The 72089-nt window shown below is 41.0% G+C and overlaps 1 protein-coding gene across 1 annotated transcript; it reads left to right on the top strand.

Moving 5' to 3' along the window:
* Positions 1 to 33475: 33475 nt before the first annotated feature.
* LOC147641958 (rhamnogalacturonan I rhamnosyltransferase 4-like) lies at positions 33476 to 61083 on the top strand. The gene is made up of 8 exons (XM_086801549.1): positions 33476 to 35187; positions 35699 to 35766; positions 35886 to 35974; positions 39690 to 39855; positions 39957 to 40246; positions 40544 to 40748; positions 60161 to 60318; positions 60411 to 61083. Exons 1-8 carry the CDS (start codon positions 34764 to 34766, stop codon positions 60628 to 60630), a joined length of 1620 nt encoding a protein of 539 aa, XP_086657675.1. The 5' UTR covers positions 33476 to 34763; the 3' UTR covers positions 60631 to 61083.
* Positions 61084 to 72089: the final 11006 nt, after the last annotated feature.

Here is a 72089-nt window from a genome sequence, read left to right as displayed (position 1 = left end):
TCAAAATGCCTCGGCTTATTCAATGTGTCTTATTATATCATCAATGATCTTGTGGAAGGTATTTTCCATGTCATGAGAATGCAAGAGAAGTGAAAAAAGAAGTTATCCTATGCTAGAATTGCATGGCCAGATATGTATTGGATATTCAATGGAGAGCCCATACATTCTTGGCTCGTTTACCTTTGGGCAAACAGACATTCTATTTGTTAAATGATGTTCCAAATGCCAGAATGTACCATATGCTCATATGAACCCATTGTGAGTGGGCAAGGTTTGCAGATAATGACTCTTCATATGAGAAGGACACACTAGAACCAAATTGGGATACTTTATTGCCCAAGGAAAAATGAGTTCTTAGCAACAATGAATGGCCCACCCAAATCAAACATTCCATAGATCCATATTTAATTACCTCAAACACTGTATAGAAATACAGATGGGTTGCCAAGAAGGACTGATATTTCCAACTTCTGTCAAAGCCAAGAACTCCTTTTGGGTAGCCAAACCTAAAATCCATAAGCTCTCTACAAATGATGAGTGGAGCCAACATGCTGTAAAACCCACTCCGTCAAGAAGTGGAAAAGGGTCCATACCTATTAGGAAAAATGAACCAGCTAGCTAAGCTCCTGTCAAAATATCAGTAGCAAAATGGATCAAAATAGGAAACATGTGCCCTATTACTTGGAAAGCATCAGCTCTGTGGATTTGCAGCAGGTAGTGGAAGGACACAAAGCTAGGGCCGAGTCTCTGAAAACCAATTTCAAGACTATAAAGAGCAAAAAGATTATTCAAAAATGGAAGCCTACATGCAAGTTGTGTGCAAACACATGGGATAACAAGGAACAACTATGCCTAGGAAATCAAAATGACAAGGGCAAAACAGTTGTGGATCAAGGGATATCTAGCAAATGATAAAATAAGGATTGATGAGCTTATCTGCAATCTACCCTCTAGCTAAATGCCTGATTTGGGTATAGACCACTCAACCTCTTGTTGGTTTATTTTCTAGGTTTGGAGAGAACCCATTGCATGCCTTGTTAATGCCCGCCTCTTTGTATGTATCTCACTTTGATGTATAATGCCCATTTGTTAGGCCCCCATTATGAGGAGTATCCATGGTGCATATATCTTTAGTGGGAACCCTGGCTTAGATGTCGATGGGGTCATTACTGTGACCATTGATGATGGTTAGAAGATGGTCAGGGGTAGTTGGGCCCAACTAGGGGGTCCTAGTCCCCCTAGTGGGGGTTTGGGGGGGCGGGAGCCCCCGAGGCAACATTATAATAAATATTCCCTCAAATACCAGGTCCATCATTAGTGGGCGGTGGTCCGCGTTCTTGATACACGGGTGGTGACCGTGTCTATACAGCGTAACCACTCTTGTTGTATACACGGCTACCACACCGCCTGCAGTACTATATATGGACATGGTGAGCTAAGGAATCCAGTTCCTATGAGTATCCACCACCCCCTTCTACAGTTAGTACATCCTCCATCCAGAGTCTGTTCTAGATTGCCATCTAAGCTCTACTTGAGAGCGCATGAGTGGACAGCACCATCACTTGTACCTCTTTAGTATAATCAAAAAATTTTCTCTCCATTGTGTATCTATTGCATTGTCTATTAAGCTTTGTCTGGCTTCTATCAAAGCTTGATGGGATGAACTACACTCTTTGGAAATTTAAAATCAATGCCATTCTAGACTTATGAGCTCCTAGAAACTATTCTAGGAATGGATGTGGAACCAGTGGGAAGTCTTGACCCTACAAACATGCTTCCGTCATATCAGATGCTACAGTTCTTTGGGCATGGAGAAGGTGCAATGCTGGTGCACTTTATCCCATCGTCACCAGTGTAAGTCATTATTTCACTCTGATTCAACATACTACCAAGGATGTAGAGACTTGGATCATACCAAGAAATCAGTATTGTATGAGACTCCAAATCAAACTAGGATTCAGAACCTAGAGAATCACCTTGCTGTTGAAAAGTTTTCTAAAGGAGAAGCTGCTGAAGCATTTATCTCACGGATCAAGAATGTACGAGATCAAATGGCTGTTGTGGGTATTACACACGCTAGTGATGAGGAGTTGGTGTGCGGAGGTGCATCCAAATTCTTCCACAGAAGTATGATGGCTTGGCTACATTACAAAACACTTAGGTTAGAGTACCACCTTTATCATTTGAAGAATTTAGTGCTATGTTACTTGAGAAGGAGATGTGGACTGAAGACCTAAAATGGTGGTGATGCTACATTTTTGGCCAATGCTAAAATCAAAGGCATGATATCTTCTAATGAGAAGAAGAAGAAGCCAAAGAAGAAGAAGTTTCAAGGGAGCTGCTATTACTGTGATGACAAGAAGGGTCACGCTCTCAAAGACTATAGAAAGAAGCAGGCTGATGAGAAGAATAGCACCCTAAAGCCTTCATGGAAGAGAAATGAGTCAATCAACAATGTCAACAATGTCGAGATCAAGCTTCAAATTTGGGTCGCCATTAAAGAGGTATGGTCATCTGCTCAAGCTCCAATTATTGATGCTTCATGGATTTTGGATAGTGGAGAATCTCGACACATGACCAATAAGAAGGGCTGGTGTAGTTCTTGGAAGCCTCTATAGGAACCCATCAGTGTTGTTGTTGGGAATAATGCTAAATGTCCAACTTAAGGGTCTGGAACCATATCTTTTGTGGCAGCTAACTACAGGTGAAGAGAAGAAGCTAACAAATGTGCTTTATGTACCCCAAATAAAGAGAAATCTACTTTTTGTTGCAATGACAGATCGTGGGCTTGAAGTACACTTCATGGAAACTAAAGCAAAAATTGTAAATGTTGTTGGCAAGGTAGTCGGCAAAGGAGTAAGACACAAAAATCTCTATGAGAGTTGAGTGCCCTTATAGTATCTGCAAATAAGGGCACAAGAGCAAGCTTTGGCACCATTAATTTGATCACATTGGATTTGTTGTGCTAAAGGAGATGTAGAAAAAGGGTATGGTAGCTAATATGCTTGCATTTTCATAATTGCACAAACCATGTGAAGCTTGCATGATGGGCAAGCAACAACACAAGGAATTTCTACAAGAAAGCAACAATCGGGCAAAGACTCCTCTAGAGCTCGTACATGCTGATCTTTGTGGTAAAATGTCTACTACTGCATTAGGGGGATCTTCTTACTTTATGCTGTTAGTTGACACGATTACAGTAGGAAGATGTGGGTTTATTTCCTTTGGGATAAGGCTAAAGCTTTTGGCAAGTTCAAACAGTGGCATTAGGGGGATCTTCTTACTTTATGCTTGTAGTTGACGCGATTACAGTAGGAAGATGTGGGTTTATTTCCTTTGGGATAAGGTTGAAGCTTTTGGCAAGTTCAAACAGTAGCTTGTGAAAAATGAGACAAGAAAGAAGGTGAAGAAGTTTCATATAGATCAAGGAGGAGAATTCCTTTCAACGGAATTTGACAGGTACTTCAAGGACAATGGCATCAAGCGCCAACTCACCATGCTCACACACCTTAGTAAAATGGTGTTGTAGAACGCCGCAATCAAATTGTCATGGATATAGCTCGATGCATGTTGTGCAAAGGGTTTGCCCACTACATTTTGGGCTGAAGCAATCAACACAGCAGTTTATGTCCTCAATTGGAGCTACACAAAGGTACTCAAGGATGTTACACCTCAAGAGGCCTACTCTGGTAAGAAACCTTCAGTTTCTTATTTCAAAACATTTGGGTGTGAATGTTATGTGCATATTCTAAATACATGGAGGACCAAGCTAGATGCCAAAAGCAAGAAGTGTATCTTTCTTGGATATAGTCAAGCGTCAAAGGCATAGCGGCTCTATGATACAAAGGCAAAGAAGATTGTGGCTAGCCGAGATGTGGTATTTGTAAAGCAGCCACACTCAATGGAGGAAGGAGGTCAGTTCACTCTATCACATCATCCGAAAGAAATAGTCCACCATGAGCCCAACCCACCAAGCAGATTTCCTCTCAAGGAGGAGGAGTTTTTGCAGGATGAAGAAGGAGGTCCGTTCACTCTATCACATCAGTCGAACAAATTTTCCACCCCATGAGCCCAACCCACCAAGCAGATTTTCTCTCAAGGAGGAGGAGTTTTTAGAGGATGAAGACTCTCACACATCACAATAGCCTGCAGCACCACAAGGAAAGCCACTTCCAAGGGCGGTACTTGCCTTAGCTACTGGATGTCAAATCAGCATTTCTGAATGGCCATATCAAGGAGAAGATATGTGTAGCTTAGCCCACTAGGTTTTGAGATTTCCAGATCAGAAAACAAAGTTTGCAGGCTGAAGAAGGCACTGTATGGGCTGAAACAAGCCCCAAGGGCATGGTATCACATGATAGACCAATTTTTCAAAAAGATTGGGTTTATAAAAAGTGCTTTTGATGCTAACTAGTATGTTCTAAAAAGGCATAGCAAGATTGTTTTAGTTGTCTTGTATATAGATTATTGAAACATTTCAAGTGACAATGAAGAGATGATCTAGCAAACAATGGATATGATGAGCCATGAGTTTGAGATGACAGACTTGGGTCTTGTGCATTTCTGTTTGGGGATTGAGGTCTAGCAAGAACCATGTAAAATCTTCATTTCACAGCAAAATTATGCTTGGGAGATTCTCAAAACATTTGGGATGACAAACTACAAGCCTGTATCTACCGCCAATGGAAGTGAACATGAAGCTTTTGCAGAGGACCCTTCATCACTTGTTGACATTAGGAAGTACATGAAGTTGGTGGGGAGTTTGATTTTTCTCACTAACACTAGACCTGACATCAGCTTCACAGTTGGTGTGTTGAGAAAGTTTTCCAACAAGCCACGAGAGAGTCATTGGAAGGAAGGGATGAGGGTACTTAGGTACATCATAGGTACTCTTGAGTATGGCATCACTTACAGCATGGGTGACACTCTAAGAGTTATTGTGACTCAAATTGGGCAGAAAATTAGTTTTTGGATATTGTTTTTTGCTTGGTTTCGGTGCTTTCTCTTGGACCAGCAAAAAGAAACCTAATGTGGCACTTTCTTCCATAGAGGCTGAGTATAAGGCAACTTTCTTTGCTGCATGTGAGGTAGTATGGTTGAGGAGAATCTTGGTTGACATGGGAGTTCAGATCAAGGAGGCTACAGTCTTGCAGTGCGACAATCAAAGTTGCATGGCTATCTCCAAGAACCCTGTGTTTCATGCTCGCACGAAGCACATTGAGATTCACTATCATTATGTGCAGGAGCTGATAGAGGATGAGATAGTGGAGCTAGATTATTACTCTATAGAGAAAACCTACACTGTCGACATCTTCACCAAGGCTCTTGGGAAGGACCAGCTCACTCAGCATCTTCATCGACTTAGCGTTGTTCCAAAAACCTAGTTCATCTTTGGGTGGACATTGAGGGGAGGTGTTAGTATACACTCAATGCCTGCATCTTAGCATGTATCTCACTTTGAACTCAATGACACTCACATATCCATTCACCTTACCAAAGAGCTCCTTCTTCACGATATTTTTCATCTATCTGAATGTTTTTGGTGAAATACTCTAGTAGTCAAATCAGGCCGGTTCACTGATGGTATCTGGACGCTGAGAGAGAGGCGCAGCCGTAGCCTGCCTAGTGGGCAGACACTCCGTTTCAGGCATTCCCAGGCCATCTCCTTTTTCAAAAGCAGAGGGGATTTAGGCGCCCCACTCACCCCAGGGCTCTGCACGATGGTTGTTGTTGCAATCCCTTTCGGCGTCGGTTGATTGGCGTCGTCAGCACCCTCCCCGCTCAATCCAATTCGATTAACTTGAAAACATTAGCTTTACAAATCATAACATTCGTTTACAATGGACACGGGAGACAAAACACGGGAGACGAAACACGGGAGACGAAACGCCTATGGCAAACCCATTGGCATCAGTAACTACCTCAAAGGGTTTGGTAAACTCTGGCAACTTAAGGACAGGGTTGGTTACTAAGGCTGTCTTCAGTTTATCAAAGGCACTCTGACACATTACAGTCCACTGAAAAAGTATACTCTTCTTGAGAAGGTTAGTTAAAGGGGATGCTATCTGAGCATACCTGGGTATAAAGATCCTATACCATCCGATTAATCCTAGGAATCCTCTAACTTCCTTTACTTTCTTGGGTTCTGGCCATTCTATGACTGCTTGGATCTTTGCGGGGTCAGAAGAAATCCCATTCTTTGATACTATGAATCCCAAGTATTCCACCTGGTCAACACAAAGAAAGAACACTTTCTCTTCTTTGCAAAGAGTTGGTGTTTCCTTAGGATTTCCAGGACCTTGCACACATGATCTTCATGATCTACAGCATGCTTTGAGTATACCAAGATATCTTCAAAGAAGACAAGAACAAAATCATCCGAGTATTCTCTGAGAATATCCTGCATAAGATGATTATTCAAGAAACACATTTGCATACTCACTTAACCACTTTGGTTCTTTAGCCTTGCATTTTATGTCTACTGGATTCATCTTATAATAACGACATAAATAACTTGCCTCTTTTTGAGCTCTTTTAATAATTTGGAAGCCTTGACTAATTGTAGCTTTGGGGATCCGAAAATTCTAGTTCCTTGAACTTTATTCCCGTGAAGGTCAAGGAAAGAGATGGTTCCTTTGTGACAATGAATATCAGCTTGATTCTTACGTAGCCAATCCATTCCAAGGATTCCATCATAGACTCCCAAGGGTAGGACTATGAACTGGCACTCTATCACGTTCTCATCTAGGCTAAACTGAATAAGGTCTATCTCAAGGTGTGTGAACTAGCACTCTATCACGTTCTGATCTAGGCTAAACTGAATAAGGTCTATCTCAAACAAGGTGTGTGAACTGGCTGATTCCACTTGTATAGGTTTCCCTGATTTTTGATTTAGGACTAACTTACGCAGACATCCTGGGAAAATAAAAGAATGAGTACCACCTGAATCAATCAAAAGCTTGAATTGCTTACCCTTGTACTTTGTTGACGGTTATTCCCCTTATATGCTCTATTGCTACATAGATCTGTCCTTTTTCTTCCTCCACTTCATCAGCTATAGTGATAGCTCTAGCTGCTCTATAGTCTGAGGTGGAACTCTCTCTCTCTCTGGTTGTTCCAATTCTGGGAGGGAGTTCGGAGACTGCTTTGCATGGAGGCTGCAGGCTGAGCTCGCACTCTTCTGGGGTTGCCTTGATTATGGCGCAGGGGGGGACCCTGATTGGACTGATACGAAGGAGTATGTCTTTAAATTATGGGACCCTGGCTTCCTTGGCCCATAGAAGGAGATGGGCAATCCTTAAGCTAGTGCCTAAACCCCTGACATCCGAAGCACCTGTTCTCACTTCGAAGCTCTTCCCTTTGCATTCTTGAGAGAGCCGGAGTTCCTGAGAATGTACTTCAAGGGAAAGGGCTTCCTTCATTCCTGAAGCTTCCCGTCTCCAGATTCTGGTTGGGACCTTGGTGTCTCTTTAGAGGGCAGAGGGTTGGAAGAACTTCCCGGTGTCTGGAATCTCTTGAAGGATGAGGGAGCTGGCTTTGGCGGGACTTTCAGCGAAGTCCTTTGCCATTCTGACAGCTTCTGCCATGGACACTGGCTTGGCATTCTTGACCAGTGTGTCTAAGGGTTCATTCATTCCCCGAATGAACCTGGCCATTGCTCTTCGTCTAGAGGTGGTGAATACTTGAGGAGAAGAGCAAATGCCTGGTGATATTCTTCGATGGTTTAGCTCTAAAAATTCATTCATTTTGGTTTCTAAGTACCTGGGGGGATAAAATCTCTTCCTCAAATAGGTTTAAAGATCATTCCAGGACTGAGTATTCCTGTCCAGATGGTTTAAAGAACCTGGGGGGATAAAATCTCTTCCTCAAATAGGTTTAAAGATCATTCCAGGACTGAGTATTCCTGTCCAGATGGTTGGTGTCACAATGGTTCCTCCATGCCACCCTGGCTGTTTCCACAATTTTCAGCCTGGCAAGAGCCATTTTACTCTGCTCATTGTAGCCTGTGACATCAAAATTCTCTTCTATAGCTTCCACCCGTTTCTCCATAGCCTCGCCAAGGTTCTTCCCTTCTCCTTTGAAGGGTCCTGATTGAGTTCTGTGAAGAGCCTGTGAACGTCAGGGTCAAGCTCTTCTTCTTCAAAGAGAGGGTATGGCTGATGGCCATGGTTTCCTCGCCTCATGATTCTACCAAAAATGATATATTATTAAATTTTTATTTTGATATCATCCACGAGATCCTAAGACTTAAGAGGTTCGAAAAATAATTTCTTAAAGAAGGTAAATGATCTTATTGGAGATCTATGACATATGCCCAGTAATAGATTTTACTTCATCAATTCGTCAAACAATCACTTATACAACATGGAATTTTTCTCCACAAAACATTTCTTTATTTATATAAAAGTTGCAATATGTACAGAGAGCAGCTCAACTGCAGAAGACAAAATCTCCTCGTAGACGCATAAGACAACGATACTAGGCTATAGACATGCCTTGATACAAATGTTCCCTTATTGCCAAGGGAGCTACTATCTTCTCCTTAGGAACAAAGCGACTAAGGAGTTTGTAGATTTGGCAGGAAAGTCTAAAATTTCGAGGCGTTGAGTGATATAAAATAACAACATGTATCACTTTTAGCTTCATCAGAATCATGGTCAATGAGAGATTCTACCTCAGCATCGCACGCTGGTCTCGCAGGAGGCGTGGACATACTGCCCTACAAACCACTTGTGCTGCCGTCTCTCCGCTGGGTCAGAAAAATATAGATCCTCGAAATGGCCTGTGAGTTTGGCTCGACTCGTTCGAGTTGTAGTGGAAGTGATGAGATACTCAAAGGCAAACCCGCTCGGGGCGGGGATCCACACTCAGGGCCTCGCCCGCGAATATCCGGATGTTCGGATGAGAGACTAGCCCAGGCGGCTCCTCCGAAACCAAGCCCGAAAAAACTCCCCTCGCTCGGAAGGCATGGACGATTCCGCCATGGGAAAATCTTCTAACAGGGAAATTACTCTAACGAGTCAAAGTCTTAACTAGTTAAATTGATTTGACCGAACCTAAAGTCACATGGTTAGATCAAGAAGAGACTTGTACTTGGTCCATGGAATCACTGCTTTTTTCCTCCTTTAACGAGGCACAACCGCCGCTGATCTCCTCCCATAGAGCAAGGTCTTCTCAATCTAACTAATGTAACTAATCGCATCTTAATTGTTTTGCAAGAATCCTCTGATCTAGCCTACCCCAACCGGCCCATGGGTTAGCCAACCACCCAACCACTGTATTGGTGGGATTCTTTTATAAAGATTTGGTTGTGTTTTGCCTGGGTACTGATGAGGAAAAGAGTTCCCAGGTCCCCTAGAGATTCATGCAAAAGTTAAGGTAGGGATATCACGTACAGACCCAATATGAAATTACCATTTATAACAGATTCGGCTAGCTTTAAAACAATCCTTCAATAGAAATCATAATATTACTGATCATCATCCTCCAAAATTCTGAGCCCATTATATTACAAAATGTGTCCTCTGGACTCTCCGTTGAAGACCAACTCGCCAACCAACGAGATCCAGTATCAAAATTCGATTCACAAAATTCTTTCCTTTTAGTCCATCCAAATCTTCCTCGACGCACGCATGGGTGTCCTAGCAGCCGCCGCGAGCCCGTGCATCACCTGGTCAGAACCCTCTAGGATCCTCCTTAGGTGTCCTAGCACTTCACTCAGGGACCGCTTCGTCGGTCCTCGCCCATCGTACTAGAGGCGCACCATTTTAACCGTACCGAGGTTGGTCAAGACTCGGCAGGCTTTGTCGCGTGAGCAACGTCCCTTGACGACTCCCCGCCGCAGCTCCCACTCAAGGCCTCGCCCTCGAATGTTTAAACATGAGACTAATCTGGTGGTCATTTCGAAACCAAAACTGGGAAAACTTTCCTTGCCCGAAAAACAGGGACGATTCCACCTTTTTGATTTTCTTAACGAATTTTCTGACGGGGTCAAGAGGCTAAACCATCCTTCACCTGATTAAACCAGATAGAAGGAAAACTATTACAGACTTAACTTGAAGAAATCAACACTTTTTTCTTGATCGAAATCAGGCAGCACAGCCGTTGATCTAATCATTTGAGAAGTCTTCAGGTTTTTATTTAACTACTCGAGTTCTAAGCGTATTCCTATTATTCAATTTCATTATTAAAACTCCACTGATTCCAGCCTAACCCCATCCGGCCCATGGGTTAGCCACCACCCAACCATTGGAATCGGTAGAACCAGACAATTACTCACCCACCCATAATTGAATGCCTTTCTTAACTTTTGCTTTCGAATACAAATGCGCACACTCCTTTTTAAAACTTTAACTTATAAAACAATCCATTGACAACAAACAATTATTGGTTACAGATGTCATAACTCAAATTTCCATCAAGACCCTTGTTTCTAAAAAAAAACAGTATCACTTTGGACTCTTCGTTGAGACCAGCTCAGAACGAGATCCAGTAATAGTTTACAATAATGTTGGCCAAATAAGAATATGGCACAACAGAGAGAGAGAGCAAGACAAAGCACAATAGACAATGCAATAGATACATAATGGAGAGAAAAAGATCTAATTATACCAAAGAGGTACAAGTGATGGTGCTGTCCACCCGTGCGCTCTCAAGTAGAGCTTAGATGGTGATCTAGAAAGACTCTGGATGGAGGACGTACTAATTGCAGAAGGGGATGGCTACTCATAAGAATTGGATGCCTTAGCTCATGGCAACCATGTCCATATATAGTACTGTAGGTGTTGTGGTAACCGCATATACAACGAGGGTGGTTACATTGCATAGACACGGTCATCGCCCGCGTATCAAGAATGCGGCCCACTGACCACCAACCACCGCCTACTTATGATGGACCTAGTATCCGAGGGAATATTCCTCATACTGTTGCCTCAGGGGCTCCCGCCCCTAAACCCCCAACAGAGGGACTGCTAGCCCCCCGGGACCCCCCAACTAGTAGGCCCCAGCTCATGCTCATACCCTTGACCATTTCCTAACCATCATCAATGGTCACAATAATAACCCCATCAGCATCTAAGCCGGGGTTTCCACCACTAAAGACATTTCACCATGGCTACTCCTTATAATGGGGGCCTAACAAATGTGCATTATACATCCATAAACCTAAGACTCTCCAAGACTATGACAGATTAGTATGTGCCGAATTGCCTAACAAGCAAATGTTTCCTGCTCTGCATGATGTCGTGTTGCATTGCAATATCCATGGGCCCTGTTGGCCATTCAATCCAAGTGCAATTTGTATGGATAAAGGGAAATGCACAAGGAACTATCCACGAGCTTTTGCACAAGAGACTACTGTGGATGAGAGTGGTTACCCCGTGCATATGCGTCAAAATGATGGAAGAACTGTGGCATTGAAAAAGTGTAATGTTGATAATAGATGGGTTGTGCCATATAACCCTTATCTTTCAGTCACATATAATGCTCATGTAAATGTGGAAATATGCTCAATAATAGCAGCAGTGAAATATCTTTATAAGTACATATACAAGGGGCATGATAGAGCAGCAATAAGATTTAGCACTGTACAAGGTGGGGATGTTAATGCTGCTTGCGTAATCGATGAGATTCAGAGGTATTTGGATGCACGTTACGTCTCTGCATCAGAGGCATGTTGGAGACTCTTTGAGTACGATTTACACAATGAGAAGCCTAATGTGCAACAGTTGCAGGTACACTTAGATGGGGGTCATAATGTCATCTTCAGAGATGATGATAATATTACAGATGTTTTTCATAGGGAAAATGTAGGCAAGACTACTATGACTGAATGGTTTACCTGTAATCAACAACATCCTGAAGCAAACAATACATTGTATAGTGATTTCCCTCAACAATGGGTTTGGAACTCCACGTTAAAGAAATGGACCAAAAGAAAGATTGGAAACACTATAGGGCACATGTACTTTGTAGCTCCTTTGGCAAGTGAGGCATACTATGTTCGCCTACTTCTTACAATATGTAAAGGATTTAAGTCATTTGAAGATTTGCATTCGCTCAATGGTCACATCTATCCTTCTTTCAAGGCAGCTTGCATTGCCAGAGGGATACTGGAAGATGATTCTGAATGGGTTGCATGTATGGAGGAAGCATCATCCATGCAAAATGCCTTGCAATTGAGATGTCTTTTTGGTACTATATTGCTATTTTGTGAGCCTTCCTGTCCAAGAATATTGTGGAAGAGATTTCGAGAAGAAATGATAGAAGATTTTCTATACCAGGTATCGAGAAGCAGGGGTCAGTTTATTGGTATTGAACAATTAGCTGAAACTCATGCACTACTACATTTAGAAGAAATTCTTGGTGCTCAGAGACGGACATTGGCAGATTTTGAAGGAATGCCTGAACTAAACAGAACTGATTTGGAAGTCTTGGGTGAAAATACATTGCTTTTGGAAGAGAGATCTTTTGATACTGTGGAACAATATAACCTGTCAAGTGCTATGGAGTCAACATTAACAGATAGCCAGCATGTTGCTTTCGATGCTATAATGCATGCAATTGCGACAGATGCAAGTGACATTTTTTTCCTGGATGGTCCGGGGGGATCGGGCAAGACCTATTTGTATAATTGCTTGCTTGCGCGAGTACGTGGACAAGGGTATGTTGCTTTGGCCACTGCATTGTCAGGTATTGCTTCTCTACTCTTAGTGAATGGACGTACTGCACATTCTAGATTCAAGATACCTTTGGAGCTAAACAATTCTTCAACTTGCAAAATCCCTGTACATGGACAACTTGCTGAGGTTTTGAGAGTTTGTAAGCTCATTATTTGGGATGAGGCTCCAATGATTCATCGTTATGCTTTTGAAGCATTGGATAGGAGCTTACAAGATGTATTATTCTCAGATAAGCCATTTGTTGGTGGAAAGGTTGTATTAATGGGGGGAGATTTTAGACAAATCTTGCCTATTATTATGAAGGGAAGACGTGAGGATATTGTTAATGCAGCATTGTGTCGTTCCTTTCTATGGAACTCTATCAAAGTTCTAAAGTTAACTGGGAATATGTGTATTCAATCAAGCAATACTAATGGATGCAATGAGTTTAAATAGTGGGTCATGAATATTGGGAATGGAGTGGATTGTAGCGATGATAATACGATGGTGACACTACCAAGTAATATGGTCTTGCAAAGATCGACTCTTAAAGACTTGGTACATTGGGTATACTCTGAATTGGCTATCATTTTACGACATATGCTTCATACTTTAGTGAGCGTGCTATTCTTGCTCCGATAAATAGTCAAGTGGATATTGTGAATAAGACAGCTTTGGATGCAATGCCTGGTGAGCCTAAACGATATTTCAGTGCAGATTCAATTCTTGAAAATGATGAAAATTCATTCCTATATTCCACAGAATTTTTGAACACAATCGACCTTCGGGGCGGATATCCACCTCACTGCTTGGTTTTAAAGTTAGAAGCTCCTGTTATTTTGCTTCATAACTTGGATCCGAGAGGTGGACTCTGTAATGGTACACAGATGAGATGTAAGGCCTTTCACTCTAAAGTCTTGGAGATTGAAATCATCACTGGTACTAAAGTTGGTGAAAGAGTATTTCTTCCATGGATTATCTTTATATGCAGTGAGGCCCAACTACCATTCACCATGAGGCGGAGACAGTTTCCCGTGCGGCTGGCATTTGGCATGTCAATAAACAAATCACAAGGCCAAACCCTAAATGTCTTGGGCTTGTATTTGGTGACTCCAGTGTTTACTCATGGACAATTGTATGTCGCATTGTCACGAGCATGGTCTCCTCATGCGGTGAAGGTGTTACTTGAGGATAACGCTAATGTGGAGTGTTCATTTGATGATCTTCAAAGTTATACACCTACAACAAACAATATTGTTTATAAGGAGATCTTGATGACTTTAGAGTGACAAGTCAGGTTTCTTATTTAAGTTCTGCAATTTGATTAATTTTGTTGTGATTTCTTTTTTTATACATATTTGTCCATGGTAAAAGTACCTATTTTTGTTGTTTATGTTTTGATAGACAGGTCTAAGATTACCTTTACATTGGACATGCCTTTGTCAAGGATAGTCACGGTGAGTTATTCTCTATATTTGCTTAACTTTTCTTGATTACAAAGTATGGAACATGACATTCTATACTAATGTCTATCTGTACAGAGCCATCGCTAAGGTCAGCTCTTATTACTGCAGGTCACATAGCAGGGATTATGATTGATGCTTATAGGGATGGGTAAGTATAAGTGTAATTGTTAGGCATTGTATGAATATTTTTTGAACTTATATATAAATAATTGTATAACCTATTTGTTATGCTTTGATTTTAGGATATTACATGACATTGATACATTTATGGTAAGAGTTGTCGACGAAGGCATCGAGATGTACGGGATTGGTGTTCCTGATGTGAGGAGTGGGGTGTCTATTTATTTTGGAGAGAGATGGACAAATGCTTTGCATCATTTGAGGGGTATTCAGTACCCGATGAGTGGTTGTTTCTTACATCCATCATGACCATTGGTATTCGTTATGCGTTTTATACTAGAGCTCCTCATGTACCATCCACTCGATGTTCTATTATACGAGGTAATTTTGATTATGTTTTTTTATTATAAGATTTTTTGAGATTTTATTTATCGATGTGTCGTTATGTGCAGATTTGATTTATCATTGTTTCGTTTGTGCAGGTCCTTTGCATTCATCGATATAGTAGAGCATGTGCGGGATGGCTCACCGCTTTACAATATAGAGCATATTGTGATGAGGAGACAATTGAATGGTCCTTCTCACAAGAGAAGAATTCAATTTGTTGATTCTGACATTACTGATTGAGAATACGTACTTTGTGGTGCATTTTGAGAATATGTAATATTGGTCCTTTTTTGCATCTTCGCATGCTACATTACTATGATATTTTTGTTTTCGCCATAAATCTACGAGACATGGATGTTATTTTGAGATATGTATATATGAAGTCACTTGAAATAATGTATTGTGTTTACTTAAAACATGACCTAAATTGGAGAAACTGAGTTTATTTTTTCTAGAACTCTACCTGCACCGTCGCAGCAACGCGTGGGTCCAATACTAGTATTTTCTTGAAATAGAAAATCAAAATAAATTTTCCAATGTGCATTAGGAATCAATTAAAAATGATTAAAAAGACCTTAGCCTAAGGGTCAAGATTTTTTGAAAATTTTGGATTATGGTCCAATTAAGGTTCCTATGGGCCAATAAGATTAATCCAAGTGTTGAGATGAGATAAATCCAATCAATAAAAGAAAATACCCAAAATGCCCATATAAGATGAAGAGTTGACTGAGTACAAGATTTATTAGTTAAAAATTATGAAATATTACTAAACACAAAAAGAGATATTTTAGAGTAATCATACAATTTCGACACCTTGGTAAGGAAAGGGGGAGCCTTCAAGGAGGCACCTATTTCACACATGTGGAGTTTTTAATTCAAAAAAAAAGATATTTTTATCTCTCCTCGATCAAACCAAATCAAAAAGGGAGCTAAACTGGTCCAAATCTTGTCCAAATCTTGTCCAACTTCAGTCAAACTGAAGCTAGAAAATTCTAGAACCTAGTTGGACTTAGTTAGTGGTCTCCCTCACCTATAAATAGACCCTCATTCTTTTGTATTCTCATCTGTGAACTAGACCATGCCAGTATTACCTTAAAATAAGTATATTTTCTATTATCCCCTAAAAATCCTCTACACTTTGGAGAGATTGGAGCTTCTCTCTCTCTTCAACCTTTCTTGGAGCTTTCCTCAACATACTAACCAATTGATTGGTTGGGGGCCTCTCCTAAGAACAGAGAATCAAGAAAAACAAGAGGTAAGGTATGACTTTATGGTTTTTTCCTAATCTTCTAAATGTTTTTCACTTCCCAATCCCTCTCAAGCTTGAGAAGTATTCAATTGAATGGTTTTTAAATGTAAATGAAGCTCTCTAATGAATTTTAATGATTAATCACATAAAGTTTATATTTATGCTTAATTAAAATGTTTTTTTAGCATATCTCTCTCTTCCCCAAAGAATGGTCATTCCTATGACCAATTCTATATTCAAATGATGCTTCTCATAGAGCAATTCCTAATTCTAAAACAAACTCTATCCTAGTCAAGCTAGAGGCCAAAGAAATGGCTTTTTAATGCTTTTATGTTACTTAAATTATGATAAACTTAAGAATTAAGTCCATAAATTGGATATTGGTCCAAATGATAGTTATTCTATCATAGTGTATTACTAAGTCTTATGCTTTTCAAAATTATTAAAAATTATCAATAGTAGCAGCAGCGAAGCTATAGCAAAATTTTTAAAAATTAACACATAAATCATTTTTATGCATAATGTAAAAAGAGGACTTACTACCATATTCTAGGATTATTCATCCTATGTTAAATGAATAATTCTCATCCAGAGCCATAGAAAATTAATTTTTAATATTTATGCATAAATAGTTAATTAGAGAAAAAAAGAAATTTTTAGTAATTTTATTTTTATGATAAAAGAGAAATTCCCATGATAATGGAGATCCATGTATTCCAATGGAGAAAGAGAAAATTTGCAATACTAAAATAATAGATATTTTATTTAAAATTAAAGAAGAATTTTAGATAAATTATTTTATGCATAAAAATTTTAAATGATGAAAGAGGAATTCCCATCATAATTGGAATTCAAGCATTTAAATAGAAAAAGTGGAATTCTTGTCATATTTGGATTAATGGATATTTTTATTTAATTTTTAATAGAAATTTTAGTTAAAATTATTTTATGCATGTATAAATTTAAATGATGAAAGAGGAAGTCCCATCATATTTAGAATTCAATCATTTAAATAGAAAAAGAGAAATTCTTGGTATATTTGGAATATTGAATATTTTTATTTAATTTAAAGAGAAATTTTAGATAGATTTAATTTATGATTAAAGAGGAATTCCCATGACATTTGGATTGCTCTTATTAAATGAGAAAAAGAGGGATTTCAAGCTTATTCAAAAAAATTAGATATTAGTATTTAGTTAAAAGAAAAGTTTTATGATATTTAAGAAAAGAAAGATTTGAATTAATTTTTGGTATCAAAAGATGAAATTTTACCATAATTCTACCTAGGGAATTAAGGTTGAGAAATTAAATGGTAGAAAGAATATCTTTAGGTATTTTATGTGGTTAAATCACTAAATTGGTATTTACCCAAAAATAGATGTTTATCTAAAGAAAATCCTTGTTAGAACTCAACCGAATGATTAGACTACGAGAGGGATGGACAGTAAACGTACTTGTCCATCTCTCGATCTGAATCAAGCAAAGACTTCGTGACCAATTCCAATTCCTGAATACAAAGAATAGACTACCGTTGAACTAAACTAGTTTTCCTTTGACCGAAATCACCAAGAATCTAGTTGGACAATGAGTCAAATAATGGGTAGATTACCCTGATGAGAGATCAAGGATTCTCATTATGAAACTGGGAATTATGGAAAAAGGGGTTTTGTAGAACCAATCTCAAACTAGGAATTTTACTTGCATTATTGGAACCTCTGTTTTTCATTTAAAGATCTGTTTTACTCCACAATGTTGGAGGAATCATTTGGCATATGTTTTACTAAGAGGAGGTTCGTTTTTGCAATAGCTGGCGGCGAGTCATCGAGGGACATCGCTCGCGCAAAGCCTGTCGAGTTCTTGACCAACCTCGGTACGGTTAAAATGGTGCGCTTCCGGTACGATGGGTAAGGACCGAGACGAAGCGGTCCCTAAGTGAAGTGCTAGGACACCCAAGGAAGATCCTAGAGGGTTCTTACCACAAGTGATGCACGAGCTCGTAGATGCTAGGACACCCATGCATGCATCGAGGAAGATTCGAATGGACTAAAAGGAAAGATTTTTGTTATTCAAATTCTGATACTGGATCTCGTTGGTTGGCCAACTGGTCTTCAACGGAGAGTCTAGAGGACACATTTTGGCCAACTGGTCTTCAACGGAGAGTCCAGAGGACACATTTTGGAGAATGATGATCAGTAATATTATGATTTCTATTGAAGGATTGTTTTAAAGCCAGCCGAATCTGTAATAAATGGTAATTTCATATTGGGTGTGTACGTGGTATGCCTACCTTAATTTTTGCATGAATCGCCGTTCAAGGGGCCTGGAAACTCTTTTCCTCAGTACCCAAGCAAAACACAACCAAATCTTTATAAAGGAATCCCACCAATACAATGGTCAGGTGGTTGGCTAACCCATGGGCTGCCGATAGACTGGATTAGAGGATTCTTGCGAAACAATGAAGATGTGATTAGTTACGTTAGTTAGATTAAGTCCTGAGAAGACCTTGTTCTGTGGGAGGGGATCAGTGAGACGGCTGTGCCTCGTTAAAGGAGGAAAAAAGCGGTGATTCCATGGACCAAGTGCAAGTCTCTTCTTGATCTGACCATGTGACTTCAGGCTCGGTCAGATCAATTTCTTTGACTTGTTAGAGTAATTCCCTTTCCAATGGCGGAATTGCCCGTGCCTTCCGGGCGAGGGAAATTTTTTCGGGCTCGGTTTCGGAGGAACCGCCTAGGCTAGTCTCTCGTCCGGACATCCGCAAACGGGCGAGGCCCTGAGTGTGGATCCCCGCCCCGCACGGGAGGGCGACGCTGCTTCCGTCGCTAGTGCCCCTGGAGGGGGATCTCACACCCACTACAGAAATGATGGACAAAAGACCTTATTTGGCCTATCCTCTTAGGGGTGATATGGCAGAGCATGTAAAAAAGCACAGATGGAAAGCTAGCGACCTATGGGAGCCCATAGGAAAAAACACACAATTCAAGAATCCTCACCTGGCGGATCTTCTTGATGTACATGTGGTTGCTTTCTTAATAGAATATTCTTGTGAAAGATGAAAGCAATAACATCCAGTGGAGAAAAAGAGGTGGTTATACACTACCTCCAAGGTATAGTGTGAAAGGCTAACAAGATCGGAGAGTGCACAACCATAATGGAGACAGAGCTACCTACAGGTGGATCACTATGCTTATGCCTATTATTATTCACCAAGTAACCTTCATATCAATCCATGCTTCATGCCCTGCCCAGAAGGTGGACTAGGGAAGTCTTCAAATCTAAGCAAGGTAGGAATCCCCACTATATCTTTAACTATCCTAAGTTCCACCCGTCAACCTTCGCAAATATACAAGCAATGGGAAGCTACTTTAAGAAAGTATACCATGCATGGAGGAATATCTTTTATGGTGACTATTAGATTTATATATATTATTATAACACTTTTAGGTGTTCCACAAATAGGCACAAGATGGGGCAAAGAGAAGTTACTATATGATGTTGGTTTTTGAATCACTAGCATAGTCCTTCCATATTGCATCTACATTTCCTTCCAAAATCCTCACATGCCTAGAGGCGTCGCCAATCTAGGCGTTGGCATAAGAGTCTAATGTCACCTAAGATTTTCTGGTTAAAGGCATATTCTTATGATACAAAGTCATGCATAAGCATTTCATTGTACATATCTGCATATTGCATACCCAAATATAATAAAATAACATAAAATTTATAATTAAAAAAATCTTGAAACTACCTACACTCATGCACTATTCAGTGACAAGCCGTGGGAGGTTAGTTTGCACTAGCTACTTCTCTAAGTGGTTGGAGAGCCTCCCTTGGGAAGATCTAAATGGATTTCCCTTGCATCCTCGTGACAAGTAAGTTGTTCCATCTCTTTCTCTCATGTTGAGCCTTTCATTGGTGTGTGCATAATGCCATTGCTTGCGTTTTCTTGAGTGTCGTGAAATGAGTTTAACAAGTGGAGTCTATATAGGCAGAGGGCTAAAGGTGCTCACCAAATTGATCAACAAGAATGATCAAGGAATGATTGAATGTGAGGAAGAGGGTAGTTTCTAGTCATGAACTCTATGGTCAAGTGGGGATGCCCATGTAATCATTGCTTTCACATAGGAATGTGGATGATGTCATTATTTTAATTCCATATGTGCATGTATGTAGATCGAGTTAGTATTTGTGTATGGGATGTGCCTTTATTTATATCATTTTTTAGGATTAATGTATTTAATCAGCTATGTACACTGGTATGATATAGTCAGGATTAATATGTTTAATTGGCTATGTGCGATGGTATGATATAGTTAATATTAATATGTCTAATTGGCTATGTGCAATGGTATGATATAGTTAATATGTTTAATCAACTATGTGCGGTGGTATGATATAGTCAGGACTAACGTGTTTAATCGGCTGTGTGCAGCGTTGACTAATATTATATGGTGTAGGCAATGATTGAGTGGCAGACTATGACTTAGTTGGTGGGTGGAACATGCGTTGGATCACAATGAGATATCTTAGAAGACATGTGATCACCTCTTAGGTTTGGAAGGCTTTAGCCTTAAACCTTTGTAAATACCAAATAGTATTTTCATGCTTTTGGTAGGCCCAAGACTCTATTATTAGGCTTACTATATTTTTGGAAGGAGCTTGCATGCTCAAAGATTCAAAAAGTTATTAGGCTTTATTTTTGGAGTATCTTGTTGTAAATAGCAAGCATCAATATATTTAAATATAAGTGAGTAGTATGATGGGCCACACTCACCCAAGGGAGATTTATCTTGTTGTAAATAGCAAGCATCAACTATGCCCTAAACTATGCCTTATCTCATATTCCATCCACCATAGCTCTCTTGCGCAACCTTCTCATAGCTCATATCACTCTTTTTCATGGATTTCATCAGAGATGAGGCCTCACATCAAGCATTTTTTCTCCCACATTACACCACATGTAGCATCGACATGCTTCCTAATCAAAAACCAACCAAACCCTATCTTTAATAGGCCTCAAAGCACGTGGACCGGTCGACATACCTCTCCACAAAACCAATAGCATCTACACCACCGGAGCATGGATGCGATCACCATTATGAACGAGGTATGTTAACTAGCATGTTTTACCCTCCTAACATCCTAACATAAAGTTCTTTGCTAGCTTATTCTCATGTAACATAAGCCCAATTCTCATAAGATGGTGATGGACTTTATAAAGTGTCTTTACCTTGAGTTCAATGCCAAGTGGGGAAGTGACAAACTTCATATCCATAGTTGCTTAAGACTAGAACTAGTGCCAATGGACTATTTTTAAGTTATGTTCAACCTAGTATAAAATCTAATCATTTGTATATAAGTCAAATTTGACACTAAGCAATACACATTCATTCTCGGCCTAGTGTGAAAACTAGTCAAATTTGACACTAAGCAATACACATTCATTCTCGGCCTAGTGTGAAAGCTAGTCATTTATATATACATAAGTTTTGTTTTTATTCCCTTGTAGATCCCTTGCAATAGAATACTTTTGATCTCTCCCTCTTCTCTACTCTTGCTGCTCTACTACTTACTTATGTTCTATTGGATTCTTGTATGCTAGATGGTTTAGTTACTTAGATAGGTTTAATTATAGGCTTTCCCCTCTCATTACCTCTTCTCCATCAACCTCTTGTAAGATAGAACCATCGTGAAGGCCATTCTCTTCTTACCTCCATATTTATTTATTTATTTATTTTTATATTCATAGATATATATTTATAAATATATATATTCTTGTATGCTAGATGGTTTAGTTGCTTGAATAGGTTTAATTATAGGCTTCTCCCTTTCATTAGCTCTTCTCTATTCTTCTCTTGTGAGATAGAACCATTGTGAAGGCCATTCTCTTCTTACCTCCATCTACATGTGTGTGTGTGTGTGTGTGTGTGTGTGTGTGTGTTTACACACACACATATATGTAGACATATGTACATATATATGTACATGTGTGTGTACATACATACATATACATACATCATACATATATGTATGTGTCTGTATGTGTCTGTGTGTGTACACATACATATATGTGTGTGTCTGTATGTGTCTGTATGTGTCTGTGTGTGTACACATACATACACATATATATATGTATACATCATATATACATCATACATATATGTATGTGCCTGTATGTGTCTGTGTGTGTACACATACATACACATATATATATGTATACATCATATATACATACATACATATATACATATACATATATGTATACATCATATATACATACATACATACATACATATATACATATACATATATGTATGTATGTATATATATAGGTATCATTTTATATTCAATCAAAATCATTAAAAAAATACCTTCCTTAAGTTAAAAGGTTTAAAAAGAGTCCTTCACAAGAGGAAATTTAAATATGTTTGTTTTTTATGCTCAAGGTTGTTTTCTTAAAGGATTTTTAGTGTTTATCTACTAGGTGTTTTTTTTAGGGTATCCCCAAAGATGTGCATAGACTATATATGTTGATTTAAAATTTAGGGAACAAAGAGTTAGGGAAAAGACTATGAATAAGTGAGTTTTGGGCGCTGGGACAAATAAATGTCAATGCCTCAAGTTGAATATGTAAGTCAATCTCTCTACATTCGATATACATTTGCATGCTAATATTAGCTTTAGGATTTATCTTGCTATATTTCCCTTTTGTGGTTGCTTATTATTACTATCTGTACATGCGGTGTCGCTAGGAATTCTGGGCATACATAGTACTTTTGAGTGTTCTAGCTCTTATATGAGCTTTTGTCTTGATTGGGTTTGCTTGAGTTTATGGAGTTGATTAAAATTTGAGATTTTTATGGGTAGGAGAAGCTTATGTTAATTTCTTTGAGTGAAGAAGCAAGCAATAGGCTAAGATGTCAACCTAGGGTGGTGGAGTGAAGTTGCATGATCAAATGATATTGTAATACACTAATTAATGGGTTACGCACTCTTAAGTGAGTTTTTCAATTCTTCATGGCGATAATTTCTAGTTTAATATTAATTTTGTAACAATTTATTCAATTCATCAATATGCTCTAGCCGAGTTGTTTCAATCTTTCATGCAAAACATTGCTCTTGTATTTTTAGGATTTTATATATTGTAAAATCTTACAGTTATTCACTTAATTTGTTGAAGTATATTTTGGTTGATGTAGAATGTTCCTCTTAGGCTTTCACATCATCTTTTTGGGATATTTTATCTCTTTAATTGATTTGATGTTGTGCTCTACATGAGCTATTTTGTCCACTAACGCTAAACAATGTGCTACAAGTTGCATATCCAAATTCTTTTTTGTTGTGTTGCTAATTGAATTATGGGCTCCCTTTTAAACTATTTTAATGCTTGAATCGTTATAATTATATTTTCATAACATTATTTATTTTCCCTTGATCCATGGATGATTTTAAGCCAATTAAAATTTTGACATGAATTAATGATATAGTGAATCTTAATGCAATCAATCATCTTTATGTGTGAAAGAAGTTCCTCGATGCAAAATTCAATCTAAAAAATGTTGCATCTATAAAGGTAAAGCACAAATAGGCCAGTCTAGCTACACCTCTAGCTAAGACTAGAAGGCTAACCCCCCTTCCCACATAAATACAAAGATTATGCTTGCATTACAATTCTTGATTTTCCCTAGATCCATGGATATCATTCGAATCAATGATAAAGTATTAGTTAGAATTTTGGCATGAATCAATGATGAAGTGTGTAATGATTAAATCCATGGAAATCATTTGAGTTAGTTAGAATTTTGACACGAATCAATGATAAAGTGTGTGATGATTAAATCTTAAGACATAGTTGTGCTTGTATTACAATTATTTATTTGCCCTTGATCAATGGATATCATTTGAGTTAGTTTTGAAATTTTGACATGAATAAATGATAAAGCATTTAAATTGTCTTTAATAATATTACATATGAAAGAAAGTAGAGTTAGAAATTTTGACACGAATTGATGATAAAGCATTTAAATTGTCTTCAATCATGTTACATATGAAAGAAAGTAGAGTTTAAAATCTCATACTATCAAAAAATTAAATAAGGCTAAAGAGATGATAATAATATCAATGTGAGACTTGACTTATACACTTCTTATCTATAAAAGGTCCATCAGTCTCAAAAATTGAATAAAACTAAAGAGATGATAATAATATCAATGTGAGACTTGAGGAAGAGGTTATCCTTAAACATGCACTTATCTCTACAAGGGACCAATTAACAATGGACCAATTAACAATGGACTTCAAAGAAAATTTATGCTACTATAATGAAAATGGTGACATGTCACTTGGTGATAAAAGGCATTTTGATGTCATGATTAGTAACATGTCAAAAGTTTGGCGATTGATTTTTGGGCAAAGTGACAAAGAACATTCTCATATTTAGTGCATTTGAATAATTAAAGAGCTACTTTTGGAAGAATTGGAGAGTAGAAGGCTAAAAGATATATGAGCTAAATTCTTAATAAGGTTATAAGGGGTTATGATTTCTTTAATATAGAAAGGGAAATTTATGCATCTTGATAATATTAGGAGATTATTAAAGGTCGATCCATGATAATAGCATGAACAAAGGAAGGGGTTGAATAGTATATAGTAATATAGGTCTTTAATATATTGTATTGATCCATGCGGATAGCATAAAGGAAGGGGTTGATTGATATATAGTAATATAGGTCCCTAATATATTATATATTGATCCATGCTGATAGCATAAAGGAAGGAGTTGATTAATATAGAAATATAGGTCCCTAATGTATAGTGATTGATCCATATTGATAGCACAAATGAAGGGGTTGATTAATATATAGTAATATATGTAGGATAATATTAGTATAGGTTATCTATATAGTAATAATTTAGGATAGTATAGGTTATATGTATATAGTAATGTGATAATGGCAAAAAAAAAAACAAAAACAAAGAGGTTGATGCTACATATACCAAATCTAGATCCAAAATTTATCAAGTAGAAAGAGCCATAATCTAGTTTCAAAAGAAGGGGTTGATGTTACATATACCAATTCTAGTTTCAAAATTTATCGAGTAGAAAGAGACATAATCTATAATCCACATAGTTTTTTTGTTTATCTCAACTACCTATAATCTATATAGTTAGTTAAATATGGTTTACTATTATCCATGCTTATATTTATATTTATTAGTACATTCACGCTAATTTTAATATACTTTTTTAAGTGTGTTTTTTGGGTTTTATAAATTTTAACTTGTATTGTAACCTATAGTATTAGTTATGCTCAGCTTTAAGAATGGTTAGTCTTAATTCTATTTAACTTATATTGTAAGCTATAGTACTAGTTATGCTCAGCTTTAAGAATGGTTAATATTAATTCCAGTATAATATGGTCACTACCTTTTCCTTTATAATGAAATATCATACCTACCCTACATAACTTAAACCCAAGCTAGGACAAAGATAGGTACTCCTTCTTATAATACTTTAGTGAACCTTGATACATTAAATCATACACGTTCTACTATGATTACTTTAGTGAACCTTGATACATTAAATCATACACGTTCTACTATGATTACTACCTATTACCTTAACCCTTACATTATAATATGATGTTTCAGTTTATAAAACTACAACTTTTCATATTTTAAACTAAGGTTCTTCCTCCCTGCTTAATTTAATTCATGCCACCTCATAGCATACACCACATAGAATTAAAATTTCTTACACAATCCATGTCAGTCACATGGTAACTTGTTCAAGCCATGATCAATGGGATGGAAATAATAGAGAAGACACACTTTTGACATCACCACTAGTCATTGAAAGAAGAAGTATCATACACCCAGAGCTTTCCATAATCAACACCTTCCCCTCTATAATGTAGTAAACAAGCAACACAACATACAGAGAGAGAGAGAGAGAGAGAGAGAGAGAGAGAGAGAGAGAGAGAGAGAGAGAGAGAGAATTATATTAAGGTAATGCAAAGATGACTTATGAGACCAAATACATAACATAAAAACCATGAAGATCTGGAGCCAAATCTATGGTTCGACAAAATAAAATGCTTAAAAGAAGAATAACCCTACTAAACAACTAATATTGTAGCTACCTACATCTCCAACATAAGATGCCTCCCTCTCTATTATTACAGGGGGGAGGGAGAGAGAGAGAGAGAGAGAGAGAGAGGGGGGGGGGAGATAAGGTTTACAAACCCTCCGGTCATTGGTGTCGATAGGCTTTTTAAATCCTTAGATCTCCTTAATTTTGAGAATAAAAAAGGCTTTAAAAATCTTTAATAGGGGATATTCACATGGCCTTATGGAACTTTGTGTTACCAGCATGGAGGAGCGATCATGGGCACTAGTATGGGGACAATTTGTGTCCTTTGCATAAACAAAGGGTGCATTGCTGACATCATCTTCATCAAAGTTTGGGATCTTCACACATTATCACCCACAAAATTTTGACATGTGTTGTACTTAATCCAAAATTTGAACATCAAGGTTACATCAATTTTTAAGGGTGAAAAGCATTACAATTAATCAAAAATATGATTAATATGGACATGCCATTATTCGTTGTTTAATAGCTTGAGGTAAATTTTATGGTTCCTCTTCTTAGACCATGGGTGATAGATGAATGTGAATGTGAATCAGAAATGCATGTGTGCGCCAACACAAGGCACCTCCCTCAATTGTAGTAGCTTGAGAGAGAGAGAGAGAGAGAGAGAAGGTTTACAAACCCTATGAACCATTGGGTGTAACTTTTAAACTTAAAGGTTTTAAACCCTTAGGTTTCTATAAATTTGGAGTAAAGACGTCTTTAAAGAGCTTTACAAGGGAATATTTGGAGAGTAAAGACGTCTTTAAAGAGCTTTATAAGGGAATATTCACAACAAGGACTTATGGAACCCTATGGATCATCAACTGTAAATAGTCTTTTAGACTTAAATGTTTTAAACCCTTTGATCTCCTTAAATTTTGAGACTAAATAAAGATTTAAAAATCTTTAAAAGAGAATATTCACATGCCCTTATGGAACCTTGTGTTACCACCATGGATCCGTCATGTGCACTAGTATGCGGACAATGTCCATTTCCATTAGTATCCTTCTCATAAACAAAGGGTGCATTGACGACATCATTTTCCTAAAATTTGGGACCTTCACTCACATCTTTGTCATTAACAAAATTGTGACATGTGTTATAATTAATCCAAAATTTGAACATCAAGGCTACATCAATTTTTGATGGTGGAAACATGAATAATATAGACCCACCGTTAATAAAGAATATGATTAATTTGGACATGCCAATATTCCCCATTAATAGCTTGTGGCAAATTATATGGGTCCTTTCCTGAAACCATGGGTCACAAATAGATATAAATGTGACTTAGAAATGCATGTGTGCTCTAACTTGTGACAATTTTGTAAAACAAAAACATGCAAATACACAAAATAAATATCCATCAAGGAGAGAGCAGACACAATTTGGGGAGTAATGTGTGGCTCTCATCTTTGGCATAACTTCACCTATAGCCACATATATGTAATTGAAGTGAGTCCATCACTATCAAGAGTTTAGATGGTGCAAGTCCAAACCAACTTGATCAAGTCTAAGTAAAAGTGTAGTTTAGGGAGGTGTTAAAATATTGGGTTTGCATTGACATTTTGTGAATGAAGAGAGGCAAGTTGTTCTCCCAAATTTTAAAATTAAAGAGAGGCAAGAGTTATCCAAATGTATCCTTTAATCACAAGGCATAGAGATCCAATAATGTCATGGATGATGTATTTGCATTGTGTGTGCTATGCACATTTAGGGTGTGTGGGGGACCATATTGTATCTTGATTCCTTTTTTTATGGGGAGGTGTAGTGCTCAAAAAACTTGGCTTATAGTGTATTTTAGTTATGGTGCATGTGCTATGCACATTTAACATGTGTGGCAGACCATATTGTATTGAATCCTTTTTTTATATGGAGGGGTACTAATCCAAAAACCCATGAGTGCAACCCAATACAAGAGCTCTATATGTTTCCATAAAGGCTCCTATGCACATTATAGGTGTATGGGGAACCATATTACATTTGAATTGGGGAATCGGGGAGGGGTTCCAAAAACTTAGCTTATAGCACATCTAAAATCTTTAAAGACCAATTGGAATTGGAATTGCCTTTATTTTGAATGGTTTTAAAAATACTTTTGAGTTATGACCATGGAATTTATGGTAAATCCTAACTATTCTTGAGCATCATAACTTGAGTGCAAGCATATAATTATCACTTTACCTAATCTAATGAACTAGAAAAAAAATGATTAGTCACATAATAAAGCACCATGTTTATGTTGGTGGGTTAGATTAGTATGTGGAGAGAGGGACACACACACACACACACATATATATATATAGAGAGAGAGAGAGCTCTATTTTATAAAATAAGACTCTATTTGTAAAGAGTAAAATAATTGGCCACATGCTCATTGATACATTACAATAAACTTAACATAACCGTGTCAATGCACACATAGCAACCTAGGAAAAACCCGTGAACTTGTGCCTTTTACCTAGAACTGTTTAATATTGATTAATTTGACTATTTTTAATGCTCACTCTTGGTTGATTTGAGAATCGTAACTTAGTCATGTAAGTGCAAGCATAGAAATCTCACAGAGTATAGTTATCCCTTTGTTAAATCTAAAAACATAAAAAACAAAAGATTATGTCACAATAAACTACCATGTTTATATTGGTGGGTTTGATGTGTGTGTGTGTGTGTGTGTGTGTGTGTGTGTGAGAGAGAGAGAGAGAGAGAGAGAGAGAGAGAGAGAGAGAGAGAGAGAGAGAGAGAGAGAGGTGTAAAAGCTACTAAATCTACTTAAGGTAAACTCTAATTTTATAAAGAGTAAACAATTGGCCACATGTTCACACAAGAGGGCCCCACAAAAAGGGGTTCCCATGGTTATAATGGTGTGTGTGCCCTATTAATTTAATAAGTGTGGGGGACCTTTTTGTATTGCAAAATTTGTGAATTGTGTGGGTGGTATATTCCTTTTTTATAGGGGGGATGGATGATGGGATGTTGTTCGATGATGGTGATAATTTGTGTCAATAAAGCAATTTGGGTGGCCTAGTGTGAATCCTTTTACTTCATTGCACTGTTGAGAAGGAGTATTCTTTTTTTTGCCCGACATCCTAGCACATGCATCACAAGAACTAGTGAAAAGGAGTATGGAAAACATAAGTTACAAATGGTAACTTATTTTATAGATGGGCAATAAGAGTAACTAAAAGGAAGTAAAAAAGTTTGGGAGTGATGCACAATAAAGGTACTTGTGTGTGTGTGTGTGTGTGTGTGTGAGAGAGAGAGAGAGAGAGAGAGAGAGAGAGAGAGAGAGAGAGAGAGAGAGAGAGAGAAGGAATTGGCTATTTTTGGGGTTTTTTTGTTTTAAAAAAATGCCCGATATCTTAAAACATTCGCCCAAATTTTGGCCGTTTTGAAGGGTTTTAGAAAATATTCTCCCAATTTTGGACATTTTAGGGCATTTTTTGAAAACTTTCGCCTCATTTTCTATAATTTTAGATTTAGATAGGAGGAATAATCACCAACCCACCTACACTTGTATATTCATGGATGCATCTTATTTTTTAGAGAGAGAGAGAGAGAGAGAGAGAGAGAGAGAGAGAGAGAGAGAGAGAGAGAGAGAGAGAGACCATGAATAGTTATACGATGGGTTATATATTTGTGTGTGGTGCGAAGGGCCCTACAAGACCATGAATAGATGTATGATGGGTTAATATTTGTATGTGGTGCAAACGACCTATGAGACCATGAATAATACTTTGTGTGTTGTGGGGTATGTGTGTGTGTGTGTGTGAGAGAGAGAGAGAGAGAGAGAGAGAGAGAGAGAGAGAGAGAGACCATGAATAGTTGTATGATGGGTTATATATTTATATGTGGTGCAAAGGGCCTATGAGACCATGAATAGCAACATGAGACCATGGGTATATATAGTGCCATAGAAAAACTAAAAAAGAACATAAAATCTGAAAACTAAAACAAGACTCCATAAGCCTCCTAATGTTAGATGTGGCTATGGTGAGGGCATGTCATGTCATCCAAGACTCTCATGGATCTATTTCTATGTGGTGGAGATCCTAAGTGCTCTAGGTCGAGGATGCCTCTGGTACGTAAGATGGTGCATGTATGCTCATTTAAGACTCCTCTCTCTGGAACTCTTTGGGAGACACGAATATGGCCCCTGTGTACGGCTGATATGAGCTAATGTTGATGTAGTGTTGTTGTTGACGTCGGGGTGGTTGATGTAGATGCTTGTGCCTTGAAGAAACCAGTGATGCAAGATCTCTAAGCAACAAGCAATGTCTTATATGGGTTAGCCTTATCTCTCAGCATGTCCTCTTAATACTCCACCCGAATGTCATCTAAACTCTATCACCACATCTCAATACATCTCTAGCCCTCATATTGCATCACTCATGCCAATGGCCCCAGAGAGAGAGAGAGAGAGAGAGAGAGAGAGAGAGAGGTGTAAAATCTACTAAATTTGGTAAACTCTAATTTTATAAAGCTACTAAATATGGTAAACTCTAGATACTCAATTTAGTAGAGTCTAGGTACTAAATATGGTAAACTCTAGGTACTAAATCTGGTAAAATCTAATTTTATAAAGAGTAAAATTGACCACAAGTTAATTGATATGTTATGTTAAACACAAAAAACAAAGATTATCAATTTTGGAAAAAAATTAAGCAAAAAAATAAACCACCTATAGAAAATAAGCCATTTAATTACCATTTAAATATCACTCCTAAAGTTGTCTTCAACTTGCAACTAAAAAAATCAACATTGAGAGTACAAGACAAGCCAGAAAAGAACTCAGTGCCTTTACCTAGGCATCGATTTGACAATGCATCGGCCTATCACCATTGGGCATAAGTTTAGAGACTTTACACATTCACGGCGGAAAAGTTGGTTTTGTACAATGCTTTCCCACATCACAGTTTATTGAGAATAAGTATGGGAACACATTTCATGTAACTAGGCCAAAATTGGTAGTTTGATTTTGCTTCTCAAACTTAGCCATCAACACAAGACTGATGCAAGCAACTTGACGTGAGACCATATTTAATGCACATAAAACTCTCGAGGAGTGTGAAAAGGCATTTATCTAGGTAGCATTTTGTGACCGGTTGGAAACTTGAAAGATTTAATGAGCTATCTCCATAATGTTCACAACAATTGGCCACCAATAGAGATGATATTGAATTCATAAGGAAAATGAATGATTTTAAAGAGCTCCAACGAAAGCAACATACCACCAAATCACAACATTGACAAAAGCATTGGAACTAATCATAGCATTATGTGTTGTCCAAATTGGTCAATAGTCAATGAATGTGTCATGTTTATGTTTTTGTGAGTGTTTGAATTTTTTGGGTTTCCAACTTTAAATAATTTTAAGTATATGTATTATGATTCCATTTATATGGCCATCTAATGGCATTATTTGGTATCCTTTGTTAATGTGGCATTTTCTTATATATGATTCCTCTTCACTCTAGCATGATAAATTATAAGCTCCATTTGTTATTATGTTACTACAAATCCTATGTGAAATTGTGCAACCACACTAACACAAATGTACTTAAATATTAATTTCTCTTAAGCATGAGTAAACTCAAAATCACATATAGTCTTCAACATGTAATCACGCACTTTTGAGATCCCTTACCCATTACCATACATTAAAAAAAAAAATAAATTTTGGCGACTGCTGCTCCGTGAGGACCCCTCGTAACAATCGGGTGTCTAGCCGGGGATTGAACCTAGTACCTCCAGGTTACAAGCCACCCCCTTTAACTACTAGAACAAGCGCCCGATGTTATAACCATACTTGTTTTCTTTCTTTGAGAAAAGCTTGCTTTTATTGCTTTTAGTATGGTAAATGAAAGGAATCTATACCATCCACTTTTTTACTTTTTTATGATTGGTCATTGGTTCTTCAAGAGCTTTAGTTGGCATGTGTGTGTGTGTGTGCGCGCGCATGTGGGGGAGGGGGTGTGTGTGTGAGAGAGAGAGAGAGAGAGAGAGAGAGAGAGAGAGAGAGAGAGAGAGAGAGAGAGAGAGAGAGAGAGAGAGAGAGAGAGAGAGAGAGAGAGAGAGAGAGAGGATCTTCTAAGGGCCTTTTTCCACGATGGTGAAAGCTTGGAACTGGTTGCAACTTGCAAAATTAATATAGAAGAGGATAAAATTGCCCACAACTAGTAGGATTTCCTTAGTGTTTTTTTTTTTTTGGTGGGGGTGGAGGGTTGAAGGCACTCTTTCACCCCTACATGAGTGAGGGGAAGTGGTTGGCCGGAATCAAAACCTTCCTTATCATTAAGGTACAACTAAAATTAAAGTGCATGGAAATAGGCCCTAACAAGAAAGAGACTTGGGAACACAGGTGGTGCGTATGATATCTTTAGTTAGTACAGGTCATGTACATTGCACATGGTTCTTCATCTAAGGGTGCTTACAGACTACAGGCCTGCCCATGAAAAAGGTTGAGAGCTGTGGGCAGCTTGGCACTTTTTTGATAAACAATTGCTGCGCGATAATACCCTTTATAGACCACGAGTATGTCCACGGAAAAGGTGTCCTGCAATTGAGAGCTGTGGGCAAGCTATTCCGCCCGGAACTGGAACGGTGGTTGTTTGGCTCCAGTTAGCAAACACATCAACGCTGAGGGTGCATGGATGTGGACAAGCTATTCCACCCGGAACTGGAACGGTGGTTGTGTTGGGCTCCAGTTAGCAAACACATCAACGCTGAGGGTGCATGGACGTAGTCACAGTCTGTAAAGAAATGTCAGACGGGCAGGTGATTGTAGTGATATGATTGGTTGGGCAAAACTTTTTAGTAAGCTTCCACCAAGTGTGTAAACACCCTAAGAGTTGAGAGGAAATTGGAAGCACAATGCAAGCTCAAAATACCGTTAGGTGTTGGGCAATTTAAATAGGGAACAATATATTCGAATCTATTTGGGGCTAGTTTCCACGCCTTGATTGGTTGTGAAGACAAAATAGCGGACCATTTGTGTGGTGTGAGCTAACACAAGGTATTAGTTTGGCGCTGGCTAACAGCCAGTTGCCAACCACGTGTGGAAACAGACCCTTAGTATACTCAAAACACCTCACAAAAACACAAACATGACACTGACTGCCAGTTTTTGGCTTAGTGCTGGTGATTGGTGGCTTTTGTCAATCTAATGTTGTGATTTGGTGGTACGTTGCTTTTGCCGAGCGCGTAGTCTGTAGCCATCGTGTACAAGGCCCCACAAAAGAGCGTTCCTACGGTGGCCATGCTGTGTGTGCCCTGCGCATTTAATCAGTGTGGGGGACCATTTCGCATTGAGGATGATGGGAATCGGGATGATGTTCGTTGTTGATGCTGATAATTTTGAGACAGTAAAAGCGAATTGGGCGGCTAGTGTGAACCCTTTTGCTTCATTTTGCACTGTTGAGGTGGAGTTCATTTTTCCGTTTGCCTGACATCCTGGCTGGTGAAAAAGGAGGAGGGGAAAAAAGAAATATAAGAATTGGCAATTTTTGTTTTGTGTAGATTGGCAATGGCACTGTGAAGTTCAAAAATACTGTTTTGAGGGAGAGAGGACTCTCTACTGTAAAGGTGCGAAGCTTGGTGCAATTTGCAAAGGTGCACAATGCACATGAAGACGAAGTAGAAAAGGCGCATTTATTGAAGCAGGCAGAAGTAGAGGAAGTGCACTGTTCAAGGGGCCATGTGAAGAACACAAGAAGGGAGATTACCTAGCATTGATAATCTCAACTCTCTCTCTCTCTCTCTCTCTCTCTCACATACACACACACACGCTCCCCTCCCTCTCTCTCTCTCTCTCTCACACACACACTCACTCTGTCGCCCCCACTCCCTCTCTCTCTCTCACACACTCACTCTGTCCCCCCCCTCTCTCTCTCTCTCTCTCTACAACTGAGCTTCTTTCTGCATTGAGTAGTGTTGCATTGTGTGTGGAGAGGGGTATAACAAAGAGTTCCAATTTCTCTCTTCTCCAGTAGTTTAGCTATCCACGCTAAAGCTCTCTGAGGGTTTACCCCTTTCTCTCTCTCTCCAACAACTATGAATGACTTTCCCTGATCAAAAGTCGTTCGTTGTCATTCTCTTCTTATTAGAACTTAAATTTTTCTAGGTCCGGGAAACCTCTAATATTTTGTAATGTGGGTCGAAAAAGCTGCACAGAATTCACATTCCTAGGTGTTTCGAGGTGCCCTAGGGGGGTATATTGTATATGGTGGAAACGAGAAGCCCACAAGAGAAGCAACTCATCTCGAAATCTATACACTCTCTTCCCTCTCTTTCTCTCAGTAAATCTCTTCTATTCCTTCTTAATCTCAACTGCATTTCTAAACCTTTATTTTAGATTTTGTGAGCCTTCACCATTCTTTCTCAGTAGCTTTGCATTTGCTTTTTCTGTCTCTCGTGTTGCATTCTACTGACGTTAATACCTCTCTCTCTCTCTCTCTTTCCAGCTCTCTGCAAGCCCCTTCATTCTTTCCCATAGTTTTTTTTACATTCTTTCTCAGAAAAGAGGGCAGCTTTTACTGCTGCATTTCAGAGAGACGGAAGAGATTGCTTAAGAGCTGGTTAAAAAAAGCAAACCCACTCAAGAGCACTGTGGCTTGCAATAGAAGAGAGAGAGAGAAAGAGAGAGAGAGAGAGAGAGAGAGCAGGAAAAGAAGAGGACGTAGAGTAAAGGTACACAAGGAGAGAGAAAAGCAAAGAGAGTTCGTGTGCACTAAGGTTCTGCAGTATCATGGGAAAGCTCCCTTTCAGCTCTGCAGCGGCAACGCCAACACAGAGCTCCATTGGAGAGCCTACAACTGCTGGTGGTGGTGGCTATGGTGGTGTGGGCTCTCTTTCAAAGAGGTTGAAGGTAGCAAGGGTCCTTCTTTTTCCGAGGACCAGAATGCAGGTGTGGCTCATCCGGCTGAGCACCAGCATTCTAGTGTGGACATGCCTTCTGCAGGTGCTGGCCTTGGGCGGCCAGCTATGGCGCCCCTATAATCTCCTCCTCAATGGGTGGCCCCCTTGCTTCAACGATCGGCGGGAGTTCGAATCCCATCACCAGTCGACACCACTCACAACATCAACAGCAGCCGCCGCAGCAAACCCCCCGCACATCTCTTCCCCTCCCCTCCCCTCTGATAGCCTCATCTCCCTGCTCCCATTGGCCCCAAGTAAGTGTGTCAATTTATCGCTTAATTATTATGGCTTATTTCATTAAGCACTTAGTGTTCTGTGCTTAATTCTATTTCACTGATCACTTAATCAAGTTTTCCACACACTTAATTTTAAGGTTATTTCTTGTTTTATAGTTAATCTAGCTCGACTGTCAAACATCCCCCAGTAATCCCACTTGTACACACATGTAAGTTTTCGTGTGTAATGGTAATAACACCGTATTTATTTTTAGTCAGAGTATTATACATTTATCACTTTTATAAAAATTTTTGGATCACGGATTCACGGTGGTCTTCACCACAATAAGAAAACGTCACATGCTCCGATTTTTTTCAAACGGGAGTTTTTAAGGAATTAAATTTCTTTCGGTCTCAATGGACGAATTTCTAGTTGTCCAATGAATTCATCGTATTTTCAGCATTTTGTCGTGTACTTTTTTTTTTCTCTAGTTTGCAAAGTTGCATCGAAAGCTCATTACCTCATTATATTATGGCTCAATGCATGCAGGATCGTACATAAATAATGGCTATCTGCTTGTTTCTTGCAATGGAGGCCTCAATCAAATGCGTGCTGCCGTAAAAAAACACACACACACACACATACAAATATACAATTTACAATTTTTTGTTATTTAATGATCATTGCATTATCATTTTGGAAATGATGTACATTTCCCCCTCCTCTTTTTTTGCAGATATGTGACATGGTTGCAGTGGCAAGACTTTTGAACTTGACCCTGGTTGTTCCAGAGCTTGACAAGACCTCGTTCTGGGCTGATCCAAGGTAAAAACCTCACATTTTAAGATATGATTTATGTCTTTACGTAACAGACATCAATAATTATCATTATTTATTTGTAAAATCACCTTGATCAACAAGTTAATTTGTTGCTATGAGAGAGAGAGAGAGAGAGAGAGAGAGAGAGAGAGAGAGAGTACATCTACATATACATGCATGTACATATGCATATGCTTATGCTTATGAATATGCATATACCTATACATAAACATATACATACCTTTTTTTTGTAACACTATATATTATAGATTCCGGATGTGAATCACTGTTAGTCAAGCTTATGGAGATGACTTGTTTTTCTTTCCAAGGAATACTCAAGATAATGTCAAAATAATTATGGATGCTCTGGACTTGTTTGGTCCTGCAGCCAGCAGGCTTGAAAATCAATTTTGCTAAGTCCAAGCTTCTACTGCTTAAGCAGTGTGATTGGCACTCTATTCTTTGGCCAGGCTAGATAATTCCCCCAGATCAAATAGTCAGACATCTTGGGTATCCTCTGGGTTGGAATGTCTCTCTAAAGAGAGAACGACAATGGGTGTTGGATAAGCTCAATTTTAAACTTCAATTTTGGAAATTATCTACCTGGCCGTTGCATGTTAGATTGAGAATTGTGCAATCCATTATAATGGCTTATATTCAATTTCACTTGCCTTTTGTTCCTTGGTCTTCTGTCGATTCGGATAGTTTCATGTCTACAGCCTTAGCATGTTTATGGCGTACTAAAGTGGACGGAAAACCAATTAGGCTACTTAAAAAGCATTTGGTTTGTACTCCAAGAATGCATGGTGGCCTCAATATACTCAATTTACACTTTCATGCTATTGCAAGGAAAGCTTCTCTTCTTCTAAGTTTCTTGGAGAGCAAAAACAACCTTGGACTTTAATGTTATCGAGACGTGTTGCAGCAATGAAAACTTCAACTTTTGGGCATTGGATGATCACTCATGCTGAGGTTATATTTGGACGCTTACAGGGGTACATTCTTGAATGCTCACTCTCCACAAAATTGATCCAGGATTGGCAAACTCTCTTGGCTCAAATAAAATGGTCTGGTAGATCGCCTGATCAAGACAATTATCTTCGTAGGAGAGAGCATTCATTGTAGTCGTGCATTTCAACAGCCCCTTGCTCTATTACAGTTCTATTACCTTTCTACCAAACAGTCATATATGTCCCCCCCCCCCCTTTGCAATCCATTATAACGGCTTATATTCAATTTCACTTGCCTTTTGTTCCTTGGTCTTCTGTCGATTTGGATAGTTTCATGTCTACAGCCTTAGCATGTTTATGGCGTACTAAAGTGGACAGAAAACCCATTAGGCTACTTAAAAAGCATTTGGTCTGTACTCCAAGAATGCATGGTGGCCTCAATATACTCAATTTACACTTTCATGCTATTGCAAGGAAAGCTTCTCTTCTTCTAAGTTTCTTGGAGCGAAAACAACCTTGGACTTTAATGTTATCGAGACGTGTTGCAGCAATGAAAACTTCAACTTTTGGGCATTGGATGATCACTCATGCTGAGGTTATATTTGGACGCTTACAGGGGTACATTCTTGGATGCTCGTTCTCCACAAAATTGATCCAGGATTGGCAAACTCTCTTGGCTCGAATGAAGTGGTCTGGTAGATCACCTGATCAAGACAATTATCTTCGTAGGAGAGGGCATTCATTGTAATCGTGCATTTCAACAGCCCCTTGCTCTATTACAGTACTATTACCTTTTTACCAAAGCAATCATATATGTCCCCCCCCTTGCAATCCATTATAACGGCTTATATTCAATTTCACTTGCCTTTTGTTCCTTGGTCTTCTGTCGATTTGGATAGTTTCATGTCTACAGTCTTAGCATGTTTATGGCGTACTAAAGTGGACAGAAAACCCATTAGGCTACTTAAAAAGCATTTGGTTTGTACTCCAAGAATGCATGGTGGCCTCAATATACTCAATTTACACTTTCATGCTATTGCAAGGAAAGCTTCTCTTCTTCTAAGTTTCTTGGAGCAAAAACAACCTTGGACTTTAATGTTATCGAGACGTGTTGCAGCAATGAAAACTTCAACTTTTGGGCATTGGATGATCACTCATGCTGAGGTTATATTTGGACGCTTACAGGGGTACATTCTTGGATGCTCGTTCTCCACAAAATTGATCCAGGATTGGCAAACTCTCTTGGCTCGAATGAAGTGGTCTGGTAGATCGCCTGATCAAGACAATTATCTTCGTAGAGAGAGCATTCATTATAGTCATGCATTTCAACAACCCCTTGCTCTATTACAGTCCTATTACCTTTCTACCAAAGCAGTCATATATGTCCCCCCCCCCCTTGCAATCCATTATAACGGGCTATATTCAATTTCACTTGCCTTTTGTTCCTTGGTCTTCTGTCGATTTGGATAGTTTCATGTCTACAGCCTTAGCATGTTTATGGCGTACTAAAGTGGACAGAAAACCCATTAGGCTACTTAAAAAGCATTTGGTCTGTACTCCAAGACTGCATGGTGGCCTCAATATACTCAATTTACACTTTCATCATATTGCAAGGAAAGCTTCTCTTCTTCTAAGTTTCTTGGAGCAAAAACATATGGGACCTTGTTGGCAACACAAGACAATGGTCAGATATGTTGAGGATGTACTGAGAATGATAATGGCTATGTTCTTTCTTTTTCACAAGCTATGGCCCTTTACAATCTGGGTTTACATCATAGACCAATTTGGCGAATCATAGCTTCTTTATTGCATGATCTTCGGCCTTTACCTTCTCTACAATTGAGTCATACCTTGGATGATTGGATTTTGGTGAGTCAAAATGCAGGTTGTCGTGCGGTGTCCCTTTGCAATCTGACTGCAGCCAGTGCATACAAATTGCTTCTTCCTCCTCCTTGGATACAGGTTCACGAAAACTCATTATGGCATATTGACAAGTCTTTTAGGTGGTGGAGGGTGGCTCTCTTGAACATCTCGAAGTGTATATTACTCCTCAAACAGAAAATCTTCTTCAGGAGACGCCTCATTGGTGCCTTACCAGTTGGCAGTTTTTTGGCTCAAAGACGTATTGCTCCAACATCTTGTAGAAGATGCTCACATCCACGCCAGACAGGTTATTATCTTATATGGTCTTTCTCCCATCCCCGTGCACTTCTGAATAGATTGTTAGTACACCTTCGTCTGTGATTTGTGGGCAGAACTTTTGGAAAATCCTTTTAACTATTTGGCACCATTTCCCCTAGTCTGCCAGAATTTGATGCTTTTATTGCATGGACCGGATTTTGGGCCCTCTTGTTTGCCACACAGGATATCTTTGTTTTCTTGAGGAGATCTCTTCTTTTTATCTCTTCGGGATTCTTTTGACCTTGGAGATCTTCCCTTGCATTAGCTACAAGTGTTGTTTGACTGCTTTTGAACTTTACCTGTCTTGTACTTGGATAGTTGGGCTTGTAACTTCCGTTGTATTTCTTGTATTCTGATCGTGGGTTTTTTCCCTCCACTTAGAGGATTCCCACTTGTAATATAACATACACATACACATCTACATGTACATGTACATGTACATCTACATCTATGTATGTGTAAGCATGTGGGTTCGTGTGTGTTGCTCAGATGACATTTGTCATCCGGATCCTTAGTCTCTCAAGTATTGTTGCTTCCACTAATATTCGTCTATTTATAAGAAAAGCTCACACGATCATTTCTTTTGCCAGTGATTTCGGGGATATTTTTGATACCAAACATTTCATTACATCCTTGAGAGATGAGCTACGGATCATCAAGGAAGTTCCTGAGAAGTTCCGTTCGAGAGTGAAAAAAGGCTTGGTTGTTTCCTTGCCTCCCATCAGTTGGTCGGATGAATCCTATTACCTCAATCAGGTTAGCTATCCTCCTCTTATCGTTGCTTTTACATATTTGTGAGTGTTTAGATGGGATACTTAACATGTTGATGACCTGATTCTGATGAACTCTTTGGGCAGATACTTCCACTTATAAGGAAACATAAAATTGTTCAGTTCAGCAAAACAGATACTCGCGTGGCTAATGGTGGCCTCTCTAGTGACTTCCAAAAGCTAAGGTGCCGTGTAAACTACAGAGCGCTGCGGTTCACCCAACACATAGAAAAGCTGGGTCGGAAATTGATTGATATCTTGCAGGCCAATGGGCCTTTCTTGGTGTTACATTTGAGATATGAGATGGACATGTTGGCTTTCTCTGGATGCACGCATGGTTGTACAGAGGAAGAGGAAGAAGAGCTTACCAAAATGAGGTCAGATTGCTAGATTTGTGGTTTTTAATGATACACAAGAAAATTTGTTTCAACATAACATGAGGCACTAAGTGGCTCAAAGCACATGCGTAATCTTAGGCACCTTACTGGGCGTGGACAGGGGTTTGTTTGAATATATTATACTTGCATGAGTGAATTCATGTATGTGTTGATTGTGTGTATGCGTACTTATGCTTGTGTGTGCACCTGTATGTGCACGCATGTATGCATACTTATGCTCATCCACCTGTATGTGCACGCATGTGTGTAATCACAAATGCTGGATTTTTCTTACAGATATGCGTACCCCTGGTGGAAAGAGAAGGTCATTGATTCTGAACAGAAAAGATTGGATGGCCTTTGCCCGCTTACACCGGAGGAAACTCTATTGATATTGAAAGCTCTTGGCTATGGCAAGGAGACCCAAATATACATAGCAGCAGGGGAGATTTATGGTAGTGAGAGAAGGATGGCAGGCTTGCATGCAGCTTATCCAAACATTGTAAGTATCACATGGCTCTTCCATTGGAATGCTTTGCTCCTTACGTTCAAAACTTTGGTTTTTAGGCATTCAGAATATGTTTTCTTAAGTAGCAATGTTCATTAGATTAGTGAGGATAAACTTTGACCTTCGTCATAAATGCCGAGAAGTCTTCATTTTAGGGGCATGGATGCTGTGCTGCATGTATGAGAGGCAGAGCTACAGGTAACCTGATCGCTTTGCAACTAGCCTTTTCCATTTGTGGAAATGTCTTCAGCCAGAGCCACCTTTTTGAGAAGCTAATTCATTTGGATTCAGCTTATCCTTCCCGCCTCAAGCCATCCCCTATGACAAAGACCACACATTTCATGGGCCTTTGGATCTGGTGGTGGTCAGTTGTTTAACTTGTGAGTCATGGTTATTCTTCACCCAGATCTCAAGGGCCCAACATGAGTTGGGGCATGAGGGCATTCACCTGGAAAACCGAACCGCAAACTTCAAAATCATTTTCAGGAAACTCCAAAAACAAACTGACAAAGCCTGTAAAGTTTCTAGTTGCAAGATGGTTAACATTTGCATAGATTTAACTTTTTATCATTTTATATGCCAATAGATTTTGATTAAGTGTAACACGATACAGGGAGGCTCTTGAAACATTAGGACAGTTGGTGTTTTAAAACTGCAATGTAAAATAATTTTACCTGAAATTCACTTATGTAATAAGTTAACATTTGAAATGTCAACAAAGGGGCCAAAATGCCCTAAGACTTCACAATTCCTTAGGTGGGCTGTAAGCAAATTTGTTGCACCAACAATTTTTCTTGCTTTTCTTTCTTATAATTTATTTTTATGCTTGTATAGCCCACACTTGTTTACACATATACATGTATATACGTCCTTCTTGTCATCTTGGAATGCATCAAAACTTAAGGTTTCAAAACCTGACGAAATGTTTTCTTGCCGTTTCTTGCAAAGCATATCTGGTAATGTAATTCATTCCCTTGAGGCCACCAGATTGGTGCAGTGAGTCAGTGACCAGTCCAGACTGCGTTGTTCCCCATCAATCATTCTCGGACTCCCCCTTTTCTCTAAGCCCCTTTTCGGATGGTCAAAGCCATCACAAGCCAGCCACATGTGCTTGGCATTCTTTGTGCTTGTGACTCACAATGAATGGCCTATGAAGGTCTGGTATAGTCAATGTTGCCTCAAAGATGATAGCTTCCTTAAGGCTCCTGAACGCTATCGTCTAAGCAACGATCCATTGCAATATGAGCAAAGTACTTGATGAATCTCCTATAGTATGAGAACAAGCCAAGGAAACCACTGACCTCGTGTATCAAACACAAATCTAGCTAGTCGTGTATCAAACACAAATCTAAGCTTTATGGGACTCATGCATATTAAGTCCTTGGCACAATGCGGCGCAACTATTGGAACTTTGTCAAAAAGAATTTACTTTCTTACCTTTGATGTAGAGCTTAAGTTGCTGAAGCTGCACAAACACAATGGTGAGATGTGCTCGGTTCTGATGCTCCTCCATCATTGAGAAAAAAAGTATACCATGGAAGAAAGTACTTATAGACTTATGATAGTTCGTGAAGATGTGGTCCATTTTACGATTAGGTGTAGCCGGAGCATTGGTCAACCCAAAAAGAATGAACAAGTACTCATAGAACCCAAAAGTGGTATGGGAAGCTGTGTTATGCACATTTTGCGGCATAACCCATGTTTGATGTTATCCACTCTTTAGAGTCTACACGGCCAAAAAAAACTAAACCTTATCCCAACGATGATCGATCCTTGGTAGATAAAACCAATTCCTGATGGTTATCTTTTTTAAAGCCTTGTAGTCCATGCACATACATAAGTGCCATTTTTTTTTTGCCAAGACCATAATAAGGTAAACTACTGGATTGAATCAGCCCCTTCTCCAAGAGCTCATTTACCTAAGACATTATCTCTTCCCATTGAGCCTCTGCAAAATAGTGATGAAACTGATGCAAGGAATCCATCCTTTTCTCGGTTAGAATATCCTTTGGAGCAAGGTTGCATAAGTACGACGAACCTTATTATAAGGTATGTTTTAGTGTACAGTACGGTACAATAGTACGGTATTGTACCGTACTGTATGGATCTGTATGTGGCAAGTTCCCCCCCCCCCCCCCCCCCGAACCTTTGGCCCAAAATCCTCCCTTAGTTATCGATTATTCACCGCCCATAGTTGAATGATCAGAAATGAATTGTTTTTTCATTCATTTTTCTGTATATATATGTAAACTATATAGTATGTCATGGCCCTGTGAAAATGGAACAGCACAAGTGTGGGCATGGTGGTTGCTGAGTCAGAATATTGAATGATTCACATGGGGGGTGCCCGGACAGAGTTAAAGATGTGTGGACATCCCTAGGTGTGAAGGGGGGAACTAGAACATTAAACTTTAATGTTTATTAAAGTTGCCCCTAGGCCTTAGTGGCCCCTAGGGACTTTTTAAGTTTGGGGCCCTAGGATTTTTATGGGCAGGAGGCCACTCCACTTTTGGAGTGAGTGCTTCTCTCTCCTCCCCCTCTCTCTAGCTTTTGGGAAAAGGAGTCGTGGAGGATTGATGCGCTTGTGTACATGCGTGGAGAAGCTGAAGAGAAGAGCCGACTGCAGATTTTGTGTGTGCTGCTGCTGTTGTTTTTCTGAGTGCAAACCAGCCGTACAGCACTGTACGGCCAGATCTGTTGCAAGTACTCTCTCTCTCTCTGGGACTGGCTGCGCACAGGAACTGCTGCCTGTACATCTGCTGCTGCAGGCGACTGTATGGACAGGCTGTTGGTTCAGGTACAGTCGAACAGTACTGTACGACTGCCGTACAGTGTGTACGGATAGGGCTGACACAGGCTGCGCTGGACTGAACTGCAGTAGGCGGTGCTGGACAGGTCTGATTACGCAGGTTCAGGCGAGTACAAGTGTGGACAGCAGGCTGCGTTTGCAAGTACAACTCTTGGCACGTATCCCGAGGTAGTACATATGGGTACGGGGCTGTTTTTCAGATCTGTACATTCAAAGACAGCATAGAAGTGAACACAAGGAGGAGGGTACAGACAAGTACGTGCATGCGTGTGAAGCAGGGTTGTGGAAACAAGTGCCCGCAAGTAGAGATTGGTACCGTTGCTTCCTCTAGTGTTGATTCACGAGCTGATATTGGTAAGCTCCTCGTCTGTTCATCTATCTCTCTTTCTACTGCTTGATGTCTGTTGTTGCAGATATGAGTTATCTGGCCCCTTGTGAGAGGAGGGGTATGGCAGGTTGACAAGGGTTGAGACAGAGTTTGGACAGTACATGTATGTATGAGCTGAGATGTTGAATCATGTACTTGAGTTATGCCAGATGTATGCTCATGGCTGCCCTGCTTAGTGATCTTGGCTGATCAGAGGGAGGCACAGTGTGTTATTTGGAGACACAGATCTGTGTGCATAGATCCTCTGTGCTAAGAGGTATTGTGGGCCGTCAGATTGGACATACAGGTGTAATCTCTTGGCTGATTTTTGTTGTACTCAGCCATTCATATTTTTGGAATTTAATAAAGAAATACCGCAAGGGGCCGCCAAGCTTTGGGGCCAACAGGTGTCACTTTGTTTTCAGATTTGGGCACTCTAGCTCCAATCTGTTTTGTTTTCACATCTAGACTACAAGTGGACGGGTGACTGCTAGTCTACCGCACTCTGGTTTCTATCAGAGGCCGGTTTCAAGGTTCCGTTGCCGGGACCAATCATCAACTTTCTGAAGGGGGTGAGCTCGTGGTTGCTTTGAAGAAAGCCATCGCTGAAAATTCAGCAAACATGTCTGATACAGAGGATGAGTACTTCTATCATGAAGAAGAAGAGCATGAGACTTCTCCTGAGAGAGATGCATCTGAGGATATTTTTGCAGGAGAACAGGCTGCAGATGTTGAGCCTTATGAGGATGTAACACAGCCAGAAGATGTGCATGGTAAAGAGGATGATGATGCTCGGTTCAAAGATCGTTTGGCTAGTGTTATGGATACTTTTATGCAGCTCACACAGAGTGAGAGATTTGCTGAATTTATGAGATCCCGCATAGAGCCCCGCACAGAGCCCGAGAAAAAGAAGAAGAAGGTTCGTTCTAAGAATCTTCCACAGGGTCATATTGGTGCCATCCCACAGGAACCATCTTTTGGCCAGTTTCCGAATATGCAGCATGCTTATGGTGCAAACTCTCAGAGTTCCTTCTATGGACAGCCACCTATTCCTCAGCAGAACATGCATCCATGTTATTTTGGTGGTGGTTCGGTGTTCCAATCCATGACTGGGGGTTGCCCTCAGGGAGGCATGGGTATGTACGGGCCTTTTGGAGCCAATTTTCAGCCTGGCATGCAAGGGAATATGTATGGTGGTATGCAAGGAAATATGTTTGGAGGCATGCAACCTGGGATGCAAGGCAATATGTTTGGTGGTATGCAGCCAGGTATGCATAATGGAATGTTTGGAAACATGGCTGGAATGTATGGTATGCCTGGTGTGGGAATGGGAAATGTTGACCCAAAGATGGGTATGAATGTTGGGGGCAGCAATCTTGCGAAACCACTTCCATATGATAATCTAACGCCTATGGGAAAGGTGAAGGATTACAAGGAAGGGGGAGCTGCAGTGAAGTTTGATACATTTAGTGGGGCCAAAGATAAATTGAAAGCACTTACCTTTTTACAGCAGTTTGATGCTGCTTTTTCTGGGGGGAATTACACAGAGTCCTCTAAGGTGAGGAAAGCTGCCACTTTTCTTAAGGGCAATGCTTTGCAGTGGTGGTCTACTCTTCTTTTGCAGGGCATAGCACCCACTACATGGGTCCAATTCAAACAGGTTTTCTCTTCCGTATGGCTCATATCTACATTCGAGGTGGATGTTATGACCGCATGGCACAAATTGGATGCTTCAAAGTGTGATAGTTTGGAGGATTATAACAAGAAGTTTTGGGAAGCTTTACTCCCAGTGACTTCTTACCGTGCCGTGCCATTATCTGAGCAGGTAGAGAAGTATTGTTGTGGGCTGCCCAAAGAGGTACGAGATTATTGTATAAAGACAAGAGTAACGAACATGTCACAGATGATTGAAAATGCTATGACAGCTAATGCGTTACTCACAGGTGGTTCATCTGGGTTTAAAGGCAGTAAGAAATTGGGCAAGAAAGCTGAAAAATTTGGGCATGCTTCTCGTGATGCTAAAGGGTCTTCAGAGACGAAGTATAAGAAGTTGCCAATGCCCAAGAAGACTTCTGAGGAAAGACAGGTTTTGAGAGATGCTCATAAGTGTTTTTACTGTACTGAAGAGGGGCATATGTCCCAAAAGAAAGTCCCAAAAGGACTCTGACAATAAAGGAGAGCCCAAGCCAAAGAAACAAAAGCCTTCTGCAGGCTTAGTTCCTGATCTTGTGGGGGAACAGCCAGGTGGTGAAGCTACAGAGTTGTGCAGGGCATGGGGCAAAGTGAGAGATCAGAATGCTTTGATCTTCTTTGACACAGGTGCTAGAGCCAACTTCATTTCACCAGATTTGGCTGGCCGATTGGGGATTCGCGCAGAGGAGATGGGGCCGTTACATGAGGCTAATATGGCTTGTCCAGGGTATGCAGAACCCGTTACTCCTATCATTGGGAAGCTTCGGCTTCATTTGCAGGGTTATGTGGACAGCGAAGAGTTCTTCATCATGCCTTTGGATGGCTGTGATGTTTTGTTGGGGATGCCATGGTGCCACAGGGTACATGCGGTGGTGGATGCTTACAATAGAAAAATCACTCTGACTCATAGAGGGAAAGAACATGTATTGGATGTAAAACTCAAAGGGGAATCTGTTCCTATTGTATCCGCTTTGGCGATTTCATCAGTAATGAAAAAGCATCTTTCCGCGTACTTGATTTATGTAAAGGATGCACAGGATGATGAGTCTAAGTCTAATTTGTCAATGTTAGATAAAGACAGGACTGATTTCTTATCTGGGTTTCAAGACTGTTTTTCCGAGTCATTGCCAGGAGAACTTCCTCCTGAGAGGCCAGAAGATCATGCTATTGATCTGATTCCTGGTAGTACTCCACCGAATAGACCGCTGTACCGTGTTAGTGCAGCCCAACAGGAAGAGATTATGAGTCAGGTGCAGGAGCTTTTGAATAAGGGGTTGATACAGCCTAGCTCATCACCCTTTTGCTCACCTGTGCTCTTAGTGCAGAAGAAGGATGGTTCTTGGCGCATGTGTATTGATTACAGGGCGCTGAACAAGAATACCATCAAGAATCGATTCCCCATACGAGGATCGATGACATTTTGGACCGCTTACAGGGCTCCACAGTTTTTAGTCGTATTGACTTGAAAAGTGGGTATCATCAGATACGCATTAGACCCGAGGATGTGCATAAGACAGCATTCCAAACCACGTTTGGGTTGTATGAGTACTTGGTTATGTCCTTTGGTTTGACAAATGCGCCTGCCACATTTAACAGAATGATGGACAGGATTTTCAGGCCTCATAGAGAGTTTGTGGACACATTTGATGATATGATTGTGCATTCACAAACTGAGGAAGAGCATAGAAGGCATTTGGCCATTGTGTTTGCAGAACTCAGAAACCATAGGTTGGTTGTTAATGGCAAGAAGAGTGAGTTCTTTTTGCAGGAGATACATTTCTTGGGGCATATTGTGTCTGCGCATGGAGTCCGTATGGATCCAGCAAAGGTGGAAGCAATACTTAATTGGCCAGCTTTGAGGACCGTGCATGATGTACGCAGTTTTCTAGGATTGTGTTCCTATTACAGGCGTTACATACGGCACTTTGCTGAAATTGCTTCGCCTCTTCATGCTTTGACGAAGAAAGCAACCCCGTTTAGATGGACTGATCGGGAAATTACAGCATTCAAAAAGCTCAAAGAAAAGCTTACTTCGGACCCAGTATTGGTGTTATCGGACCTCCGAAAAGCTTTTGTTGTCCAGTGTGATGCATGTGGAAGTAGCATTGGTGCAGTTCTCATGCAAGAGGGACATGTGATAGCCTATGAGAGTAGAGTTTTGCAAGATGCTGAGAAGCATTTACAAGTTTATGAGAAAGAGATGTTGGCTGTAATTCACGCTCTTTCTACATGGAAACACTACTTGCTTGGGGCTGATTTTACTGTACAGACAGATCATCAAACCTTGCGTTATTTCCTCACGCAGACTAAGCTTTCAGAGAAGCATATGTGTTGGGCAAACTTTTTGTCAATGTTTCACTTCCAGATTGTGCATGTGGAAGGCAAAAAGAATGTAGTGGCAGATGCTTTGTCACGCAAGCCACAGGTCTCTGCAGTTTCACTTGCTTATCATCATGAGCTTGATGAAATGAAAGAGCAGTATGCCCATGATGAGGATTTTGAAAGGTTGTATGATCAGATGTCTGAGGGTCAGCGGCATGAGCACTATACTCTCAGAGATGGGTTTTTATTGATGCATGGCAGACTGTGTGTTACCAGGCCATTGCGACTCAAGGTTATGATTGAAAGTCATGCTTCACCGTATGCAGGTCATAGAGGTATTGATGCCACGGTCAAAGCAGTGGAGACTTTCTTTTATTGGCCAACCTTGAGACGAGATGTTGATGCCTTTGTGAGGCAATGCATCGTATGTCAGAAGGTAAAGTTTGACCGTCAGAAGACACCAGGGTTATTACAGCCTTTACCTATTTCGGATAGACCTTGGGAGAGCATTGCCATGGATTTTGTATTTGATCTTCCACGGACACAAACGGGAAATGATGGCATCTGGACTATCATATGCAGGTTCAGTAAGCAGGCACATTTCATTCCCGTGCGTAAGACAATCAAAGTGGATCATATGGTGAAGTTGTTCATGGCGAACATCTTCAAGTATCATGGCTTGCCTACGTCTATCATTAGTGACCGTGATCCACGAATGATGAGTTTGTTCTGGAGAGGGTTGTTTGACAACATGGGTACAACTCTCAAGTTTTCATCGTCATTTCATCCACAGACAGATGGTCAGTCAGAAGAGGCTAACTCTACAGTGTTGGATCTTCTCAAGTGTTATGTGTCAGAGCACAAGCAACAATGGGAAAAGTATCTTCCTTTGGTGGAGTTTGCATATAACAACACTATACATACCTTGACAGGCAAGGCGCCTTTTGAGATTGTGGAAGGAGGGAAGAAGGTACCGCCCATTTTGCATACAAAGGATAAGATCTTTGAGGCTGATTAGTATGTGGAGAGTTTGGATGAAGCTTATCGGAGGGTTAAGTTGGCACTCCAGAAAACTTAGCAGAAGCAAAAGAAAGCCGCAGACCGTCACAGACGTGATTTACAGTTTGCATTGGGTGATTGGGTTCTTTTGCGCTTTGAAAAGGCTAGACTCAAGAAGATGAAGGGTAAAGAGCGCTTATTCCCTAAATTGAGCATGCGTTATTATGGGCCTTTTCAGGTTTTGGAAAAGATTGGTGAGGTAACCTATCGTTTGAAGTTACCAGATCACTGGAGGATTCACAATGCTTTTCACGTGAGTCTTCTTAGACCTTTCCGTGGGGATGTGCCTGAGGATGTATCAGATGAGGCTCAGTCGGAAGTTGAGGAACTTGATGAGGTTCTGATTCCAGAGCAGATACTGGCACATAAAGAAAGGAAGGTACGAGGTAAAGTTTCCCGTCGCTATCTTGTGAAGTTCAAGAACTATTCACCGATGGATGCGAAGTGGATGGAGGAAGGTGACTTAACAGATTCACCTCAGGTTTTGCAGCTTTATCTCGATGCCTTTGAGTTAGAGCCGACTCTTGTTGTGGCTCATTCAGGTTCAGTAGAGCATGGGTCTGGAGCATTACCTGATGCTCAAGAGGGGGGTAGCACCTCCACTCCCTTGATACAGACAGGCTCAGATGACATCTAGAGGTCGCTTGGTGCAGTTTTTATCTCACCCGAAGGTACTGAGGCTGACAGTACATATGTTTATGGGACTTCTATGATATATGTGTACTAGTCACATGAGATTTTTTCATGTTTATTAAAGTTGCCCCTAGGCCTTAGTGGCCCCTAGGGACTTTTTAAGTTTGGGGCCCTAGGATTTTTATGGGCAGGAGGCCACTCCACTTTTGGAGTGAGTGCTTCTCTCTCCTCCCCCTCTCTCTAGCTTTTGGGAAAAGGAGTCGTGGAGGATTGATGCACTTGTGTACATGCGTGGAGAAGCTGAAGAGAAGAGCCAACTGCAGATTTTGTGTGTGCTGCTGCTGCTGTTTTTCTGAGTGCAAACCAGCCGTACAGCACTGTACGGCCAGATCTGCTGCAAGTACTCTCTCTCTCTCTCTGGGACTGGCTGCGCATAAGCACTGCTGCCTGTACATCTGCTGCTGCAGGCGACTGTACGGACAGGCTGCTGGTTCAGGTACAGTCGTACAGTATTGTACGACTGCCGTACAGTGTACGGACAGAGCTGACACAGGCTGCGCTGGACTGAACTGCAGTAGGCGGCGCTGGACAGGTCTGATTACGCAGGTTCAGGCGAGTACAAGTGTGGACAGCAGGCTGCGTTTGCAAGTACAACTCTTGGCACGTATCCCGAGGTAGTACAGACGGGTACGGGGCTGTTTTTCAGATCTGTACATTCAAAGACAGCATAGAAGTGAACACAAGGAGGAGGGTACAGACAAGTACGTGCATGCGTGTGAAGCAAGGTTGTGGAAACAAGTGCCTGCAAGTACAGATTGGTACCGTTGCTTCCTCCAGTGTTGATTCACGAGCTGATATTGGTAAGCTCCTCATGTGTTCACCTATCTCTCTCTCTACTGCTTGATGTCTGTTGTTGCAGATATGAGTTATCTGGCCCCTTGTGAGAGGAGGGGTATGGCAGGTTGACAAGGGTTGAGACAGAGTTTGGACAGTACATGTATGTATGAGCTGAGATGTTGAATCATGTACTTGAGTTATGCCAGATGTATGCTCATGGCTGCCCTGCTTAGTGATCTTGGCTGATCAGAGGGAGGCACAGTGTGTTATTTGGAGACACAGATCTGTGTGCATAGATCCTCTGTGCTAAGAGGTATTGTGGGCCGTCAGATTGGACATACAGGTGTAATCTCTTGGCTGATTTTTGTTGTACTCAGCCATTTATATTTTTGGAATTTAATAAAGAAATACCGCAAGGGGCGCCAAGCTTTGGGGCCAACAGGTGTCACTTTGTTTTTAGATTTGGGCACTCTAGCTCCAATCTGTTTTGTTTTCACATCTAGACTACAAGTGGACGGGTGACTGCTAGTCTACCGCACTCTGGTTTCTATCAGAGGCCGGTTTCATAGTATATTTTTTATGATTTTACGGACCTTACAGAAGTTTAGGGACTTGCAAATGAAAGCTACAAAGATGGATTCCACTACTCTTTTGGGGTTCTTCGTAGCCGGTTTACCAGACTCATACTGTTTACAAGTTAAAAATAACAAATGCAAAACATTGGACGAGGCCATTCATTCAGCTCGTATCTATGATGATACAATGGTCTCTTCGAAGCCGAAACCTGTTACCGAGCAGGGGAACAAGCATAAAAGAAAGTTCTCTGCACCTATAGCTAACACGATTGAAGGAAAGTCTTCTGACCAACCTTCGAAGAATTCAAGTTCGACACCAGCGAAGAAGAAACGACTCCTTAAGGCTTTAAAGCTCAAGAAGGAAGGACGTTGTTTTATCTGCGAAGAAAAAGGACACATGCGTAACGAATGCTCGAAGCAAAAGGGTGCAAAGACCAACGCAGGACCCAAGCCAAAGGCAGCTAATCAGTTGTCTTTGACAGGTACGTCAGTTACTGTACTTTCTCGCCCTAGTACATGCTCTGATTGTCTGTTCAACTCTAAAGTATTTGGCTTGCATGATCTTCTCCGAGTTTATGGAGAAGTGAATGGCCATAAAATTCACATTCTTCTAGACCCTGTCAGCTCACACAACTTTGTTAACTACAAACTTGTGCAGAAATTGAGTCTTGATACGACACCCAGCGATCATACCTATGAGGTACGCCTATCTGCGGGAAGGCAAGTATGGGATCGAAAGGTGGAGATGCTTCCAATCCAGATTCAGGACTACAAAGATACTCTGGAAAGCTATGTTATGCACCTAGAAAATGTAGACTTGTTATTAAGGATTGAGTGCTTTTAGAATCTTCAAGTCCAGATAGATTGGTCTAGTCATATTTTTTCTTTTCAGCATAGGAACATCTAGTATAGTATTTTAGGTGATTGTATTCATCCCTCTCAGGGACCTCTTGTAAATACAGTTGATTTTGGAAATATAATGGATTCTTCTTTGTATACCGCTTTCCATTGTGTATTGATTTCACTTTCTTCCTTTCTCATCCCTTCCACGGTTGTAAATGAATTAAGTGTGTTTGAAAGCAAAGAATTACATAAGATACTTGTTTTGTTTCAAGATATATTTCCTAAGGAACTGCCATCGGGTTTACCACCTGAAAGGGCAGTAGATCATCGTATTGACTTGATTCTTGGTGCCCATCCTGTCAGTATTCCACCTTACAGGATGAGCCAAGCTGAGGAAGATGAGTTTTTTTTTTCCATGAAAAGATCCTTTCATTAGTTATAAAAAGAAAAAAGCCCAATGGGCTACAAATCCTCTCCTGCTCATAAGAAGGCAGAGCAGAGATCCAATCAAGGCAGCTAGGGAGACTCTCCCTAGGTGCAAAAAAGTATAAATAACTGAGAGGCTATATCATACAATAGGAGGGGGAAAAATCCAAACAGGTGGCCTGTAGTGCCAGTGGGGGTACCCGCGTGTAGAGTATAGAAAGGGCCGTTGTGCCAAGTGGTGTGGAAGGCCTGGCGTCGCAAGATCGCTCGATCCGAGTCGCAGGGTGTGAATCAACTCCTGCCAGATAGCCCGAACAGTCTCTGCTGGTGGCTCCAGTCTCTTCTCAAAGGCCTTGAAACAACAGGCTCTCTAGGTGAACCATATGGTGATGCTGCTGAGGAGCTCCCATCGTAAATCCCTCTCCTGTGTCCAGCCGGCTGTCAAGAAATCCGGTGAAGGAACAAGGCGAGGCTCGCCCCCAATGAATTTGATGGCCTCGCTGGCCTGCTTCGTCTCGTATCCCAGAGCTAGCCCTGACGAAGTTGACCAAGCAGCGGCTCCCCACGTATACATTCCCTCTGGAGAGAGGGGGGCCAAAATGCGCAGAATCCTCGGCCAAACTTGCTGCGCCTGTGGACAGTCCCATAGGCAATGTCGCGGTGTCTCCAATGGGTGGCCGCATCGGACGCAGGCCGGCGGAAGGCCACTGTAGACAAGCCAGGTGCCAACTGCAGAGCCCCTGTGGAGGGCAACTAGCCACTGGAAAGCCGAGATCCTGCGTGCCTGTCTGCTAGCCCAGAGCCTGGTCCAAAAATCCTCCAGGAACTCCTGTGAGAGTCCCTGTAGCCGCCAATGCTCCGATGCAGCTAGAGAGACCGTCCTCCTCGCAGTCAAAATATGCCTCCCCAATCGAATAGTGCACTGGAAAAAGGTGATCTCTATGGCCTCGGGGGATGCATTAGGATCATGCCACTCGTACTCGCCAGGGTCCCACTGGAGCCAGGCCAAGGGCCACGCAACATATGCCCATATGCACCAATCAGAGTCCACATCTGCAGGGTCTGGATCAATATGCCACTTCCGAGAAGCGGCGGCCACTACCCGTATCCTCTGAAAGATGCATTCTGCAACCAAAGACGACTCCGCCTCCACTTCTGAAGTCTGCCCTCATCCTGTATCTCATAGTAGAGGCATCTACCATCCTCAGTGCAAGCTCTGACAGCAATCAGGATCTCCAACTGTGTAAAGGCTCCCATCCACCGTGGGGCCGCTGGCTCAAAAGGCGTGAACCACTCCCCAGTGAGAGCCTCCTGAATGTCATCCCTCATAATCAGCCCCCCTCTGAAGTTACTCAGCCTCTCCGCCTGGATCTCCTCCGGGAGACTGCAAAAGACCTGCCAATCTTCAAAACTGCATGCTGGGCTTGCCGCCAATGGTCCCCAGGCTAGACGAGGCCGAGAACCCAGCATATGACCCTGCTTTGTGCGTACCGCGGGGCGCGGGGCTCTAGATGAGCGGCTGTCTGGCCCACTCCTCCTCACAGGTGGGAGGTCTCTGAGAAAGCCCCGGTCTCAGCAACTCCCAAGCTCGCAGGATACTCAAGGCAAATCTGTCCTCCCATCCTCTACTGAGGCCTGTCCTCCTCATCTCTCTGTGAAGATCCACCGTATCTCTGGTGCCCAAGTGCCCCCTGCTGGGGGAGCTCTAGCCTGCAGCCCCGCTGAAAAAGAAGCTCCTTCCAAGGCACAACGCCTGGAAGCAGCCCCCGAACAATAAGCTTCCTCAACAAGGCTCTACTCTGATGAGCTGGATCTATAATGCCCAAGCCCCCCGGGCTAGCGGAAGATTAATAACTGCCCAAGCAACCTTAGCTCGGGCCGGCTGACCATCCCGCCCAGACCAAAGAAAGTTCCTGATCAGCCTCTGTACCTGGCTGATGCAAGAGCTCGAGAAAATCCAACAAGACGTGATATACCACATAGTCGCTAAAAGCACCTGATTTGTCACCACCACCCTCCCAGCCAAGGAAAGCCGAGCTGTACTCCAATATAAAAGCTTCTTCCGAATGCTCAAAAGAAGCGGGGCGATCTGCTGCTCAGGTGACAAATCAAGTCCAACCTGGCATCCCAGATACCGCACGACTGTGCCAGGAGGAATCCATCTAAAACCCGGGTCTGGGCTCCATGCCGGAGCGGGGGCGCTACTGATCCAAAAAGCCACTGTCTTGCGCCAATTGATCAATGCTCCCGAAGCCACACCAAAAACCTGTAGAGATTGCTCTGCCCTCTGTAGATTGGCCTCTTGGCCATGCAAAAACAATCCCGTGTCATTAGCAAACTTAGAATCAAGCAAGTCCTCACCCCGGACTGGAAGCTGGAGTCCTCTCAAACCAACCTCCTCTGCTGTCAGATACATGCTCATAGCCTCTGCAAAGAAAAGAAAAAGGAATGGAGCGAGAGGGCATCCCTGACGGACTGATCTGGTCAGCTCAAAACTCGGCCCCCGTCCTCCTGCCATCAACACCTGGCTATGTGCTGTGGAATATAGAGCCGCCACCCCTCGAATCCAGTCTCTGGCTCAAAACCCAGGCGAAGCATAGTGCCCTCCAGAAAAACCCAGTCGACTCTATCGTATGCCTTCTCAAAATCGAGAAGCATAACGACCAAGTCCTCGCCGAGAAATCTAGCTCGGGCCGTCGCCTCCCAGAAGGTGAAAATGTTGAGGCCTTGGCTAGGACCTTGTAGACAGTATTGAGGATCGTGATTCGTAATAGGCCTCCACTACCGAATATCATCTAACACTCCCTCCCCCTTGGGGATAAGAAAGATCAAGCCCTCTGAAAAACTCTGTGGCATCACCCCAGTGTCCAAAACATGCTGAAAACCCATGCGGAGGCCTGGCCCCAAAAGGTCCCAATAGCGCATAAAAAAGGCAGGCGTCAATCCATCCTCCCCAGGGCAACTATGACGTGGGAGGGCCCTCAAAGCCTCACCAAGCTCATCCTCTGAAAGGGGCTCACCCAAAGCTGTGCGCATACGATTTGTGACCCTCCTCTGCACATGGGCCCACACAGTCTGTCTGCAAGCATCACGTGCCTCCGTGGCTGGCTCCGCTGAAAGCAGGTCTCTGTAGAACTCAGTGGCAATAGCTCTAATCTCCTCGGGCTCAGTGGCTAATGATCTGTCCTGCCTCCTGAGCTGGCGTACTCCTGCTCGAGCATGGCAGGGTCCGGTGATCTCAAAAAAACCCCCAGTCACTCTATCACCAAGCTGAGTCCACTGAGAGGCCTGGTGATGATAGTAAAACTCGTGTCTTTGCTCCTCTGCCTCTCTAACCTCCTGGCGTGCCTAGCTCAGTTGGGACGCCACCCACTCACATGTAGGCTGCTGCTCCTGAAGGCGCTGGAGCGAAGCAAGGCTACGTCTCAAGCGACGCTCCTGCTCTCGTGTCTCTCCCAGCCGTGTCAAGGCTGTAGCGTGCAAAAAAGAGCTGAGTTCGATGAGCCCCTGGGCACACTGGCCTACTGCATCCAGGTCAGAGCTCTGGCTATCCTGCCATATCCTCTCAATGTCCTCAAAAAGACTGGGGTCTGTAAGCATCCTCTCTGGGATCCTCAACTGCAAGCTGGTCTCCCGTGTCCTCTCCTCAAGAGTCAAAATAATTGGCGCATGGTCTGAGAAAGAGGTGCCAGCGAGAATGCCAACGGAGCCACCACGCTCCCCGAACCTGTCGCCCACATAGAAGCGATCAATCCGTGATAGATTTGTCCCTCCCTGTCGGCGATCCGACCGAGAAAAACTAAGACTATCCTGAGAACAGGAGAAAGCCTCATGCTGCCATGCATCAGTGATCCGCAGTGTCATACAAAATCGCTCCCAAGCTGCAGGCTCCGTGCCGTGCACTGTAACATGACCGCCTCCCACCCTATCGGCCGGGTCCTCAAGCATGTTGAAGTCTCCCCCAACACACCAATGTGCGGCCTCGGGCAATGCACCTGTAACAAGGGTCCAAAACTCTGCTCTGGCACTAGCATGATTGGGCGCATAGACATTGAGCACACCAATGTGCTCATCGTGCATCCTCAGAATAACATGCTGCGCTCTACCAGGCACAGTGACCCCGCGATCCACAATGGCCTGCCGCCATGCATCCGCAATGACCTTACATACTCCTCCCTGCCCACCCAAGGGGCCAAAACTTGCAGACCAAAAAGTGTCCCATCTACCAGGCATCACCGAACCATATCTCCGAATCCTGCTCTCACTCAAATGGTGCTCCTGTATCATCAGAATATCAATACTGCCCCCAACCAGGCATCTCTGAAGCTCTTGCCTCAAGCAACCACGATAACGTACATAGTGTGCACCGCCAAGGCCCTGTACATTCCATGAGATGATCCTCATGGATGACCTGCTGAGGTGGAGGCTGTCTCAGCCATACGGCAGGCCTTCGCAAGCGGCTTGGATGGAGAGTAATCCCCATCCAAGCGACTACGAATCTGCCCACCCGGTGTGCTACAAGAGTCTCGGACCAGGCGCCAGTGGCTGTGTCCCATAGCGACTGCCTCCCGCTCGGAGAAAGAATTCTCATGTATGCATACACAGCCAGGGTCTCGCACTAGGTCTGCCACTATGTGAACCACCGAGTGTCGATTCCCGGAGGCATCCGCACTCCCGGTATCAAAGAAATGTGCCAACTCCCAGAGTCGGCCTACCATGTCTGTAATCTCCAAGTCGCTCACATGGTGAGAAAACTCAATTGCCAGTGTCTGCAAAATACTAAGAGCAAGATCCAGAGTCCACTCCCGGTCGCGAGTGCCGCAAAGAGGGAAGGAGAAGGCCACCGCTGAATCAAGTGCCTCCTCCCCTCGGGCCGGAAGTATCACCACATGAACTCTGATAGGTGCTGGCTCATGGGGGCCCTCTGCTCCAAATAGGCGTGTAAAGGAGTAGTTGAAAGCCTCCAAGCGCTGTCTAGTGTCGTGACTACTCAGCCGATATCCGTGAAGCACGAATCGGCATGGTAGGTCTCTGCGGTACACGAGCAAGGTCGGTGCTCAGTGCCCGCTGGATTGCAGGTGAGCGCCAGGGCACTGCCAGTGCCTCCCGGGGAGCTGAGACGAGCGGAGGGGGAGGAGGGGGGGGAGAAGGGGGTGGGGAAGGAGACGCTGAAAATGCTATGATGAGACTTTTGCTTCCACTCCTAGAATGACTATCATCAGTTGTGTTATTGAAATCTTGCAACCTGTTGGTTTTGTGCAACATGGCCGGGAACATAAAGTATGCATGGTAAGGAAGGCATTATATGGTCTTAAACAAGCTCCTAGAGCTTGATATGAGGAAATCCACGAATATTTGATTGGTTAGGATTTCCAGAATAGCCCATCTGAGAGCACCCTTTAAAGGATGGACAGGATTTGATTGTGCTCATCCTTTATGTGGATGACATGTTGCTCACGAGACCTGATGATGGGAGTATTTCAGCGTTCAGAGCTGAATTCCATTTGTCATTTGAGATAATATATCTGGCTCCGTTGCACTACTACTTGAGTATACACTTTATCCAGCATAATGATGGCATTGTTATGCTGCAGTCCAAGTACATAAAAGGTTTAAACTTCCAGAGTGTAAGCTCGTTTCTACTCCTATGGAACTAGGTGCTAGGCTGAGTCTTCATGATGACCATTTGATGCCATTTTACAGCCAGGCTGTTGCATGCTTGATATATTTGTGCAATATGAGACCAGGCATGAAGTATGGTGTGTCCTAGTAGCTGAGCATATTCACGCATAGCATTGGCAAGTTGTGAAGCGTGCTTCAAGTACTTAGGGCACCCAGTCTCTTGAATTGGGTTATGCCAGGGGGGTGATATTCAGCTGCATGCTTTCAACAATTCAGATGGGGCTGGTTGTTTTGACACCCGAGTGTCCAATAGTGATAACTGCTTTTGGGTACTTGGTTGAGCAAGAAGCAACCAACAGTGGCGACTTCATTTTGTGAAACTCAGCACCTAGTAGCATTTACAACAATAGTTGAGTGTGCATGGCTCAGAAGAATATTGGCAGAATTTTGTGTGGGATCACAATCTGCCACACCCATTCTCATTGACAGTGAGGGTGCTATCGCCGTGCCATGGAACGGAGTTTTCCTTGCTCTTACTAAGCACATTGAGGTGCACTACCGTTATGCTGCATGCAAAGAGATCAGCCTTGTTTATATCTCTACATACGACAACATTACAGATCTATTCACCAGGGAGAGGTTTTTGAACAGCTTTAGGTTTACTATCTTTTGGAGATTGATTTGCTAGATCTCTGCACATGTTCACATCATCACTAAGGGAGGATTTGTGAGATTTATAGTAGTGACCATGTGAACTACGAACACCGGGGCTCTTTTCACCTTCACCTTGAAGGGTTTTTTCCCATGCATATGAACACTCTTTCAGATTGTGTAAAAGTCACTCACTTTTGTACTTGCACCCTTATCTCATTATTGTGTACATCATATTGTTTCACTCTCTCCTCCTTCAAGTCAACTGTGCTTTGTGTGTTTCATTGCTAACCCTAAACCTAAAAAGAATGCCTTGAAATATTCTTCCCTTTGGTGGCTCGGAGTGTGAGACATGTCTTTAAACATAGGTTTTGGTGGATCCATCTTTCTAGTCTTTCCTTCGAAACGCTAAGACTCTTCTAGCACCACGTTACCATTGCCATCTTTTACTGATGTGTCCTTTCGAAAGCAAATAAGCCATGGCAATCTTTGATGGATTAACACTCGGTTTTTGAGCACTCTCTTCAAAAGTTGTCTTGTCATTAGCAACTTTTTTTTCTTGCAGCCAAGAATTCCTGTAATTATGGGCTTCTTTTAGGTGCTTGGTCTCCTCCCAAAGACACCGTACCTGGCTCCTTCAAGCATCCTTCTCAGAATCGTTGTCCTCACAAGTAGATCTGTGGCCATTTGACAACATATTTGCCCTCATGTTGCTCAACCTAGCAAAAATCAAGATCTCTAAGTACACCATTTTTGCGTGCCTGAAATCCAGGCTCTAATAAAAATGTATTTGGATTGGTGGAGTAGATCTTAATATTTCACCATCTTAATCAAGACAAAAAGCTACACGATGCAAAAGGAGTATGGTTGCAGATAGAGATTCTGTGTATGAGTGTGGTGTGCTTTCTTTATATTCCACACTAGGGACCCAAGATGGGGCCAGTCTCTTCTTTTTGGTTTCTTAATTCCACGGAGGCCGTTTCCTCTAGGGGGGCTTTGAGTCAAAGAGCACAAAATGCTTCTAAGGGCTGCAAGCAAGATTGGTTGCCTTGTGTGCTACCATGTCTCTTGCGTTCACCTTGAAGGATTCTTTATAGAATTGTAACACTAATTCACGAACATGTGAGGCTTTGAATGAAGGAAACCCTCCTGTATCGTGATCGTGTGCAGTGACTGCATCATGATGACAGCGAGGACTTGTAGCAACAAAAACTGGAGTGACCCTGTCTCCTTGAAAGGGTTCAATGTTGATCCTCTAGACACTGAAGGGAGGCTAAGCCCCTCCTTTCTGTTTGCTCCAAATGACTACATATTATACATTTAGCATAGAGCAAACTTTGCATGAATAGAACACTAAGTAGGAGATGACTGCTGAAAGTTGTTTGAATTTGATAGTGGGGAAGCCTTCGTGAGACTTTATTCATCAATTCATGTATTTTGGAAAGTTTTTGGCCTCAGATCAATGGAAGGTTCATAAGTAGTTCATGTTTTGATGGCAGGCTTGAGAGTCCCAATAGTTTTTTAAAAAAGTCTTGTTTTAATGAAGCTGTGGCCTACTCTTTTCCACCAGGTTCGAAAGGAAATGCTTCTGAGTTCAAATGAATTAAGACATTTCCAAAACCATTCTTCTCAAATGGCTGCCCTGGATTATTTGGTGGCAATCGAAAGCGATGCTTTTGTGCCCACATATGATGGAAACATGGCCAAATTGGTGGAAGGTCATCGGAGGTGAGCCTGTGAATGCAATGATATGAAAAAATAAAGCACTGTGATATGAAGTGGTTATTGCAGCTGATGCCTTTGCTTCTGGAAACATGCAGGTATCTGGGCTTCCGGAAAACGGTGCTGTTGGATCGAAAGCGGCTAGTCGAGCTGCTTGATCAATATCAAAATCGGTCTTTGCAATGGGATGAATTCTCCTTTGCTGTACAAGAACACCATGAAAACCGCATGGGAGCTGCGACAAAGAGGAAAGCAATTCCTGACAGGCCTAAAGAGGAAGATTATTTCTATGCCAATCCACATGAATGCTTACCTTAATGCCCTTCCCTTTCTTGCTCACCCTCCGTCAGGCTTTGCTGCCCATTGGGTTTTTTCCACTCATCTGGTGAAACTCTCCTTGAAAAGCAAATGGAGTAAAAGCCATCGTAGGTTGCATTTGGAATCATAAGAAAGAAATGGTGGCGTTTTCCGGTCAGAGCTTCAGCAATGAAGCCTGCAGGGCTGCAGAGGTCATGGGCTTACAAGACCTCTTGCACGTTGGGGTTCTTATTCATCCATCCTTTTAAATAAGAGACGTTGTCTTAACTTTGTGTGTAATTCCCCCGCCAATGCCAGTGATTGGAAATTGAGTCCAGAAGCCGAGTTGAACCATTATTTTTTGTGCTACATCATTTGTATAATTTTGCAGTCCCACCATCTTCATACTTTGCAGTCTTTCATAGTACTTGAAACATAACACCAAAAAAGCGATTAACATATGCAGTTATGGGAGTTATAGTCTGATCGATAAGGTGGCACAATTTCATGCCAATGTGGAAGGGCTTATGGGAAGGGGTGTGTGTGTGTGTGTGTGTGTGTGTGTGTTTTTGGCATGAGAAGTACAAACACAATCATAACCCACTCATCACATGTTGCGTGCATTCCACTCTTATTGCGTTTTTGTGTAAATGTTGATCCATTCAGATCCAACGTAGCCTTTAAAGAACTAACACAGTTTTTTTTTTTTTTTGGCTTGCTTTTTATAAGGTGGCTAAAGGAAAATTCAAACACAGAAAATGAAAATTTTAGTGCATGTTACACGTTAGGAAATGCCCTTGTAATGGTCGGTGAAATAACAGAAAAAACTCACATGTTGCACCTCATCTAAATCTAGACAGATATCCAAGAACTAGAGAAACCCTGATAGCTCAAACTTTCCTCCCTTTTTATGGTATTGGTTCTCTTTTCCCGGGAGGTTTTCATGCTCTCTCTCTCTCTCTCTCTCTCTCTCAATAAAGCAACAAAGAAGTTTTTTTAAATATTTTTTTGGGGTGTCATTACATGCCATGTGGCAACGTGGGCATGCCTTGCAAAGTGGCATATGCAATCCTAATTCTTTTGGGTGATGTGGCACTCCGTGCAACATGGTAAGGTGGACCTACGTAGCCATCTGGCGTAGACAACTCAAATTTATTTATTAATTTATTATTTATATTATTTTAAAGCTTTTTTGGTGATGACATGGCCCTTGATGCCATGTGGCAACATGGGTCTGCATTGCCATGTGGCACACACTCCCTTACTTTGTTGTTTCAAGGATTTTTTGGGGTGATAACTCCGTGCTTGTATGTGCATATGTTACCATGTGTAGAGTGTACATGCAAGCGTAGGGGTGTGTACGTATTGTGTCTACGTGGGTGCATGCTTGTGTTTAGAAATTTTGGTCATTTTTAGTTTTATTTTGGGTTTCAAGTTTTTAATCATTTCCAGGTTTGTGTACATACGATTAATAGGAAGTGCTATGTTACATATGTACAACACGGTTTTATGGTTTCAACTTATCATGTAGCCTCTTTGAGTGAAGACGGAGTCACTTTCCCATCCGTGACGATGAAAACCTTGATGGCACTATCGTGGCTTTGCTGGCATGCTTTGAGCTGCGTCTTTCTAGGTTATGTTAGCGAGTTACTATGAGGTGATGCACACACAAGTGGTGTGGGGTCGTCGTGATCTTTTTGAGCCTTAGGGTTGCTTGGCAATGCTACGAACGTCGTGTGTGCACGACACTCTTTGGAGCAAGGCATCATGGGTGACTCTTCTTTGATAGAAACAAGGATAGGTAAGGCGACACATGGATTAGGTACTCCCTCTTGCTTGCTTGGTGTCCACCGTCTCTCCGACTTCTCTGAACATGATGTCGACTTATATGAGTCGTGGTGGAACTCGAGGCATAACTTTAGTCTCCACTCCATCTTTGGTTCAGCGTTTGATGGTGTGGTTGCAGAGGCTAGTTGTGTGGCTTTTCTTGACTTCGAAACCCAAATGTAGGGTTTCCCTTCGTAGAAGCCTTTTTTTTTTGACAGCCTGATTGGGACCCAATGAAGTGTTGGCTATTGAGCTTGAGCTGGTATTCGAGGTCATCCGTTCTCGAGGGCATTGCCTGACTTTCGTTGGCTTTAGAGATTGGGGTATAGTCTGCGAGGCTTTTAGGACCGACGGAATTCAATTTCGTCATATCTTTTGCAACTCTGGTTCTTTCTTTACGAAAATTTACAGGCATGTTGTTCTTCATCATAGCTCTCTCCTCCTAAAATTTCATCTCATTTGGACAGAACGTCTATGAGTTATGCTCGTTTTTTCACATGAACTTTCTCTTCTATGCACCACAAATAGCTATCTTGATGTGAAGGGTATCAAATTCTTGTGAGTAATTATCATATGTTTAGGGTTTGTCTATGTTTTGTCTTGATGTAAGTAATGATCATAGGTTTAGGATTTGTTTATGTTTTGTCTTGATGTGTTGCGGTTTATTTTCTCAGGAGGAGCAAGGTTGTGTAAATCAAAGCAGTAAGTTGCTATGTATTTCTTTTTGTTTTAATCTTTATTTGTTGCTTTCAATCTTCTTTGCACAGTATTGATTTGAAGTGGCATCAAATACCACAGTAATGATCATAGGTTTAGGATTTGTTTATGTTTTCTCATCATATGTTGCTGTTTATTTTCACAGGAGCAATAAGGTTGTGAGCAGTAAGTTGCTGTTTATTTCTTGTTGTTTTTATCTTTATTTGTTGATTACAATCTTCTCTGCACAGTAATGATTTCAAGTGGTATAAAATACAATAGTAATGATCATAGGTTTAGGGTTTGTCTATGTTTTATCTTGATGTGAGTAATGATTATAGGTGTAGGGTGTTTTGTCTTAATGTGTTTATGTTTATTTTCATAGTAGGAGCAACAAGATTGTATAAATCAAAGCAGTAAGTTATTGTTTATTTCTTGTTGTTTTAATCTTTATTTGTTGCTTACAATATAACATATATATTTATTAATCATGCAGTCTAGCTTTATTAATTTACATGTCTTCAAGGAGGAGGAATATCAGTAATATTCACACATTAGAGGTGTTTAACAAGAGAGATGATGAAGGTAACTGGATCCCTGATCAGTACAGTAAGTTAAATTGGATTTTACCGTAACCAAGTACTTGTGGCAATTTTAAGGTCAAGCTCAAAGATGTCACAGACCCCACCAAGCAATGGAAAGGTAGAATCATAGAGTTCAGGAGACGCACAAATGGTATGAGTACAATAACAGAGGCTTTCATTCAACATGTTTATATGCACAAAGAGATTCGAGTGCATCATGATAACTTCAGTGAAAGACATAAGCCTAACAATAAGTTTATATCTCTGTGCTTTGTGTTCTTGTGCTTTGAGTCCATGGTTATTAGATAGAGTTTTAATACAAGCATGTTTGTTGCTTGTAGCTTTATACCCATTCACTTTGCATGACTAGCAGAATGTAGAATGTTTTAGTGGAAAGCTAAATGTTTTACATGCAGGGATAGGTGCCTTGATCTATGACAACAAGAGTGCAAGCGAATTGGCATCTTAGAATGTTTACTTTTATGATTCAGTGTATGATGTCAAGAGACATAGTTTGGAGTATATTCCACTACCACCGTTGTCTAGCCAGGAATAGTATAATCCTAGCTTAGATATGTCAGAAGCATGTAGGGTAAAGATAAAAACTGATGTTCATGCTACCATGAAACCATCCACAGGCTCTAGAGATGTATCTAAGCTGGTTTGTACCATTTGGTTTGTTTGCACATTCGTTTAGATCTTGTGAAGTAGTTAAGAAAACTAAGATTATTTATCAATGCAAGTGCCCATTTGAGGACTGGATGACTCAGTTACTGGGTGAGTCATGGCATCTCAAGAGAACTCACCACGATGATATCATTGAGTGTAGAATTACTGTGTCAGATGTTACCTTTAGGTAAGATTACATTTCTATTGATTATTGATGGTTTTTATTCATAAAGTACTTCATTGCAAGACAAACTTTGTGCATTCGCTTCAAATATAGGAGGTGGCGACTTCTACGCAAGAGGGGAGTGGCTCAGCTTCTTGGACCAAGACATGTGAGATGGCACGCATTCAGCACTCATTGATGTGGTTATTCTTTGGGAGGGTCATGACCCTTTTAGCGTTAATGTAGAGAGTCATTGGCCCCTTAGTTTTTTGAGGCACGAAATCCAACTTATATCCAATAATCTCCCTTGTAATTTCTATTTTAAGTTGGATGGTAGGAAGGATGGGAGTCGAAGTGAACATTGCAAAACATGCAACCAGTGTGTTGCTCCACACATCCTTGAGATTGTGGAGTCAATGTAATTCTTATTCTTCCAAGTGAATATAAGAAGTTGTTTCTCTAAAAGTGTTGTAAATTTAATTTTCTTCATTTTCATAAAATATTGTGGTTTTTTAAGTCTATTGTGTTTCAAACCCTTTAATATATAAGAAAATAATGATAAGTATAAGTAAGTATAAACATAAATATAAATATAAGTATATATTTAAGTGTAAATAATAATATAATTAATTAAGCTAGAAATATAAATATATTTTTACGATTTGTTATACTTTAATGAAGTGTCATTAATTTTTAAGTCTATAGATATAAGTTTAAAAATAAATATAACTTTAAGTATATATTTAAGTGTAAATAATATTATAAGTAACTATGTAAATAATATAATATAATAATAATAATAATAATAATATAATGTAACAAGAAATAAAAGTATGATTTATTATTTATTATATTTTAATGAAGTATTGTTTATTTACTAGAGTATAAACATAAGGTATAAAAGTAAATATAAGTTTATAGATATTTGTAAGTATATAATAAACACAAGTATAAATTTATTAAAAATATTATAAATTTAAGTGTAAGTATAAATATGAGTATAAGTTATAGATCAAACTCATTTGTACTATTTATTCTCTAGCTCTCTCTTTGTGTGCTAGCTCTCCCCACTAACCATCATGGCCACGTCCCTTGCTTTCGCCGCGCGTGGATTAGCAGCACTGGCTATGCTCACCTTGGGGGACCAGATCTACCCTAGGTTTTGCAAGAGTTTAGACTACCTCGAGGCTGTCATCTCCACCTTAGACCCAAACTTCACCTTGCTTAGCTGCATTTTGCGATGCAATGGACGACTTCACCTACTCTATCCCAAATTTCACGTTGAGTTAGATTCCTTTGGAGTTCCTCTTCTCAGCATGAAGAGTGGATCCAACCACAAGAAGGCAGTGAACAGAGCTCTAGCTCAAGTCGAACAAGATTTCCATACTACCGCTGTCCTAACCTCCTATGAAGAGCACATCCCACTCGATCTCATTGAGCGGGATATTGCTTTTGCTATTTACATCTTGAACTCTGATGTTCAAGAGCCAAAGGATGATGACATCCAGGATCTCCCTCTAGTGGAATACATAGACACAGAGCCAGAGGAGACCACTCTAGACCCTCTCGTTGAGGCCGTAGAGAGCTCTCGCATGGCGCTTGCATCCATCCAGCGCCTACTGAAACCCAAAGTCACGACCCACCACTCGCTTCATTGAGTGCCATGACCATCGAAGGGGTGGAGTACCTCCTCATATGCAGGATGTGTTGGAGCTCTTGGACTTGAGGGAGGAGGAACTATATAGTATACTTGTGCGAGATGTCAGTGATAATTTACTCGACTTTGATTACCAAGAAGCCCTACCACGGGTTGATGAGATAGGGTGATATGATGAAAGTAGTGTAGATAATATCTCTGCTATCATTGCCATCCAGAAGCAGACATCCAGAAGCAAATTGAGGATACAACTCCTCAATATGAGATCACAGATGAAGAGTTTGAGTGCTTACAGAATGAATACTTCAGACCTCGACCACAACATGCGACACCTGTGGTCCAACCGGACGATGGCAGACCCATTCCAGGAGAAGATCTCGAGGCACCCTTGTAGAAGGAGCTGGACGAAGCAAAAAAGGTATCTCCTTTTACTAGTTGCTCCCCAAATTTGATATTTATGGCCTCGATGCAAATTCATTAAGATACACAATTTCCTGCAAATTCATTGAGTGGAAGATTTGGGGGACAAGGAAGGGTTTAGGACTCTGCACTCAAGGAGTACATTGGCAAACTTGCCAATGATGTGATAGTCTTCCACAAGACTTGCTCTCCGGGGTATGCGAAGAACTTTTTGAAGTTTAAAGCACTTACAAAGGGTGTTGCATTCAAAGTTATTCTGACTAAATCAAGTTTGGAAAAAGTTATTCTACTTCAACGCTCAAAGTTACTTTACTTATTCTCGACTCAAAGATCAGGGCCTTTTTTTTTATGTGGTGGCCCGTGGCATTGTTGTTTGCGGGGTACATGATCCCACCGTCATCAAGGCAGAGCTTGAAGGGTTCTATGTTTTGATTCCACCCATCAAGGTGGCTTCAGAGTCTTGAGAGCCTAGTAGTAAGAAGCCTAGGATATAGCTATGATGATTATGTAACTTTGATGACTATGTTTTGATGACCATATAGTTGACTCAAGCAAATAAATTAAAATTACACACGTAACTCAAATAAAAATTGTATCCATTCAAAGACGTATATAAATCAACAAATTATATAAACTCAAATTAAAAGAGACTTATTTGCAACACAAGATGTCCACCGCATAGGTAGTGGGCTTGATGCTACGTGAGCCCAGAACCTCCTATCATGACGGCATTGCAGATCATGTATGAGCAGGTTCACCGTCTTTTGATATTTTCTAATCTCACGGAGAGCCACAGTTCTAGGCTTCCACCTACGGTTGCGATGTTGCTGCTGTGGTGGTTGGACGGGGGTACTCCACGTCCCACCTTGGGGGCCCAACGCTCCTAGCAATTTGCTTGGTGCGAGCCATGATCTTGGAGGTGAGAGAGAGAAATGAGGTGAAATGAGGGTTACTTCCATAATTATAGATAAAAATTTATATATTTTCTAAATTAGCTCAGTACATTAATTTGATACTTTTTAAATTTTAAAGATAGTTTTCCTTATCAAAATGAGCTCTAATTTTATGTGTACATATAAGTATCATGGAATACCTCCTAGATAAAATATCAACCACATTAGAGGTCTGTAGGGCCCTTGTCCGAAGGCTCGAGTGTATAGACCTGGTATTAAAAAAAGAAGGCCTCTACACGCGAGCCTTCAGACAAGGGCCCTACAGGCCTTTGATAAGGGTGATATTTTATCTAAGACATGTAAACTATATGATCTATGCACAGAATAAATTCCAACCCATTCTGATCATTGCACACCATGCATCAATTTTTTCTGGGAAAAGAAATATTATCGTAAAAATAGCACTTGCACATGCACATGCATGCTTATGATGTAAGCCACATGATCTATGCACATAACAAATTTTAGCCCATTATGATCTATGCACACCATGCGTCAAATTTTCATACACATGCATGCATATGCACTTGCAAATGTTTTTCCAAGAAATTATAAGAATATAAGAAATTATAAGAATATACACTCACATTAGAAATGAAGAAAACTCAAAATATTCAAATCAATGGGCAAGTCCGGTACACAACATTGGAAACAAGGAAACTTAAAATATCCAAATCCGGTACATCGCATAAAGTACAACTAGTTGAGTAGAACTGAAGGAAAACGTGAAAACACAAAATGATACATGAGCATTTACATAGATCTTCAAACCATGCCATGGTTAAGGTTGAATACATCACTATTGTTACGAATCCTATGAACAAGAGTGAGATCTGAGGGCTTGAGTGTGATGCACCTAGCATGGATGGCTAACAGATGACCATCATGCATGAGATCCACCAAGTAACTTTCAGCCGCCTCTTGAAGAGCAAGCAACGCTTAGGCTGACCATCACTCCACATTATATGCTTGATCTCTTGAAAAGTACCTATAGTGCTTTCCCCTTTGTAGATCTTGCAGTATATCTTGCACTAACCTCGAGAAAGGCACCTTGGGTATAATAAACTCAAGACTCTTTTGTAACCTCCTAATTTCATGAAGAGCGGCGATGCCTGGTCTCCATCTTCTCTTCTTATGCGTAGGTGGATGAGCATTTCCAACTGGAGCAGCTTTCCTAGCTGGAGCAACCGGAGGAGCTTGGGCTGCATCATTATCGGTGTCAGTACGTTCACTAGATCCGGATGAATTAATTGGTGTCTTGGAAGGCATCTTGTTTGCTCTTTGCTTAGTACGCGCCATACTCACAAGCTAGAAGGAATGGAGGAATGGAGAGAAATGAAAGAAGTGCCTTTATTTATAAATGGAACTTACTATAAGTTATTGACACTTACTTTTAACAAATATCAACACTATCAAAAAGTTATCCATGTTGACTTTAGTAAACACTTATTTTGAAAAAGTTATCCATGTTGACTTTAGCAAACACCTATTTCTTCAAAACATTGGATTGCTCCAATACTCTCATAAACATAAAATGTTATTTCATAATTACAATTCTATCAATATTTCCATTTGCTACCGACTCTCTCTTGGGTTGTCAACCATTCTGCATGATGTTCTTTGGCCATGCTATTTTCATATCTTGCTTTCCTCACTTCATATATTGCCATGCGAACAACTTCTGTATCATTGGATTTGGAATTTATTAATTTGTCCTCATATCTTATCTCTATTCTCCTATACCACCATTGGAGTAACTACCTCATAGGATTGGAATCATTGATTCCACCTCCATGTGCCGTTGCTTTTTGGAAGCCACATCGAGCTTGCCAATGAGATTTCTCCATGCCTTGTGTGGACCATATCGCGAAACTTCCTTGTTCACAGCAAAGTATGGACCATGAGCCTCAAGTATGTGTTGTATTCAAAAACACAAGATCATAATTAAACTCAAAATATTACATTTACAATTTAATTGTAAAAATGAAATGGAGACCACTCTGACCATATAGTGTGAAATGCAATTTGAAGTCCTCCAGGCTTCAGTCATGTGTGCTACATATATACTCAACAAGTGTCCCACTAAGGCCTTGCAGTCTGTTACTCTATATGAAGCTTGGCATGGCAGGAAGCCTTCTGTTGGTCACTTGCGTGTCTTTGGTTGCTTGGCCTATGCTTTAGTGCCTGTGCAACAACATAGAAAATTGGATGATAAGGCTGTCAAATGCATTTTTGTTGGTTACAATGGTGAGAGCAAGGGTTACAGATATCATCCGCAGTCAAAGCGTATCTTGATTAGTTGAGATGTTGTTTTTGTGGAAGATGTGCAGCCTTTGTTATCATATACCAAAGAGACAGGTGTGAGCTCACGGGATGTATTTGATACGCTATTGCCTGTGTTTACAGGTGGGAATTCAAATGTAAGTCCTAATGAGGCAAATATTCAGCCTATGCAGATTTCAAAACGACATCATACATTAGCCTATTTCTGATACAGATTTACAGGATGTAATTTATGAGGATAGGGCTGAAAATGAGCAGGCTAGAGGTATGCCTAAATGGCTGGTGCAAACCTTGCGTGATAGTAAAATTGATGCTCCTATTTCTAGTCGTACTCGTTCAAGTTTTCAACATGCCTCTTATGCATCAGATTGTTATGCTTTGGCTGTGTCTAGTATGTGTGAAGAGGAAGAACCTCTTTTATTTGATGAGGCACAAAAATCAAAAAATTGGTTGGCTGCAATGCAAAGTGAATATGATGCTATAATGAAGAATGGTACATGGTCTTTGTGTGATTTGCCTATTGGTAAAAAGACCATTAGATGTAAGTGGGTTTTTACGTCGAAACGAAAGCCAGATGGCAGTGTTGATCGCTATAAGGCTAGACTTGTTGTAAAGGGTTATGCTCAAGAAAAGGGCATTGATTTTGATGAGACCTTTGCTCCCACTTGTATGACTACCACTCGTAGCATTTGTGCATTGGCAGCTCATAATGGTTGAAATGTACATCAGTTGGATATAAAGACTGCGTTCTTGAATGGAGATTTGCTTGAGGAGGTGTATGTAACGCAGCCTCATGGTTTTGTTCAAAGAGGGCAGGAAAACAAAGTGTGCAGGTTGAAAAAGGCTTTATATGGTTTAAAGCAAGCTCCATGAGCTTGGTATGAAAAGATACATGCATATTTGACTGCACATGGTTTTCAGAATAGTCCAACAGAAAGCACTTTGTATGTTAAACGTGTGGATGATGTACATCTAATCATTGCTCTCTATGTCGATGACATGCTACTCACAGGACCAAATGAGAGTCATATTGCTGATTTTAAGACTGATTTGAATGCCTCTTTTGAGATGTCAAATTTGGGGCATTTGCATCATTATTTGGGGATACAATTTAAGCAGTGTGATGGAGGTATTGCTTCAGACAGTATATTGAGACAAAGTATATTGCTTTGTGTCAGACAAAGTATGTATATTGAGACATTGTTGCAGAGATTTGGCCTTGAAGACTGCAAGCCTATTGCTACTCCGATGGAGACAGGTTTGAAGCTGAGTCTTCATGATGCTGGAGATCACTTTGATGTCACACTCTATCAGACAGCTGTTGGTTGCCTCAATTATGTATGCATTACGAGGCCGAACATTCAGTTTGCAATCTCACAGGTGAGCAGGTTTATGCATAGCCTAGGGTCTTAGCATTAGAAGGCAGTTAAACGCATCTTTCGCTACTTGAGTGGCACCATACATCTTGGGTTGTTTTATCCCAAGGGGAGATCGTTGCCGCCAAATTTACATGCTTTTTTGGACTCAGATTGGGCTGGTTGCTATGACACAAGAGTGTCCACAAGTGGTTTTTGTTTCATGCTCGGTAGCTCATGCATATCTTGGTTGAGCAAGAAGCAACCTACTATGGCCACTTCTAGTTGTGAAGCTGAGTACAGGGCAGCTTTCACAGCTACGGTTGAGTGTGTGGCTCAGACGGCTTATGGCTGACTTGGGTGTTGGACAGGAGTCTGCCACCTCTATCTACACTGACAGTCAGAGTGCATTGGCAGTTGCGAGAAGCCCAGTTTTTCATGCTCGCACAAAGCACATTGAGGTGCATTATCACTATGTCAGTGAGAGACTCTTAGTAGGAGAGCTCAACTTGGCCTATGTGCCAACACAAGACAACCTCGTCGATCTTTTCACAAAGGCGCTTCCTTGTGAGAAGTTCGAAGCTTTCCGCAAAGCTTTGGGCTTGCTCCCCTTTGTGGGGTGATCTACTTCGGGCATGGCACTTCCCTATACATAAGCTCTCGTTCACACCATCACTCCCAGGGGGGATTTGTTGCCATGTATATAGGCAGTGATGTGTGTGAACACACTTACGACCGTCGGGGCACTTTTTCCCTCTTTAGGAGGTTTTTTCTCCCGGCTTGTAAATACGCCCATCATTCTAGGGCTAACTTATCTTTTGTACATTGACACAATCTAATACATTGTGTGTTGTGTGCATTCTTGCTTCTTCT

The sequence above is a fragment of the Cibotium barometz genome, chromosome 1 (assembly GCF_041138505.1).
Source record: "Cibotium barometz isolate CiBa-2024 chromosome 1, ASM4113850v1, whole genome shotgun sequence".
In the NCBI taxonomy this organism is placed as follows: Eukaryota; Viridiplantae; Streptophyta; class Polypodiopsida; order Cyatheales; family Cibotiaceae; genus Cibotium; species Cibotium barometz.
The sequence above is the reverse complement of the archived record's forward strand: the minus strand, read 5'-3'. Positions and strand labels throughout refer to the sequence as shown.

Bases quoted from the DNA above. Each gene is read 5' to 3' on its own strand.
- LOC147641958 (XM_086801549.1), top strand. From the start codon at position 34,764: ATGGGAAAGCTCCCTTTCAGCTCTGCAGCGGCAACGCCAACACAGAGC. The intron at 35,767-35,885 runs GTAAAAAAACAC...CTTTTTTTGCAG, and splicing joins TCAATCAAATGCGTGCTGCC to ATATGTGACATGGTTGCAGT. The intron at 60,319-60,410 runs GTGAGCCTGTGA...GGAAACATGCAG, and splicing joins TTGGTGGAAGGTCATCGGAG to GTATCTGGGCTTCCGGAAAA.